The sequence below is a fragment of the Pollicipes pollicipes genome, unplaced genomic scaffold, assembly GCF_011947565.3.
Source record: "Pollicipes pollicipes isolate AB1234 unplaced genomic scaffold, Ppol_2.1 Scaffold_4140;HRSCAF=4873_pilon_pilon_pilon, whole genome shotgun sequence".
Lineage (NCBI taxonomy): Eukaryota > Metazoa > Arthropoda > Thecostraca > Pollicipedomorpha > Pollicipedidae > Pollicipes > Pollicipes pollicipes.
In genome coordinates, this window is record NW_023596438.1 from 1 (window position 1) to 69,821 (window position 69,821).

At 57.6% G+C, this 69,821-nt stretch overlaps 4 protein-coding genes and 1 pseudogene across 8 annotated transcripts in view; 1 reads left to right on the top strand and 4 right to left on the bottom strand.

Annotated features, from left to right (window-relative positions):
• Window positions 1-6,348: 6,348 nt before the first annotated feature.
• Window positions 6,349-7,321, bottom strand: LOC119094842 (protein FAM98A-like; the record flags this gene model as incomplete). Its single annotated transcript, XM_037217764.1, has 1 exon — window positions 6,349-7,321. A coding segment is annotated over exon 1 (973 nt), but the record flags the coding sequence as incomplete, so codon positions are not given.
• A 14-nt stretch (window positions 7,322-7,335) lies between these two features.
• Window positions 7,336-15,056, bottom strand: LOC119094841 (uncharacterized). 4 transcript variants are annotated; one of them, XM_037217761.1, is made up of 3 exons: window positions 15,004-15,056; window positions 9,906-10,059; window positions 7,336-7,678 (listed from the first exon to the last, which is right to left on the bottom strand). In XM_037217761.1, the coding sequence occupies exons 2-3, from the start codon at window positions 10,032-10,034 to the stop codon at window positions 7,475-7,477; spliced, it is 333 nt and encodes a 110-aa protein (XP_037073656.1). In that variant the 5' UTR covers window positions 10,035-10,059; window positions 15,004-15,056; the 3' UTR covers window positions 7,336-7,474. The 4 variants fall into 4 exon arrangements, with proteins under 4 accessions (XP_037073656.1, XP_037073658.1, XP_037073655.1 ...); XM_037217763.1 differs by lacking the exon at window positions 15,004-15,056 and adding an exon at window positions 14,893-14,914; XM_037217760.1 differs by lacking the exon at window positions 15,004-15,056 and adding an exon at window positions 14,693-14,716.
• On the bottom strand, window positions 10,725-12,560 carry LOC119094840 (tRNA (guanine(37)-N1)-methyltransferase). Its single transcript, XM_037217759.1, has one exon. The coding sequence runs from the start codon at window positions 12,523-12,525 to the stop codon at window positions 11,215-11,217; it is 1,311 nt and encodes a 436-aa protein (XP_037073654.1). The 5' UTR covers window positions 12,526-12,560; the 3' UTR covers window positions 10,725-11,214.
• A 457-nt stretch (window positions 15,057-15,513) lies between the features above and the next one.
• Window positions 15,514-40,595, top strand: LOC119094834 (SNF-related serine/threonine-protein kinase-like; annotated as a pseudogene).
• A 12,714-nt stretch (window positions 40,596-53,309) lies between these two features.
• The window catches only part of Rok (Rho associated coiled-coil containing protein kinase), a gene marked incomplete at its 5' end in the record, with an annotated part of 24,132 nt that continues 7,620 nt past the window's right edge, over window positions 53,310-69,821 (bottom strand). Inside the window, 19 exon segments of one of the 2 annotated variants that reach the window (XM_037217753.1) lie at window positions 53,310-53,914; window positions 54,761-54,980; window positions 55,753-55,957; window positions 58,409-58,487; window positions 60,451-60,610; window positions 61,115-61,232; window positions 61,582-61,683; window positions 62,145-62,365; window positions 63,127-63,295; window positions 63,786-63,968; window positions 64,311-64,565; window positions 65,029-65,180; window positions 65,709-65,945; window positions 66,544-66,665; window positions 67,002-67,285; window positions 67,722-67,889; window positions 68,650-68,658; window positions 69,140-69,173; window positions 69,755-69,821. The exon segment at window positions 69,755-69,821 is cut by the window's right edge and continues 93 nt beyond it. In XM_037217753.1, coding sequence (XP_037073648.1) covers window positions 53,809-53,914; window positions 54,761-54,980; window positions 55,753-55,957; window positions 58,409-58,487; window positions 60,451-60,610; window positions 61,115-61,232; window positions 61,582-61,683; window positions 62,145-62,365; window positions 63,127-63,295; window positions 63,786-63,968; window positions 64,311-64,565; window positions 65,029-65,180; window positions 65,709-65,945; window positions 66,544-66,665; window positions 67,002-67,285; window positions 67,722-67,889; window positions 68,650-68,658; window positions 69,140-69,173; window positions 69,755-69,821 — 2,891 coding nt within the window. 2 annotated transcript variants of the gene reach the window in all.

Below are 69,821 nucleotides of genomic sequence, written 5' to 3' on the forward strand. Positions count from 1 at the left end.
AAATCCATCCATTCAAAGGATTCGGACCAAATTTTTAAAAAAAATCATATATAATCATGATTACTGTCAGGTTGGCTTCAAATGGGAAGTCATCTCTCAACGTCAAAACAATTTTGGAATCGACCAATTTGACGGCCTTGTTTGACATCAAGGAGGTGAATCAAAGTGTTCAAAATTCAGGGGGTAGTCGGGACTTGAGCACAGGGTAGGTTAAATTTGTGAGCTCAGCCGCTTCCCCAACCAATTTCAGAAAATGGCAACGCTGATTTCCATGCATTTCAAACCCGCCATGATCTTGTAGTTTAATATCCACTTTCTTCTCAGATTTCTCTGCGAGTGCAGGACTGTTTTCTTCATCCTCCATGGTTTCTCTCGCTGTTCCACTTTCCTTAGTTACATTCTGTCTATCTCTGCTCGCTAGGCCTTCCTCGTTACCCTCTACTCCTTCCTTCTCCATCCCCTCTTCTATCAGGCTCCTTCTACTTCTCTTCTTCCTTGTATCTTTCATTCCCTCATCTGTCATGTACCGTTCACCGCCTTCTTATCTCTGGATTCCCTCCATCTCCTCTCGCTTGCCGTCAGCCTTTTCCTTGAATAGTTCCATGGTTGCTGTAACGTCCGCGAGGTAACTCAGGTCGAACCTGTCCGGTTTGTACGGAGAAGTGCCCGCAGTCCCAAAGCTGTCGGCGGCTGAGGAGATCTTCACCGGGAATGAGGTAAAGGCAGCTGAGGCAATGCTGACCAGATCTGTCACTTCATACTGGGTTAGCTTCCGTCCAGGGCAGCGTTCGCGATCACCAACAGCTGTCTACGTTGCTCCCCCCCCCCCCCCCCCACTCCCCTCTGGATCCGTCACTGGACTTACCGCAGACTGAAGAGAAAACTGCGAGCAAAAGGGAAACACAGTATTGTTCGGAAGACCGGGGGACATTCTGCATTTTTATCCATCTTGTTTAACTTATCACCATTTCACCCTAAATCCTCGAGCCCCGAGCTGCGGGTCACAAGTCTCTCTGCCGGACGTCATGGCCGCCCCGGCGGGGAGTACAGCTCGACCACCTGCTGCGTTCCCAAGTGTCGAGCCACTTAGTGCGGCAAGACTCGGTGGGAGGCGACCATACACACCGGCTGCCCGTCTCCACCGCTTACCCTGTCCTTGATACCACAGCAGAGCTGGTCGATTACGGCCGAAAGAGCTCGAACCTAAAATCCAGATCAGACCAAACATGCACGTGTTAGAGTCGCAAAGGGTTACTGTCGGCAGGTCCCACCATTTTAATCATACAAGGGTTTAGGCGATAGCATAGCACATGGAAAACCTTCAACACAGAAAACGATGAAAGCAATGTGTTTCTATGTCTACAAAACTCAGTTGAAAGGAGCGCCTGCCTTGGGATTCACCCATCCGTGGCGGGGTGGGCTCAAGTCGCTTTAAGCGCTCGCAGTTAGCAGTGCTCTAGACTGGGATGGGCTGCAGCTGGTGATAGCAATCGCGTTAAAGGTCAGCTGACGTCAGCGGTAGGACAGACCGTGCCGGCCATCAACCCGCATCTGGCGCAGATCCTAAATTTACCGCAGGAAATTACAGTTTTCTACACAAAGAGCCTCCTTTGCTATCATATATATATATATATATATATATATATATATATATATATATATATATATATATATATATATATATATATGCATATATATATGCATATATATAAATATATGCATATATATATATATATATATATAATATATATTATATATATATATATACATATATATATATATGCACATATATACACAATATCTATCTATATCTATATATATATATATATGTACATATGTATATATTCTTATATATGTATATATATATATACATATATAAATTTACACTTATATCTGTGTACATGATATCTCAGCCAGAACCAGCCGCGGGCGGTGGGTGAGCGGTAACGACCCTTATAAAAAACATTGCTTTCGAAAGCTGTAAGAAAATCAGTTCGTGCGGATTGAGAAAAATCCGGACCGATTCAGAAAACTTTGCGCCTTGGATATTTTCTTATGGAATCTATCAACAGATCAGTAGTTACCGGACCAATAGTCTCGCTATATTAGTAAAGCTGGTCACTTAAATCACCATCATCTATTCTAGAATTATTATAACACGAGTGTTTATCAGCGTGACAGTTCCCATGAACTTCACGCACATCGCAATCGTTAGTGATTCGCACCTGAACGTTGCTGCTTTCAAAAATACCAAACTGAAAGAGTGCAACTCCTATTGATGCGGGAAGACGTGCAGTGCTGAAGTTGAACTGACATCGGCGTCGCCATTAAGCATCATATGCAGTGCAGACACCAAACACTACACTGAGGACGCACTGATGGTGGCAACCGGAACGCTCGCGTGTTATTTTAGCACGATCCATTCCGACAAAAAAAAAACGAGTCTTGCTGTGAGCGTTTGGGATGTTGAAACTTGAGCTGATCGCGGTGGTGGTTGGAAAAATTGAAACAATTTCCACTTTATGAATGTGGTACGATGCTGGCTAGTCTCCGATGCGTGGCTAATATTGAATTTTTTGAAGGGGCTTTTAAGTTTTGAAAAAATGTTTTTTACACATTCTTCGTACTTTTACATATTGTTACATCAGACACATACAATTTAATCAGTAACACCAGTTTCTCGAAATTCTTCTGAACAGGTAGAAATTTCATTTTGAAGTAGCCGGCCACACGCGAGGAGTCTCATTTGACTCCCTGCTCACCACTATGAAAGTAATGCATTTCATTTGGCTTGCTTTTTACGTGTGTTTTGTAATGCTTGCAACATCCTGTGTTAAAATGTTTGTGTAATAAAGGCTACAAAAGCTTGAAACCCTGTTTAGACGAAAGTGTATGCCAACCTGACGAACCTGAATTCAACAAAATATTATGCTATGGCTTTTATTTCTCCTTTGCGGCGTTCGCCACATTGGCTCTTTTCGAGGAGTATTTTGGCTTTGGTAATGGGAGCATCACGTGACCCATGCGACGCACTGGTTCAAACTTCAATCAATGCACTTCTCAGTTGCAAGCAACATGGTAACTTCAGGTAACAGGCCGTTGCTCAATTGGGCCAATCACAAACGTGCTTATATTCGCACCAGTAAAGGTGTGCACGGTGGTTGTCATGGCGGCGCTGGTCACAACTGCAGGAAAGAAGCAGAGTGCTGTTACAAAGCGTTGACAGCGTAATTTGGACTCGAAAATAATTAAAATGGATGTCCTTATTATGTCTTGACGGCGCTGCCGTGGCATTGCCCAGCGATACTGCGGATAGTCGGGGGTGAGAGTATTGCGGCGTGGAGAGCTTACCGTATATCGTGCAACCTGGTAACGGGTTTTTGCTCTTCGTGATCCGCCCTAATTTGGAGGGCGTGTCTCCCTTTCTCTCGGCCGGGGTCGGCATCAGCTTGATGCCAACGCCAATGTTTCCGACCGGACCTGCACAACGCCCGCAAACATGCTAGTTTCGGCCACTCAGCCGCAACCAGCAGATTTGCAGCACAGTCCCTGAGGTGCACGTGAGCACGCTTGTGCTACTCTGCCCGGGTGCTCGGGTCCCCAGCTTATGAAAAATATCAGGGCGACTTCCGCCTCTGTTCTCTTTCGTCGCCGAAGATAGCGAGAAGCGCAATAATAGCATTAGACGTAACTAGTCCAGAGGTTTTTACAAGAGCATGCTTTTGATGAAACACGCACCAAAGGTGGGACGCTCTCTAAGTCCACGCAATCACCGATGCATAAGCGACATAGGTGACCTGGGATACCTCTCTTGTCGAGCCACGTAAAAGTTTACTGGCATAAATATTGGGAATTCAATGTCAGAATGCTGCGTCCGTCCCAGCTAAGATGGGTGAAGACAACTATTAAAGTAATAGTTTTAATCAATAGTTGTTTTAGCTATCAAGTCACAGTTTTTTCTGTTAACCACCGGTCGTAGCGAGGTGGTTTGGTCGTGTCACGGTTAGCCATGTCATTTCAGCTGCTCAGAGCTGGTTTGGGGTGTGCCAGTAGCGACCGGAATGACATTACTTGAACGCTTCTCCACAAGTGCACGCACGTATTGACGTCATCGTGGACTCCCAATCATTCGTGTTGAGCGCACATCTGCATGGACGCAGCGGGCAATCTCGAACGTTCGTAGTGCTATTTATGACTGCTGATCCGCCCAGAGGATCAACGTAAAAACATCCCTGGTGAAATACGCGTGTCATACTGTCTTGGTCAATTCCAAAAATGCGTTTTTACTACATTTGGAAACATTATTTTCCAATGCGTGGTCGTTTTCGGCCACCCGCCTCCCGCCGCGTAGTGCCAGCTGTGACGGCCGACACTGTGCGGCAAGCGGAGGTTGCAACGCCAGGCTTTGATGCCCGAGTCTTAACAATGTTAACGCACAAGTTCAACACGTCTGCCTGCAACCATCTGACCATATTTTTCTTCATGCAAAGCCCAAGGAAAAACGGCTAAATATTGGTCATCCGCACGTTTTTTTTTAATTTTAAATTCACCCTGACACCCATGAGTCCATGCCAACTTATCCTGGATTCTTCGTCCACTGTACGTGGCACACAATTCTTAATTTCCTTGTTTCAAGCTTCCATCAGACCCATTTCTGAGCATGTGCTAGTGGGACCAGTGTCCTCACCCCGAAGAACATCACTTGTAACGCATGCCAATTAGGTAACACGCGCTCGGATAAGATCAATTTGCCCCCCCCCCCCCCCCCCGCCTCTCCAAGAGTTTTCCGGAATGATTTTGCCACACTGTTCGGCCAAAAGCAGTGCCAAATTCTGCATACCTGTTGGCCGTTTGATGACGGATCTTTCGGTCCAGCAAATTACATTTACCTCGTAAGGTCGCTGACCCACGGCGGTTGAGTCGGGCCGTGGATGCCACTCCTTGGGAATCGTTCAATCTGGTGGCAATGGAGTGCTAGACAAGGGCATACTTTCTTGAAATAGTTTCTTAGGCATATATCCATTCCATTTAATATCCATTCCATTAAAGCTAAATAAGCTTTTTTGACATGGGTTTAGGCATGAAAGTCAGACCGAGGCGAAAACTAAACTGCCCTTTTCCTCAATAGCTTGTTTAACTGAGTGGTTTCTGGCGCTCATTTCGAATTTACTCATGACAGGAACCACAACAAACATGTTTCAAGGACTTTGTAAAGATAAGGAGTGCCTTGGCATTCGAACAGGTAAGACCCCGAAAAGAGCAAAGAACGCTTCGTAGATGGACAGTCAACAGTGCAGGACCATTCAACCACATGTGAAGAAGCCAAGGGTACTGCGGAGGCCCGGGGCAATTGAGAATACCCGGCAAGTCAGCATATTTGGCTCCCGTCAACAGCGTAACGACCGCGGAAAAGCGCAATGGACTCTAAAACGACCCCAGGCACAACCCTCCAAAATAGCCAAGTGACTTTTGTCTGTTCTTCGGTTCTCCGGCTCTTCTTCTAGGCCTGGAGGTCTGAAGAGGTCCATCTTTGCGTTCTGCGTTGATCTGCTCAGTTCGGAGGGCCCTTCAGTTTTCTTTTGCGCCACAGGGCTGGCCACATCTCCCCATTCCCACCCCCTTAGATCGTCCCGCAAAACTTTTGCTACCAAATCCTGTCTTTAACCTGCAATTCCGCGACAGGGTGGTGGGCTAACGACACGTGCAAGAAACTCCGCTTGCCGTGTGGTCCGTTCACAAAAATTATCCCGGTCAAAGGTTTCGGAAAATCTAAAAATGTTAAAATATGCGGCGTGCCTGTTCTATGACGAACGAGGGAAATGCTTTTGCACTGCTTCCCAGTCAGGAACAAAATAAATGCAAAACGCCAACACCAAATTATTCAACGTAGTGTGCAACACCGCACTGACCAAAGGTCATCAGTCTGATGCTTGCAAGCTTGGAGGTCATGTGCACCGTGGTCTTCTAGCAGCCAAACCTTGTGTTTCTCAGCTGCGCTGTATTAACAAACGAGGAAATCAAACCACAACAAGCCACGCCGATCTCAATATAACATAGTCCGCTTATGACAGAGGCAAATCCAGTGGAAAGTCAAATCCAGCGGTTAGTTGAGGTCAGTATCGATTACGTAGCCCTTCAGCCTCGGCCGCCGCCATAGCCACCCCTGCCGCTGCCCCTAGTCCAGCCGGCGCCCTGCACCCTGCCGCCGCGACCCCGCCACGCACCCCTGCCGCCGCCGCCGCCGCCGCCGCCGCGAAACTCGCCGCCGGCCCGGCTGCCGCCGCGGTGGTCGCCTGCTCCTCCTCCCCCCGGCCGCCGCCGCGGAAGCCGCCACGGAAGCCCCCCCACCCCTGCCGCCGGGCTGGCCAGCGTCGCGCGGCTTCCAGCTGGGCATCTCCGGCGGCGGCGCGCGCTGCTCGCTCGGTCGGCCGCCGCGGTCCGGCACGGGTCCGATCACGACTCGGTTCAGCCCGGTGCGCGTGTTGCGGCGCACCTGACTGCTGCAGGTGCGCTCCTCCACAGCCAGGTCGGCACGCGCCGCCAGCAGATCGGCCAGCTGGACGGCCGGCTCGCGCGTCATGGCGGCCCGGCGCGCACCGAACGCCGCCAGCACCTCCTCCTGGCGCTGCTGGGCGCGCGGTGACCAGCGGAAGCTCTGCACGGTCACGTCTAGCCGCTTCAGCAGCATCTCGCGCCGCAGCCGGTACTCGTGCTGTAGCTCGGAGGCGATACGCTCCAGGTGGCGCCACTGCTGCTGGCTGAGCTCGCCGCTCCAGAGCGGCGTGCCGACCAGCGCCGGCGGCGCCGCGCGCACCACCTCCCCCAGCTTCTGCTCCACCTTCGAGAACAGCTGCGCCGGAGTGATCTGCGCCGGCGGCTTGGGGAAGTTGAGCGCGAGCAGCGCGCGCTTGAGGGCCGCCGCCGTGGGCGTCTCGGCCGTGGGCGGGCCGGCCGGCGGCGCGTCGGTCGCCAGCATGCGCGCCGCCTGCAGCTCGCCGCAGAGGAAGTCGAGCAGCAGGAGGCGCGCGGGCCGCGCCGCCAGCCGCGCCTGCGTCGGCCCGTCGAGCAGTGGTGCGTGCGGACAGCGCAGCTCGCGCAGCACACCGCTCAGCTCCAGCTGGAAGTCGTCGGCGCCGCTCTCGGCCGCCACCGTCTCCTCCAGGTGGCAGAGCGGACCGAGCTGGCCGACCAGCCAGGCCACCAGCTGGCGGAACTGGGCCGACTCGGGGCCGCCGTCGAGCGCCGCCGTCAGCGCCGCCGGCTCCGAGCACGGTCCCGGGTACTGCAGGTCATCCAGGCAGTCAAGAACGTCGTTCTCCATGGCGGGCTGCTCCCCGGCGGGCGGCTGCTGAGACGCAGATTCGGTGCAACGGCGCAACGCCGGCAGAGTTGAAGCGCAGGACGGGTTGCCTTCGCGGCGGCGCCTACCGGTGTGCTGACTACGATAGGTGCTCGCTGGCTAGTGCAGCCGGTGTTACGACAGCATCAGCGACTCGGAGAGATCGTCGACGCGCTCGTCCACCGACTTCTCTTCCGGCAGCGCAGCGGAGGCCTTCGCTGGCTTCTTGGGTACGTCCGTCGGCTTCTTCTCCGCTGGCTTCTTGAGGGCCAGCTCCTTCTGCTGCTCTCCCAGCTGCTTGTCTAAGGCCTCGACGAGAGCCTGGTTGTGAAGGTTCACCTGTAAATGAATTATGTGAGGATGACATGAGCACGTCTGATGAAACGAAGAACGATGCGAAACCGACGGTATGGACACACTGGATACTGTGGACAAATCAGTGAGGTTTTGAAACGTGACTAGCTGACCGTGACAAGAACTGGAGATGCACAGCAAGAACGACGCACCGTTTTCATCCCAGCGGCATTCGATAGTCAGCCTCACATCACGGCTGCAAAGCAGTCAGATATTAACAAACTGTGCCTTGCACAACTGTCGTACGGTACAATGCAGCAGGATTTCATCACCCTCAGACCAATATGCCCGCCGATACCGCGTCTGTGACACAATGCTTTCACAAGGGCCGCTATGTGGCTTACGCTCCAAATCCTTGTACACGATGCACACCTCGTCCGAAGCAAATGGCCGATGCACATAGCCGTTGCGAAACGACACTTAATACCACCAAACGCGAGTTTTTTCTTGGCACACAGCGCACGTGGCTGGTTTGGAAATAGCAAAAGTTCTGCAGAATGCAGGAATGGAAGAGGTCGAGGATTGAAAAGCGTAGCAGACGGTGAGGTCATGAGAGAGGAGATGATGAGAGTACGGGTGCCCCAGGATGAGGTACGGGTCGAATGAGCAATGGTATGAATTGTAAAAAGAAATCCCGCTCACATGGATATTCATCAAGGGATGATCAGTAATTTTTGTGTTGTTTTTTAAGCCAAGTAATATTAAATACTGCCTTTCCTTCCTATGTAATATTCAGATCAGGTACAGACCACGAAATCCACGACGAAAGTGGCGTAATAGCCTGCCTCATCCAGCCGTTTCATCGGCCCGTGGGCAACCACCATTGCAAATGGATTGTGGTAGACAAACAACCGCCATTGCAAATGGATTGTGGTGGACAAACAGACACCGCCAGCCGAATGCGGCGCAGTTTTGAAGGCGATATTGGCCGGACCGTCATCGATGTTGTCACCACGTCCTGCGCCGTCCACTTCACCCGGGCCTCCCGCAGCGTTAGGTCAAAGCCGCCACTGTAACCCAATGACCGCAACAATGACACAGGTCCGCAGCTCACCTTAGCATGTTTAGATAAGTGCGGTGTCTGGGCGACCAAGGCCACAAGCGTTACGAAAAATGACAGCAAATCGCCAGCTATTCCGGCTTTAAGAACAGTTCACTGGCCTGTTCCATCACACCATTCCTATGACTCAGCCAATCAAGCGCGCCGGTGCTCGCTTTTGGTCATTAGCTCCTCACGAAGCGAGACGGGCACATGCACCGGACGACAGGCGAGACGAAACAAATGTTGCAGTCAGTTTGAGCCAGCTCATCGGCTAGGTTTGAAAGAAAGCCCGACGCCTTGAATGGTTTCAACTCAGGCATTACACCACCGGGCAGAGGTCCCAGACATCTTTGCACTGGTCGGTACACCATAATGACGATTTGACACACATCACTTGTGGAGTTGCGTACTGCTCAGGCAAGAAGGGTTTGATACGCTACAGAACATCCCTCTCAACATTTTCGGGACTCTCACATTCGGTTCATGAAGCTAACTGTTTCGAGCATAGTACGTGACGTGTTTGAAGGCAGCTTAATGTGCTTGAAAGCAACGAATGCCCGTTAGTGGGTGGTCCAACGCCGGCGTACGCGAGTTTCTCCAACCGCAGGTATAAACAGAATCCGCGACTATCGACACGAAAGGTTTTCCAGACGCTGACAGTTTTCCAAAGCACGCCCGCATCGAAAATGGCAAGCAACGATGGATTACATCCGTCGTTAACAAGCTGCAGACTTTCGATGGCACGCGTCGACAGATGGGACAAGCGACGACTGCAAACCGTGAGTAAGCTGTCGGGCTTAACCTGATACGGAGGTGCGCCCTGCGCAGACAAGGGATGCGCACCACATGTCTTATGTGCGTTAGGGACGACGAATTGCGGGGTTGCAAGAGGGGAGTCTCCCCCCACCCCCTCCGTAACGACTTCGACAACATTGTACCTGTGGTGCGAGATGAAAAGAGGTAAAACCACTTTGCAGCGAACCCGCTGCTACTGAGGCACTTACAAGAAATTCGAGATAAAGCAAGACGTCACTCGAAGCGCTATGTGCATCGCAGCTAGACGGGCAGCACCGGCAGATGCAAAATCACAAGCATTCCACCTGACTCCCAGGGAGCTTCCGAGAGTTTACTCTAGCTCCGTGCGCGGTCGGCACCGAAGCGTTGGCTCACCTCCTTCCTGGAGCCGGACTTGGCCTTGAGGCCGGCGCCGGCCACGCGGTAGATGGGGTTCCCCTTCTTGCTAGCCCGCTCCTTCTCCTTCTTGAACGGGTTCACAGAGTTGCGCTTACGTTTTCCCATTATACGACTGGCATCTCAGAGAAGTCTGGAATGGGACCATCAGTGTCTGCCCTCAGACGACTAGAGACCGAACGAACAACCATGTCCTACACAACTCTCTCATGTCATGTCATTGGGGATTTACGACGCACTCAGCTGCTGAGGCTATATGGCGTTGCCTGCCTCTCACCTTGGCAGGAAGGGCGGGCAACGCGGGGAATCGAACCCCGTACCTCTGGCTTCCCAGGCGCGCATAACTTTTTCGCATCCCGTTGATCGTTCTAAGGTGAGTAGAGTTGCGCTCTCGGTTCCAAGTTATGGGGAGAACATTTCAGAGAGGCTGCAGTAAGGAGATAGGTGTATGGTTTCGGGTAGCTGCGGTTATGGGATAAGGCTCGCTTTGAGCAAAACTCGGCCAGCCGGTAGCTATACTATACGAAACGACACACCCCTCACATGTGTTAGTAACTGTTAGTCATTTCACCTTGGAACCATTGAACTTTTTCACCTTAGTCTTAATGCACCTTAGTTTACTCTTTCTTCGCTTCGAGCGACAACCTCGAACACGTACTTATTTCTGAGATTCAAAAACAAAAAACTGCTGAGGCAAAATTCGCGCAACAGAGCGACAACCTCGAACACGTACTTATTTCTGAGATCCAACAACAAAAATTGCTGAGGTAAAATTCGCGGAACAAAGCAGAACCGGGGCCAGTTTGGATGTATTATACCAAGCTGTGACACAAGAATTCAACAAATGGCAGGCCAAGTTACGACATGTCGTCCGCCCAGCCATAATGCGCCAACTTCAACAGAAACGCCTGCGAAAATTACGCCAACCAGCCTCCATCGATACCATTGGGGAATCGATACAGAAATCATCCATATTGTCATAAGAACACATATGGCCAACCGCATGCCAATGATAGCAATTCAAACATAAAAGCAAGCCAAAGTACATAAGACCTTGGCCTCCAGCCACGTGCAGGTTGTAAACCCGTACACGGCTTAAGGCCGAAATCTCGTCCATCTTGGTTTTTTTGTACAAGCATTGACGTGCAACTGATCATTTGCGTTATCATTACAAGGTCTAAAATCACGTCAGAGAACCTCTGCGTACCAAAAAGGTCATCCAAATGAATAACCAACCTCTATCTATAAGGCAGTTTCCCTAAATCCTAGCATCTACCAAAAAAAAAAATCACTCGTCAATTTTTGGCCTCTTCCGAGCAGGCTCAGTGGCCAAAGCACATAGCACTTCACGCGGCACATCCCACGTGATGCGATACATCAGCTTGTTGGGCGCCACGTTGCGCACCATGAACACCTCCTGCACGTGCTCGGCGACGTCACGGCCCAGGTTGGCGTTCAACATGGCTCGGACGCTCTGCTCAGCCACCTCGAGCTCCTTCGTGAATGTGTACACGTGCGCGCGCAGCGGCAAATGCGAGCCCTCCGGCAGCTCCTCCGGCGACAAGAGACCCAGAAACGCGTCGACGAACTCGATGGCCAGCGCCGGCAGGTTGAGGACGGCGTGCATCTGAGCCTGGCCCGGCTTCTCGGTCAGAAACTCCAGCGCAGCTCGCTTCACCTCGGTGCGGATGAACTCGCGGCCGTCCATGTTGAACGTCTGTACGCGCTCGGCCACCTTGTTGGCCTGCACGTTGTGGCGCAGCCAGCGCGCCGACTCGGGGTTGAGGTCGTTGGCGAGCACGTGGCAGCCCTTGCGCGCCGCCGGAACGGCGAACGGCCCCACGCCGGCGAACACGTCCAGCAGCGTGTCACCGCGCCGCAGCAGCGCCACCACGCGCTCGTGCTCCGTGCAGAGGCGCGGGTTCCAGTACACCTGCGAAAAGTCCATGCGGAAGCCGCAGCCATTCTCGCGCGCGTCGACCACGTAGTCGGGCTCGCCGGCCAGCAGCTCCATACTGAAGTTGCGGAAGGTGTTGTCGATGGTGTTGAGCTTGTTGACGACCGTGCGGACGCCACTGTGCTTGTCCATAAGCACGGCGCCGATGAGCCGCCCGTAGGGCAGCAGGTGCTCCTTCAGGTTCAGGTGGATGAGGTGGCCGACGCGGGAGAAGCTGGTGCAGCCGTCCTGGTCGCCGGGCAGCACGGCGCGCAGCACGGCGTCGGCGCGGTAGTTCTCGTACGTCAGCGCCAGCGGCAGCCGGCAGAAGCTGGCCGCCGGCTCCAGTCCCAGCTGCCGCAGGCCCGGCCACGGCAGATCGTCTTCGTCCTTCACCTGGCCCGGGTCCAGCAGCACCACCTTCTGGGCAGCGTCACCGCCCGCCTCCCCGCCCGCCAGTCCCGGCTCCAGCTCCTCGGCCTGCTGCACCGGCCGCAGCGCGGGCACGCGCAGCATCTGCGCCTTCACCAGTCTGCAGACGGCCGTGATGCTGTCGCGCGGCACGCGCAGCGCGCACACGTCCAGTGGCCGGCGGAAGGCGGCGCGGTCGAGAAGCGTCATGCCGCGCACGGCCGCCGGCGGCAGCAGTGGAGAGTCCGCCATCAGTCGGTGGCGCAGCCGGCGCGGAACCCGGCCCAGCTGCCCCACCAGCCCGCCGCACCGCTGTGGGCACACAGGACGCGGCAGTCACTGGCTGAGGAGGTGCACCTGCGGCGCCATCTGGCGGAGCTCTCCGTCTGGTCTCAGGGCTTGTTCCAGGCTTGATCTGGCAGCTTGTGTTGGATATCTTTGACTGTCCTGGGTCATGGCATTGTCATCTTTTTCCTGACATTGATCATCCAGATGGTTGCTGTCAGGTTCCAGGGCTCAGGGCTTTTGCAGTTTCAGTGACAGGCAGCCTAGCTGTTCCCACACTTGCTCAGGTGTGTGCCACCAAACCATATTTCTACCAGTGTCAGCATTGTATCAACAATGCGCTGACAGGACACCTTGTGCAAGGTATTTGGCCATCCTCTTCCCTCTTCTCCGCTTAAATATGCAGTGTACAAGAACCACCTAGCTTCGCACCAATCAAAGTCACCAATTTTCATTTTCAACATCACTCTGGAATTTTTAGGATACATGTCTGGTAATAAAATGCTAACAATACAAGCCACTAATATGCCATACCAGTCAGATTCCTGCCAAAAATAACATACCACCTGCAATTTGACTTTGCAACCATAACCAAAGCTGTCAAAGAGGCTTTGGAGTTACATCTACATTGAACCACAACTTATAATAGATACAGGTTTTCATCAAATCTGTCCCACACTGCTGCACACAAGCATCAATAAGTGCCTGTGGCATACATAAACATACACATATGCTTAATAGATACAGGTCATCATCAAATGTGTCCCATGCAGCTGCACACAGATTATAAGCACCTAAGACATCTAAACATAAATATACTTATGCCAATGCATAGTACCACAATTTCACCACTGCTGAAGCCATCAGTTTTAGCTGATAATAGTCCTAGAATGAACAACATATATATCCTATTTGTGTACACTTTTTGCACTACTTACTTGCATATATTATATTAAAATCAATGTTGCCATTAATTTGCTTAAATATCAAGATAAAAAATGCTGCATTGTGCATGTGGCATTTGCCTACAAGCTGTCCAATGCAAAAAATGACAAACGCTTGGCTGCCCTCCTTAGTTCTTGGGTAACCTGTTCATGCATCCCCACATATTATACTGATACAGCATATAGCCAAATTTTAAAATGTTATTCAGGTCATATAAACTAGAACATTGCCAGAGTACAATAGATGCTTAAGGATGTTGATAGTGAATGAGCACATCCTTATGTCACATTACTTTTCAAATTTAGCAGAGAAGCACATGTTCACTGAGTCAAAGAGAATATTTCACATTTGAAGATACTGGAGCAAGGATCACACATGACAAAACAAGCTCATTTATGATCTACACCTATAGTTTTTAACTGGAAAAGATAGCTCATGGTAGCACAATTCTGTTTCTTAAATATGCTGATCAATGTGCCATGGTTTGCATACATCATCATACCTTGCACAAGAGGAAACAAGACTGAAAGTGGAAACAAGTGGCAAAGAAAAAAATGGAACGGACTGCTCCAGACCACATAATTCTCTGATGCTCTTCAATATATCATTGTTTGGTTACATCACTGCATCTTGCATAACAATGATTGGGAGCCAACTGGTGGCCATCACATCTGTTACCTGTTATCATCTCTAGAATACCAGATGAACTCCTCAACAGTATTTTCTAGCCTTCATCACCACCAACATATGGAATGGAAGGATTTGAATGATGAGATGGTAACATCAGGAATGCCAAGGTGACTCTGAAATACCCTGGTATACTTTTCCCCATTTCTGCTGGTGTGTAGCTCAGAAATTAGAGGGGTGTAGATCTGCAAAAGGACAGGATTTTGAATGGCATCAAAAGGTCATCAAGATGGCTAATTTGGTTAAAAACCCACAAAATGAGCCACTCCCTCTAACATAACATTGTGTAATTCCTACTGCACATACTTTTCTGGTACTAATGCTGCTTTAACTGAAACTCACAGAGTGTAATTTAATCGATCTAAGAATGTCATTGCAACCCTTGAAATCCATGATCGACGATATCATTCGATGCTCTTAGCCCGGGCGATTGCTGGACGGGTAAACGTCTGGGTCCAACAGATTTCTTCTCTGTTCCCTTGGAGAATCGCGAGGGACTTACCGAAACTGTGAGTGAATTCCTGTTAAGGTATATCAAAAGCTTACTAATTATCGCAGCATAAACGAGCAAGTCATGGAACCTTCCACAGACAACCACGGACAGACCACGGCGCAACACGTGACCACGCCACGTTAGCGATATGGATCGAGGAGGCGAAATCGTGCAAGCGCGGCACATCAAGCCTGAAGAAAAGGACTAACCATTGCGGTTTTTCATATGGCTTCCACATTTATGACGCTTGACAGATATCACAACTAATGTTTCGCATAGACAACCCAGAAATGTTTAAATCTATTTCTATTATGGCTTACCAAACGGACGAGGAGACACCAAAAGGGCCGAGGATAAAAATGTGGTATCTTAGTATGGCAAGTCGGGAGATATGAGTTTAGTATACAGACTAGTATATTGTGTATGCACCATGATTTTTGTTTCTGTGGGGACCTGGAGTTCTGTCATAAACTCATCTTAGCGGAAAATAGGTGTTGCTCGTAATAAATATGCTAAAAGGGTGGTACGCTTGTTTCAGCTCTGAGATGTTAACTTAAATATGACGCACGTTTATCATGGTTTGGCATCTGACCCTAAACAAAAGCAAGCAATTCTGACGATGAAAAAACTCTGAAGCTTTTTCAGTGTCACTTGAATACTTGTTTTGGCCATCTGTTTCATTACTCATAGATCATAATAAGCTTGGGCATTCAAAAATACCAAGTTAGTAATATCCTGTTTAGATCTGTGCTGCCATCTTTCCCTTCACCTCACTAAACATTTTACAATCCTCGCAAACCAGACGGCGGAGTAATCTATTTTCTTGATGAGGGGTGGGGGCGGTTTGTGGTTACGCGTATTTGAAAACGGTGTACTCGCATGTCAGTTGGTGTTTCATCCGTCGAAGTGAATTTGTTATGCGAGGTAAACAATTCAGAAGGAGGGGAGGGCGCTGCGAGACTTCTTCGAGGCATATGCACTGCGTAAAGGACTAGGGTAAGTGGCACCGTTTTGAGGTCGCGTATGTTGCATCCGCTCGCTCGACAAAAAGTGCTAAGCTGTAAAATCCAATCAGAATCGGTTGCGGCGGAGCAGGGGTCAAGAGGCAGGAGGGTGGAGTCACCCAAATGTTATATGGTGGGTAGTTTGCCCCTCAAACTGTGTATATAAGGCATTGTGCACAAGCCCTTGCTGTGAATGAGAGAAACCATATTTGAATTGAATTTGAACCCTAATTTCCCAGTGAGTTGCATTGCACCTGGTCAAAAGGATCTTCATTTGATTGCTTGGCTAATTTTTGTACCTCATTAATTTTTGTTAGCATGTTGCATGAGCCACTGCTTTTAAAATTATGTATGAAGGTAGAAGAAATGCAGGTATTTGTCATGTTCATTGTATCAGCAACATCACAGTAGCAATTTCAGTGCATTGTTGTCATAAACCTGCACATTCATGACCCAGCACATGGTCACCACCTACTTCAGTCTGTAAAGAAGCAAATGTTTCATGTGATTATGGTATGGATAGTAATTTAGATAAGGTGAAATCAATGCACACATGTAGCAATGCAAAAATCCAGCACAATTTGGCCTGATCTTAAATCATGATAACTGTGTGCAAGGTTTAGTGCACTGATGCCATGTTTCCTGCAGATTGACCTAAGTACCTAATCACAGAACCTGCAAGTGTGAAAGCAGATACCATGTCTACTTGCTAAACTGTCTGCACTAGATTGTCTAAGTCAGATTGATATGCAAGTATTTTGTGTTGCATTCATTTGGCTTGGCATATCCGTCTTTATAGGATAAAATAGCACTGATTATTGTGATATTCTTTTGCATAATGGTTTCAAACCACTTACATCTTTTGGCAGCAAGTTTAAGATTGCTATTCCCATACAATATCCCATGCAACATCTCCATCCTTGCCACCTCCTGAACATGTGTAAAAGATCAACCTCTTATTTTTGTAGCTTTCTTAAGATTTAGGATTGATTCAATATGTAAATAATTAATGTGGTCCTAGTTTTGAATGTTGAAATGGTATTTGGTATAAGATAAATCTGCCCTATTTGAAGTTTTATTTCTGTTCCTAATATTTGTGTTCAAGTTTTGATATTCAGCCTCTGTTTTAATTGATACATCATATGTTGTCTCTGATCTTTTATTGCTAACTAAATTGATGTTAACTTGCACACATGATTAAACAATGCTGAATACCATGCTGCTTGGGGAAATTATTTGTTTAAGCCAAAAGATCTGTTCCTGATCAAAATCACATTGATATATATATATATATATATATGTGTGTGTGTGTGTGTTTGCTTAAAAATAACTGCTGACTCAGCATTGAGGAGTTTTTTGATGCATCATTCTAGTTTCTAAGTTTCTAAGCCTTTGATGCATCATTCTAGTTTCTGAGCGATGACGCCAAGTCAAAGGCCCGGAGACTAGAACGATGCATCAAAAAGCCTGTCAGTGCTAAGTCAGCAGCTATTTTTAATCAAACATGTATCAAAGAAAGCATGCTGCCAATATATTCCATGTATATATATATATATATATATATATATTTCTGGTCTATAGTGCTCATGCACCTCATAAGCTGCAAGAATGCAAGGTTATTGATCTCAGGACCAACTTACATATTACTGTTTATGTAACTTGCACATACTTTGTAACTGGCCTCATGATTGGTAGGTATAGTTTTCCTAATGAGTGTTGAGAGGGGGATCCTGATGAGTGGTGTGAAGTGTTGCCTGATGGGTGGTGGGTAGGGCTACACTGATGTGTGGAAGGGAGTCTTGTGACTGTGATGTCTTCAAAAGGATGGGCTGTGAACTGCACTGAATGACCCTTAAAATGACTTTTAGTTCAAAGCCTGATACACATATTAAACACCCCTTTTAAAACCCTTCAGAGATGTTTGTTGATTGCTACATCCAGGAGAAAATCATGTGTGCAAAGGATGGCCTTGATCTGGCATTTACCACTGCAAAACATGCTTCTACTGTAATTGTTTACAGCTATGCCATGCAGTAAAACTGATTCCTATCTTTCACTGAGGCCTCAGCAAAGCTTTTGCAGGAGTTTCTGCATTTGAAGCCTGTTTAGAGCTATGTTTTATTTATTCCTGATCGGGATTTCAGTCTCCGTGTACTTTTGGTCCTTGGAAGGATCTCTTGGTCACAGTGAACAGAACTTGCAAGAGCACTGTTCCAAGTTGTTTTGGTACATCATCTGTCATTAGTACCTGTATGCTCTGATTAGTGCCACACTTCTCCTGGTAGAATCATTTGCCACTATCATTCTCATGCAGGGCTTTCTTGGCATCCTTGATGACAGGTGCTATATTTCAGTCCATGATTTTAGTGGCCAGGAAGTCCATTTTGCTTCTGTAGACATTCAGGACTTCCACTGAACTGCAAATGGGGTCTGCAATGTTTTATTTTTTTGTAGACATTTGACATGAGACCCACCTGAACACTCAGAGGCTGACACTCCAGTCCTTGCTCCTGGAGCATCACAGTCATCCTACTCACCATGCACAGCACATTCTTGCTGAAGAACAGCAGACTAGCCAGTTTCCATTGAAATACCATGTGGTGGCAAACTTCTTGGAGATGGCATTTGATATTGCAAATATCTAGGAAGCTTGTTAAGCTGTGCAGAAAGCCCCAGTTGTGTGCACCTCCAGTGAAGTGCAGAACCATGTGGTGGTGTGCAGAACAGCAATGAAAGAGACAAGGCACTTGGCATCCACTGTAGATTGTGATACTGTGAATTGTGTTTGAACTATCTGATATAAAGGAGAAAATGAGTTAGGGAATCTTACTTCCCCACAGAAGTTCTTCATTAAAGGGAATGATTGTGAACTCTAAGAACTCATGGCAACCTTTGCTTGGCTGAACCTCAGCCGGTTTCTCGCGGCAAAAGGCGACGGCGTGATCCTTGAAAGAAACCTCTGCCATTGTCAGCTTTGGTTGTAATGCACTTTAGTTTAAAATGTGCCCTGATCAGTGTGTCTCCATGCTCTCTTGAAATGCTTGAATAATGAGAATGACAGTCAGAAACAACAGTGCGAGCATTTGGTTCCAAAAACGGACTGAAGCAAGTGGACAAAGCTGCTTCTTGTACCAGTTATAGTTACGAGCTAAGTGCTGGAGGTGTGTCTCCAATTTCTGTTGGAGGAGTTTGCATCTTGCCAGCGATCTTGGAGTACGGATGTCGCCTGGAGGTCTTGTCGAATCTCAGCCTTCCAGACATTCCACGACGGCGACGGCTGCCCCTGCGCTGGTTACGCTGTCCAGCTTCGGAACTTCGAGAGGCTGGGCGACTCCTGGACCTGTTGCAATGACAGCTGACCCACCTTCTCCCCTCCATCTTTGGATAATAGTTCGCCGTCCCAGGGGTCCACTAGGCTGAATGTTGCGGAGAAGCATTGTCTGGTTTCTCCCGCAGTGGCTCTCCTTGGTGATCTGTGTGACCGGCTGGTGGAACCTCTGTCGATCGCCAGTTCATAGGAGCCGTTGCCGAGGGCTGAGGCCATCGTCGATGGTTGGTGAAGTGCGGAGTGATCACTGCTGGGCTCGATCGGGCGCTGCTGCCAACCAGGAATAACGATGTTTCTTGACTCTCCTGCGATGTCGCTTCAGAGGACAGGCATGACAAATGGTCGTAGGTCATCTTCATCTTGTAATTGTGTGGGCCGGCAGTTCAGGAGTTTAGGCTGGGCAGTTGATTCCTGAAAGGAATCAAGTGCCCAACCTAAGTCGACCTGATTCGTTTCAGGAATCAAGTCGACTCCCACTGTGAAGCCTTGTCAACGTTGCTCCGGCAGGGCCCGAAGGAAGCCTTCCCTGCCTGGGACTGTGATAATGTCCGTCGGTCGATATGGACAGTGTCGAGGAGATCCTGAGGCTTCACTCGAATTCTCTCTTCTGTTTTCGTTTCCCCTGTTTTCCCTGAGAGGGCAGCTCGCTACGAACATCAAACGAGGTTCCGTGTTCCACACCCAATCACCTCACAAATATCGGCACTGAAAACGCGCACGCTGCACGCGACGGTCAGCCAGCTATTTCGCACCGACGACGCTGCCCCCCCCCCCCCCCTGCCCCTGCTTTCTCATCTAACTTTCTGCGCCTTCTGGAGAGCAGCTTGTGGCGGGCCACGGCGCGTTTGTGTGTGTGTGTGGGTGCGTGCGTGCGTGCGTGCGTGCGTGCGTGCGTGCGTGCGTGCGTGTAGGTTGATGAACCCCGCGCGCCGGTTGTTGCTCTCAACAAAAGTGTTAACATCAGTGCTGTGAAAAGCCAGGCTTGATTAGGTGTGATGTTCATTTACAAACACAAGCGCTTGATACGCGCATGCGCCCGTGTCGGTCCGCTGACCAGGACTTCACGCGATGGCGGTAAACATGGTTGTAAATCGCCGACATTGTGCGCAAATAACTTTGTCGGTGTATCTTGCACAAATATGGAGAAGTGCCGTCGAAAATTAAAGTTGTGAGCTACCAAAGGGTTGCAAAAGTTGTATGGGCCGTCGTATTAGTGAGCTCTGTAATTTTTGCTTACGTTATGTTGTCATGTTGCTCGTTGAATGCAGTTGTTGCTGTTGATTCAGTTTTCTGTCATTCGATGGCTGTTTTCCAGTACATGAGTCTTCCTGGTTTATGTGAAAATTTGCCTGCAGAAAGAAGTGTCAGCAACCCTATATTTCTGCTCGTGGCATGTGAAATAAACGTGGGTTATCCCGGTACTTTACCCTCTGCTTGGAGTAGTAATATCGATCGCGGCAATCCATTGTCTAGCGGTAGTGTTTCTCAAGGCCTTGTTACTCATCTAAAATCCACACTGCGGAGCCCGCCCCGACCCCGGCTGCCCCCTCACGGCCCCGCTCTGCCGCAGCCGCCGCCGCCATGAGCTTCCGCGGCAAGGACGTGGGCAAGATCGCCGGCATGTACGACCTGGAGCACACCATCGGCAAGGGCCACTTTTGCTGTGGTGCGGCTGGCGCGGCACGTGTTCACCGGCGAGCGGGTGGCCGTCAAGGTGATCGACAAGACCAAGCTGGACCCCGTGTCGCGCGAGCACCTGTTCCAGGAGGTGCGCTGCATGAAGCTGGTGCAGCACCCGCATATCGTCCGCCTGTACGAGGTGAGTGGGGCGCCCGCTGACGGCGCTGGGCGGGGAGGGGGCGACTCCAGCGGACAGTTGGCGGTGACGGCGGTCAGTGGCGCGAGCTGGACGTGCGGCTGCGGCGCGGCTGTGAGGCTGGCCCCAGCCCGCTGGGAGGGGTGGCTGGTAAGTCTGCTGAGATGGAAACACACCATGTAGGCTTAAAGTGTAGCATGGGATGGCTGCTGGACGGCAATATGGGGGTGTAGAAACCGCGCTGTTTGTACATCCGTTACTGATCCGTGCGATGCAGCCATCCTAGATCACTTGCACGTGCCTGTGTCACATTGGGCACCTTTGGCGGGGCGCGCCGCGGCTCGGCGGCAGCACAGTGAAGCAGGCCGGCGTCAGTTGTGGCGTCCGGACCGGGGGGCTTGCCACCACGTGCGCCACAGTATGCCTCGCTAGGACTGACGCCAGGACGTGGTGCGCCAGGAGGCGTGCAGCAGTTGGATGCGTCGTAAAGTGAACCACGCATGATCACCAGCCAGCTCACATCGGAGTGGTTAATCCCCGTAGGTAGTGTGCTGCCAGTTTCCAGACTTCTACGTGGGGCATTTGAACATGTGTCTTTATTGCAGTCTGTGGGCATCACTCCTCCATTACTGTTGCCTAGGCTTCTTCGCATCACATCTCTCCATGGCCGCGCGTGTTGTGCTTCCTCTGGTGGCGGGCATGGGACCCGTCTCTCCAGGGCCGCTGGTCACGAGCCGTGTAGTGCACCTCTCCGGGTTCTGGTCTAGACGCGGCGGGGTCGGGCCCCCTGTCCAGACGTCCCGCTCGGTTCGGGGGGAGGGGAGGGGGAGGCTCGTTATCGCGAGAGTCTCGGGCCGCAGGGGCGCGTCAGGTATCGCCCGCCGTGCGTGGTCTGAGCCAGGGGGCGCGCGCCGGCATGTCAGAAGAGGTTTATCAGATAATGCACATTCAAGGCCGGGATGTGGCCGGCCCACGCCGGCCGCACCCGAGCGTCCCCTCCACCGGGGTCACGGGCGGGTCGCGCCCCCTGCCCCCCCCCCTACTCCCTTTCCCCTGAGGAGGTGGTGGCACGTGCCGGCTCTCGGAGAAGGGTCGTCCGGTGCTGGCCGGCGGCGGGGGGCGGGACGGGGCGAGGGGGGGGGGGGGGGCATGCTGCTGCCCGGGCTGCTGGCGGCCGCGCCAGCCACCTGGGGTCGGCTATCTCGTGTGCACAGGGCGGTCCGTAATCCGCTTAATGTCGGCATGTTGACGGATGCTGAGCCGCCCTGCGCCCGGCCGTGGGCCGCCGTCTAGCCGGTCAAGAGGGTCGCGCGCGGCCGGGGTCTCTCTGCACTCCCGCACCAGGACCTCACGTCCCACGCGGCGTCACACGGCGCGTCACGCAAACGGCGTCGGCGTCTCGGCGGCACGTGCAAACGACGTCACACATGTGACGTCCGCCAACGGCCGGATTAAAATGCATGGGATCTGAATGTTTTCTCTCGTGTTTACTTTCTAACACATTTTTGTATTTTTCGTCATGTGTATCTCTCATAAAAAGCCTGTAATAGCCAACCGCTTAGGACGGTCCTTACATTATGTATTGGGTGAGTCGTCTTCTTACGTCAATATCCAACTCCTAATGTATGTTGGCTAGGACATTATGTCCATCCAATACTCTGACCAGACAAGCTTTGACAGTCACAGGCCATTTGGTCAGGAGTTCAGCAGGCCCCTCCGTCTGAGCTCAGCCAAACCCTGACCAGCTCTGTATTCCAGGCGGTCGCCGTTCAAGGTGGTCGCGATCATGGAGCGGACGTATGTGTAGCCAAGGCTTAAGAGGGCCAGCGCGCGACTCAACCGTGCGATCTTTGTGGTCAAAATTGAGTTTGATGGTTTGATGCCGCGTGAACCTGTCGGTACTGGGGAGGTGCTGTCGACCTTGCTCGAGCGGTGGCCCCAGTGTGTGTCGCATCAACGCACGCGGGCACCGTCACATGCACTGCTTACGGAGAAGACATTCGGCTCTTCCGATACGTATTCCGTCCTGGATGCGTCACGCGCTGCTGAGGACTTGGCTTGCGGCCGCCGTACACCTTGTCGCCATTGTCAACCGTGCCCTGGCCGTCTTCGGTACAGCAGGGCATGGCTTGACGTCCCTGAGGCGCGAGGCTTTCCGCTAACCCGTTATTATGGGTGCAAAAATTACGAGAGTGTAGAGGATTCGGGTTGTCAATCATGGGATTAGTTGTAATTAAGCTCATGGTGGTACACGTAAAGACGCGAATCAAAACTGATATGTTCTACGACACCGCGAACTGTGAGTTTCTCCCCGGCCGAGAGGTCTGCCTTATCTGCGTCCTGACACCTTGCGGGTGCTGAGGTATTGCTTGCGATAGCAATGACGTTTTTATGGAGTCTTCAGGTGAATTGCCCGCGAGAGCCAGCTGTCTGTATGGTGTCAATTTGAGGAACACGCTTTTTCGGTGCTACTTCCCGGCCGTTCGTGATCGCTCGTTGGTCGCGCATGCGTGGTACGGCATGGCCCCAGCAATTGGCCAGCGGTTCGCCGAGCGGACCGCTCGCTGTCCGCCGAACCGAAACCGGCTGGCCAGGCTTGTTTTGATTGGCAGCGATAAACTTCTTCCGTTTTTTGTGGCGGCTGGCTTCACCGGGGCGCGTCTGTTTGCGATGCGTCGTCGTCGTCTTTTCCTCGTCGGGGTTTGTTTCCGTCGCTTGTCTGCTGTCGTCTGAATGTATATGCGCCCTGCTCCGAGTTGTGTACAGCTGCGGTCTGCCTGTGCAGGGGGTATATATTGGCCGGCGCCGGGCTGCTCCGGCCACGAACCGCCTCCGCCCCGGCCGTCAACCGGAGGGCGGCGGCCGGCTGTCGCGAGCGGCGGCAAGCGCGCGGCCGAACGCCGCCGCCGCCGCAGGAATAAAGTCGTTAGCCACACCGGTGGGGGGGGGGGGGGGGGGGGGGGGGAGGGGGGGGGGGGGGCGCCGGACGGTGTTCCGTTCGGCGGCGGCGGGCGAGCACGGCCCGGCCGGCCGTCTGCCGGACCTCTGAGGACGCCCCGCCCTTGGAGCCGGTCTGGGGGCAGGGGCGGGGAGCCGGGCCGGACCCCGGCGCCGCCGACCGGCGCGGAGAGTGACGGGCGCTGTTCAACAGGACTGTGGCAACAGCCGCTTGTTTCTCGCGATGAACTCGCGCAGACAGCAGTCGTGCAGCATGGCTGCACAGCGTTCATTTCCTCGTGCCTTCACCGCAACCGGCACTGCGCCCGATGTGCCCCTCAGACGTCTGCTCGCGACCTTCGCGGCAACAACATTGGGTCAAAGGGCCCCAGCAGCGCCCACGATAGCGATGATGGCAGTCGGTGTTGCAACGCGACGTTTCGTCGCGTTTTTCGTCGGTTTTGCAACGCGATGGACGGTCGCAACCGTATTCGCATCGATTACGCTCATTGTGGGGGCGGTTATCACCACCGCCATCCCCATTGTGGTGATCAGGATCGTGGCGACGGCCGCCGCTTCCGGTCCAGTCAGACCGGGCCCGGACCGGCTCCGGAGGAAGTCACGAGCGGGCGCCCTGTGACGTGGCAGCGACGCTCTCCCCGTCCGCGCTCGGCGGCGGCCGGTGGTGCGGGGAGGCACCCCAGGGAGCAGTCTGTCGCACCCCAGGGAGCGGCCTGTCCCTGAGCCCGGCGTAGGCACCCCAGGGAGCAGCCTGTCCCTGAGCCCGGCGTAGGCACCCCAGGGAGCAGCCTGTCCCTGAGCCCGGCGGAGGCACCCCAGGGAGCAGCCTGTCCCTGAGCCCGGCGGAGGCACCCCAGGGAGCAGCCTGTCCCTGAGCCCGGCGGAGGCACCCCGGGGAGCAGCCTGTCCCTGAGCCCGGCGGAGGCACCCCAGGGAGCATGCTGTCCTCGAACCTGGCGTTGGCGCCTCTTCCGCACGCCAGACGGGCAGCGGCCAGCGGGTGTGGCGGCAGGACGTGGCGATAGGTCGTGTCGCGCTAGAGGGCGGCGTGTGTGAGCGCCGAAGGGCTGCCGAAACTTGCTTGGGTGTGGAGGCGCGTTGGATTCCTGGTGCCAGCTCATCGGCCCGGTTGTCATTCTACGGAGCCGTGCGCTGGACGTCCTGTTGTGGGGTGCTTGCTATGCAGGAACTACCGTTACTGGTATTTGTGGCACATCTTGATTAACGCTACTGGTTAGCTAATAAGGAACCTCTCCCTCGTGATAACGTTACTGCATTAGCTTTCCTCGTAATGAACCACCATGAACGCAGCCTTGCACCGTCAGGACATTTTTGCCAAAGTAGTTTGATGCGATAATGTGCATCGTGCGTTTTTACGCGATGTTGAAGCTCACAGTGACCAGGGGCGCACCCAGTGGAGTGCCTGAGGACCCAGCCTTCCCTCCCCTCCCCCTCCCATAAGACTACATTCGTTTGTTTTAGCACCGTGGACGGCACCCTCTGTTCTCTTATGAGTGCCTATGAAGCTCCGAGACCCCCCCCCCCCCTTCAGAAAATCCCGGCTGTCGCCCGGACATGGACGCCAGGCATTTAACACCGTAGAAGTTGCGAGCGACGGGAACGGTAGGCGTCGTACTAATGATCCGATGTACAGTTAGCGAGTAGCGAGCCATGAACGTTCGTATTCCGTTTAAATAGCAAATGACCAACGCTGTCCGTGGGAGGCAATTACTGCTGTGAAACACGCACTGGACCTTCCAGTGGCGTTACGCGTTGTCATGGTGATGAGCGGGTGTCGGGCGTGTCCCGATCGCGAGCGAGCCCGCTGTAGTCGACAGCGTGGCGCGTGGCGGTCGGTCTGGCCACGCGGCTAGATCGCAGAATCCACGCCCCCGTCGTCTGTGCGGTTTGCGTCCCGGGGGAACGGGGGGGGGGGGGGCAGCACCAGCTCTCAGCTCCGGAAACACCGCTCACCTGAATCACTCAGAACCACCTTTCTGTCCAGCGTCGGCGTGCGGACGCGACCGGCCCGGCTGCCGTCCGTTTTTGCCGACCTGGTTTGAAAGGCTTCGGCGGCCGGGCTGCTGCCGCCGGGGTATTTGTTGAGGGCCGGCCGCCGGGGCCGCCCGCCCCGTGGTGACGCGCCGCTCGCTGGACGTTCACGGAATCAGCCCCACTGCGCTAGCGGGCAGCGTATTAGAAATACGGGGTAAATCCGAGCCGTGGCTATAGCACGAACCATATCGGGTTACTGGCTAGCTTGAGTTTTTCGAGTGATCATGTGGGAAATAAGTAGCCCACACAGGAATTGGTCGTCCTCATTTCCAGAAGTTATGTGTCCAGGATGAAGTGTGATGATCTGTATCATAAATGAGTTTTTGAAATTCGAGCATCTATGTCAGTTGAGACTGTCGGCCGGCGTTTTGTTTACGTTCGCCATTGCCATCTGATGTTTTTCAGGCATTAACTTCGGACATATGTAGCCTACAGCGAATGCAATGAATTGTATGGCGAGTTCTATTTGCGGTAATTTATGCATAGGAAGTAATGAGGGGTGATCTATAAATAAAACGAGTATGAAATTGTGCCGGAAATATTGTGCTTTGTGCTGGCAGCACCACAACGCGCTATTGCCTGGGCACCTTTGCCAGCGGTGCTGTGGCGCAGCATGGGTGGCGCGTGCGGCATTTCACGCCACGTCCCGTCCGCGAGACGTCATCAGCTGCTCGCGGCGTGGTGCCGACGCCGCGCAGTTATCGACTGAGGTCTGGGCGGACGTCGGTGGTGGGCAGAGCCGGTCAGCTCGGCCGCGAGCCGGGAACACCCGCCGGGCTCGCGGCAGGCCCCGGAGTGAGGCCTCGCGTCCGGCCAGCTCTCGTTGCTCCGTGTCCACCTATCGCAATATCCCGGCACGGCGGTGGGGACCTGTGTTATGTTATACTCGCGGGTGTAGTTCCTATTCAGTTGAGGCCCCCACACCCACACCTACACCCACACTCACACTCACACTCACACCCACACCCACACCCACATCCACATCCACATCCACATCCACATCCACATCCACATCCACATCCACATCACATCCACATCCACATCCACATCCACATCCACACCAACACCAACACCGACACCAACACCTGTTAGCCTCCAATATTGAGAGGAAGCGGTTCAAATCCGATAAGAAACAAAGTTTTTGGTTATTGCTCCCCTTTCTCTTTCAAGCTGGCTATGAACGAGATTGAAGTGGCATTGGGCTGCCCAATGCGTAACTACGGCGTTGATTGTTGTCTGTAGGCTGCGGTGACTCGTGCCAGAGCCGGCGGCTCGATGCTCAGCTGATGCCGCGTCTGATTTTGAATGTAGCGGGCGGCAGTTCGGTAGCCTCGATTGCCAGAGGCATCGCTGCGGACTGTATCACCCAGCGAACGTGTGGCATGTCAGCTGACGACAGAGGGCCACAGCGGACAGGCCTGGCCGTGCTCTTGTTCGCCACCGAAACGGCTTTCTCCGCGATTCGGCCCGTTCGAACGATAGTGGAGGAACATAAAGCCCAACGGGCGTTATGGCACTGGGATTGTGAACCCGGCGGCGTGCGGTAATCAAATCGGTAAACGACCTCAGAGGCCGTGCCGTCTGCCCCAAACAGTTTGTGGACCACAGTGGACCACTTTTCTGATAAGGCGAGGCTGCTGATAAAAATAAAACCGTTAGCGGGGCCTCGGGCCGCGGTGACCTCAGGGGTTGTCCTTCGGTCGGCCTCGTGTGGTCTGAGTCCTGTGCGGTCCCGGTCCGGCATTGATTGGTCGGATGGAACCGGCGATATCGCGGAGAGTCGCCGTCATCCGGCCGGCCCGCGGCGTCGACAGCAACGCCTTGCACGGCATTGACCCCCACGCAGCCCAGTTCTATATCGGGCAGGCGGCGCAGGCCAATCGCGGCCAGTCGCGGCGCACGCTGCAGCTCTGCGCCTTCGCCGGGCCGTGTGCGATCGCTGCACTGGCCGATGAATGAATGAATGAGGCCGGAAATGGCAGGTCCGGCCGCTGTCGGGTCGTGTGCCCCGCTTCAGTCGCGTCGGGTGCGGGCCGTCGCGCGCGTCGGGTCGGCGGCGAATGATCCCCGAGTGCGATCGGACGGGCCGGCGGCGTGTTTAGACGCCCGACCGACCCGATTGATCCTGTGACGGTCGATCCTGTCATGGCCGGGATTAATTGTTTCGTGACCGGCCATCGGTCGATGTGTCATCTGAAAGGTCGCGCCGCGGCGTGGGGCCGGCGCGCTCCGGCGTCTCCGTCGGGCGCCAGGTGATGGACTCGCGGTCAGAAGTGCGCGAGACGTTAGCTGCAGGCCGACCCGGCGACCATGTGTCTGGTGAGGTCGTCTGGCCGCCGAGCCGCCCCTGAGCGACGTGTCGTCTGGCCGCCGAACCAGCCTCTGGCCGATGGCTTGTCTGGCCGCCGAACTAGCCCCTGACCGACGGCTCGTCTGGCCGCCGAGCCAGCCCCTGAGCGACGGCTCATTTGGCCGCCGAACCAGCCCGTGAGCGACGGCTCGTCTGGCCGCCGAACCAGCCCCTGACTGACGGCTCAGATGGTCGCCGAACCAGCCCCTGATGACGGCTCATCTGGCCGCCGAACCAGCCCCTGACTGACGGCTCGTCTGGCCGCTGAACCAGCCCCTGACCGACGGCTCGTTTGGCCGCCGAACCAGCCCCTGACCGACGGCTCGTCTGGCCGCTGAACCAGCCCCTGACGGACGGCTCGTCTGGCCGCCGAACCAGCCCCTGACCGACGGCTCGTCTGGCCGCCGAACCAGCCCCTGACCGACGGCTCGTCTGGCCGCTGAACCAGCCCCTGACCGACGGCTCGTCTGGCCGCCGAAACCAGCCCCTGACGGACGGCTCGTCCTGGCCGCCGAATCAGCCCGTGAGCGACGGCCCGTCTGGCCGCCGAAACCAGCCCCTGACTGACGGCTCAGATGGTCGCCGAACCAGCCCGTGAGCGACGGCTCGTCTGGCCGCCGAACCAGCCCCTGACTGACGGCTCAGATGGTCGCCGAACCAGCCCTGATGACGGCTCATCTGGCCGCCGAAACAGCCCCTGACTGACGGCCCGTCTGGCCGCTGAACCAGCCCCTGACCGACGGCTCGTCCTGGCCGCCGAACCAGCCCCTGACCGACGCTCGTCTGGCCGCTGAACCAGCCCCTGACCGACGGCTCGTCTGGGCCGCCGAACCAAGCCCCTGACCGACGGCTCGTCTGGCCGCTGAACCAGCCCCCGACCGACGGCTCGTCTGGCCGCCGAACCAGCCCCTGACCGACGGCTCGTCTGACCACCGAACCAGTCTCTGGCCGATGGCCCGTCTGGCCGCCGAACGAGTCCTTGACCTGACCCACGGCTCGTCTGGCTGCCGAACCAGCCCCTGACGGACGGCTCGTCTCTTTCGCCAGGTGATCGACACGCAGACCAAGCTGTACCTGATTCTGGAGCTTGCCGACGGCGGCGACATGTACGACTACATCATGAAGCATGAGACCGGTCTGAACGAGCACCTGGGCCGCAAATACTTCCGCCAGATCGTGCAGGCCATCTCCTACTGCCACAAGCTTCACGTGGTACACCGCGACCCTCAAGCCCGAGAACGTCGTCTTCTTTGAGAAGCTCGGCATGGTGAAGCTGACTGACTTTGGCTTCAGCAACAAGTTCCTGCCGGGCCAGAAGCTAGAGACGTCGTGCGGCAGCCTGGCGTACAGCGCGCCGGAGATCCTGCTGGGCGACTCGTACGATCCCACGTCGGTTGGTGAGTGGCGCGGGCCGGCCGGGCCTAGTCAGGAACGCGGCCGCCTGCCGCGTGTGGGATTGACCTGACGCCAATAGGCCTAATGTTCCCGGTGAGGTGCGATTGACCGGTGCCAAGGGAGCTGTCGCTGGTGATGTGGAGTTGTCCGCCGTGGTGTGGAGGCGGCTCGACCTCATCGGGCGAATTTCTATGTGGAGTTCTGACAACACAAGCTGAGGCTCCCCCGCCAGCACGGCAGGCCCGCCTTCGTCGAACGCGGGTTCATGCATGACGTTTGTGAATTTGGCCGGTCGGGCGCGCAGTGTTCCGTTCGTGAAGTCTGACTGGCGCGTGCGTGACTGAGCCCGGTTCAGCGCAAAGGGAAGTCGCACATGAGCCGATTGTAGTGCTCGGTCCCCAGTGGCGACGCGTCCAAACACGGCGTGCGCCTTGTCACGTACCCCGACATCCCGCCGACGCCGACAGCCACTGCAAAGTATGTCACACCCGACATCCGGCCGGTGCCGTCAGCCCGGGCTGCAGCGCCGACCCTGACTCCCCTCTCTCCCGCCCCGGACCTGATGACCGGGATGGCCTCCGCAGACGTCTGGTCGCTGGGCGCCGTGCTTTACATGCTGGTGAGCGGCTACCCGCCCTTCCAAGAGGCCAACGACAGCGAGACGCTCACCATGATCATGGACTGCAAGTACCGCGTGCCCGAGTCGTCTCCGAAGGCTGTCGCAGGTGAGCGCGCCCGGCCGCCCCTTGAGGCCGCCCACGGCGCCAGGTTGGTGGTGGGGGTGGTCGGGGAGGGGTACGGCACGTGCACGGTCCGCACCTTCCGTGGCGTGCTTGCCGGCCGTGTGGGGCGCGATCGCGCTGTGCATTCAGCGCGCGCGCCGCGTAATAGCGCCCATTGACGTACGGCCCTTGACTGGGACCGGGTCTGGCGGGTGCGCGCGCCGCTCCGGCCGTCCCGTCGCCGGGGTGCGGCCAGTCACCGAGCGGGCGAACCGCACGGCCGGGAACGAGGGGCGGCGGCCACGTCAGCGGTCACGGCTGCCTTCGCGAAGTGACGGCGCGGGCCTGTGCACAGGGCTCGGCTGTATGCGGTGGTCGTCCGGTCCACTTCCGATCGGTGCCGAGCGCCGCTCGGCGGGCGCGGGCGCGGCCTGCCTGGCCCCGTGTCTGCTGGTGCGCCTCCGCGCCAGGGCCGCGCTCGCCGGCGGCGACGCGTGCTGCCACACACTCCCGCGCGGGATGATGCATCGAGTCACTTCCGCGCGCCCTGCGGCCTCCGTGTCCGTGCCCCCGCCCCCTGAGGCGTGCGGGGGGGGGGGGTCAGTGACTGTCGTCCCCACAGCTGGACGGAAATACACCGCCACCGCCGCCTCCGCCTCCCTCTGTGCGGGCGGGATCGTCAGATGCGGGACACCGGGACACCAACACGCCGTCGCAGGCGGCCGCGAGCCGGCGGGCACGCGCCGACCAGGCGTCGCCGGCCCGGTCAGAGCGCGCTGGCCATTGTGTTGATTGGTGAGACCCGATGCCGGCATGCCTCTGGCAGACGCCAACACGGGGGTCACCGTCGACGCTGATGCGACCGGCTGGGCGCCGACTGCCCCGCTCAATGACAACAGACACGCGCGGGGCCACCGACGCATGGATTACCGGAGGTCACGGACGGACTTATCACGGCCGGACGGGGCAAGAGTGGATCGATAGGAGGCGGGCAGATGCCGGACGAACGCGGCGGACGGCCACGTCCGACCAGGGACCGGCTGCCGGCGGAGAAGGTGTCCACACGGACGGACCGAGAGCGGGCGGCGCTTGGGCGTCACGCCCGGTCGCAGGCCGGCCGCCACCCGCCGTGTCTCGCTGGGTCCGGCGTGGCGCGTGTTTGGCGTGCGTCGCCGCCGGACGTGAGGTCACCACGTGCCGACGGCCGGGTGCCGCCCTTCGGCCGCGGAGAGAGCGGTGAGGTGGGCCGCTCGGCTGCCGCGCGTGACCCCGGCGGAGACCCCACCCCGGCAGGCGGCGCCGGCCGGCCGGCCGCGGCCCGCTAGCAGCGGCGCGCCGCCCGTGGGCCCACGCCAGGCAGCGCATTCAGAACGACGCCGCCGTCTCGCGCGGTTGTTTTACGACGTGTGAAATGGCTATGGTCAGCGGCGCCGCGGCCTTTCACGTCGATTACAGCGGTGGGCGCCGAAACGCGGCGTCGGGCCAGCCTGGGGCCGCGGACGTCGAGTGACTGCTTCCCGCTTGTCCACCGATGAACCCATACGTCCCTACTTCATTGTTGTTGTTCAGAATGTTTTCCTCACCATTGATGTGCTTTTATTTCTTATGGAGTGATTGCTAGCGCTTTCTTTCCCATGTTTCTCTTTTCTGTTTTATTTGTTCGTGTTTATTCGTTTCCTCTTCATGTATTTCCCTCTTATATGCTTTGACCATTCCGTTGGTATTCCTGTCTTCGGGTACGTCCATTTTTGTGTTGATGCCTTCGCCATTGTCGACTCCTCGTCTTCTATCTTGTTTTCTGGCGGCCGTCCCACGTCTGTCTGCTGCTGTCCTGCATAGACCGCGGTCGTTTGGCTCGCTGTCTGCCTGTGACATGTTTTGAACTACGGCCCAGTCATTTGTGACACGAGCCCCGGGGAAAGGGTATGGCGTCGATTCGATTTCGCGGGCGTCGTTGAGCCGGCGTCCGTCGCTGTTGCGCGGCGCACACGGCCGGCGCCGGGGGCGTGCGCGTGCCGTCGGCAGTGACCGGCCGGACGGGCCGCGGTGTGACGCCGGCCGGCGCCGGTCGGACGGCTGTATCGCGACGGGCCGGCTGTGGCTCGGAGACGGGAGAGCGGTCAGAGTCGTGTGTCCGGGCCAGGACACTGCCCCGGCCGCCGCCGCCCGCCGGTCTGTAGAGCCTCGCTCTCTGGTGTTTTCCCGGCGACGGCTCTTCTCCATCCTGGTCCTTCTGCATAAGTAGTTAATGCATGTGTTATGCATTTGGGCTTGTGGCGTTAGGGAATTACCCTGATGATCTCGGGCAGCCCTCTGGAGACCGCCCCTCGGTGACCTTTAGTCTGTGCCCCCCCCCCCGCGCCTCCGGGGCAGTCGTAAGCATCTTAATCGATGGGTCAACCGCGAACGCACGGCTCCGGCAGCCAGCTGGAGTGGCAGAGAAATGTTTGGACAACATCCGTCCTCCTCCAACACCCGGGACCGCCCGGGAACTGCCCGGTGCCGCCTCGGGACCGTCGGCTCCGACGTTGCCCATTAGCCGGTGGAAGGGTGCGTGCCGGCGTCGTTAGCGGCAGAGGCTGATCACCGCCTGAGGTGAGGCGGCAGCACGCCCCGCGCGCCAGCTCCGGCCGCCCCGCGCGCGCCACGCCCGCTCCGACCAGGCGGGCGGCGGCCCTCGTGGGCCACACGGCCGGCGGTGGCAGACAGGCGGAGCGAGCGCCGCCCGGCGGAGACGGCTGGCCTAGTCCCCGCCGCAGGAAATCTCACTGGCTGGGCGAGGGTTGTGGCTGGCGCCTTTAGCAGGTCTATGTGCATCGTTAAAGAACCTTCTAAATTGCTGACTTGCGCGGTCCGACGTTTGCGTGCAGTGCGAGAGGTGAGCACTAGAGACAGAGGTTGTTCATCGCACTGGATCGGCGCGGAGTGCTCCAGGCTCTGCCTCTGTCTGACTTTCTGGCCGCCAGTGCAGTCGCCAGCGAAGGCGGGTGCCGTGCACCAGCTCACGCCAGCCGTCATGCGGGGACGATTCACCGCGCGCAGTCGCCTCCCGCGGCATCCGTGCGGGCGACTCCACTCCGTATTTATCCATGTCGGGCGACCTGGGCGCCGTCAGGTCGGCGTCTGACAAAGGCCCGCGCCGAACGCCTGCGTCTCCAGTGTTTGTTTATGGTTGTGTATGTTTGTGTGTGGGGGCTGGTCGGAGCTCGAGGTGGTACCGAGTGCCGTCGCACGTCCAGTCTGTCGCCGGCAACTGAAGGATGTCGGCGCGAGCCGGCGGCCGCCGTGTTCAGAGAACGGCCGATCGGGTCAAAGTCCGGTCGACTGAATGCGTACAAAGGTCATAAGAGCGGCCAGCGCGCAGTCTGTCTGGACTGGTCGGAACGGAGGAGGGATAGAGGCCTGGACGGTGCAAAGCTTTGTGAGGTGCTTGGTGGAGCCGACATCACGTTAATCTGAAGCCGATGCGGCAGCAGATCGGGTTCGGTACGTCAACAACCGGGGGTCGGTACGTCAGCAGACCGGGGGTCGGTACGTCGGCAGACCGGGGGTCGGTACGTCAGCAGACCGGGGGTTGGTACGTCAGCAGACCGGGAGTCGGTACGTCAGCAGACTGGGGGTCTGTACGGCGTCCTCAGACGGCCGGCGTCTGCCAATCGATCTCTTGCCGCGGCAGCTGCCGCCGGCAGAGCGAGGGCGCCGCCGCCGTCGCCGCCGCTCTCCCTCCGGGGGCGGCGGACGGTTCCAGCGGAGCACGCGGCCTCCACACGCGCGGCGCGCTGTCCGGGTTCGGCCGGCGAGCGTGCGGGCGTGCTCACGCATGTGCTGCCTTGGCCAGATATGGAGCTGATCCGGACAGCTAGGCTAATGGCACCAGGCGGCTGCCAGCTGAGACGATTATTTCGGAGTTCTGAGCTTTCGTGGCGTCTTGCGCTGTATACATTTTGTCTAATGGAGTGTAAGACGCGCACGTAAAACTCCACGCATTGCAGGGAAGCCTCACGTACCGGTTGTACCTTTTCCCTTCAGGAATACTCAAAGTCCAACACTACTTATGGATATTGGCAGTGGCGTAACTATGGTGCACGGGACAGTCTCAGCCCGCAATATTCGTGTCGGAGGGCTCTGTGCTGCGCGCGCCGTTGTACCCTACATCTCTGCGTGGGTGTCACGCATCGGCTCCCATGTCGGGCTGGCACGGCCGCGCCCCACGCGTCGCTCGCCCGACATGGGGCGTCAGGGCCGCGTCCGGCCTGGACAGGATGGCGGCCGTTGCCAGCCGGTCGGCGCGGTGTGGCGCGGTCGGTCAGCGAACGGTTAGAGCGTCTCGGCTCTGCTGGGGCGCTGTGTGCGCGGGTCTCACGTGGCACGTAGTGCGGATTGAGGTCCGTAACATCGGCTGGCTCTGGCCCTGGGGCTACGGAACTGGCGCTGCCCACGTGACGTCGGTCAGCTGGTCCTGTGGATTGAAAATCATGCTATTTAACGGATATCTCAATTGCAGCGCATTGGGCTGAACAGACCACAAGTTAGCCAGCAAGTAACTTTCGCTTAACCAGCAAGTTAAGACATAAAATAATTCGTGAAGTGGACGGGACCAGGGTAGACTGTCGGCCGATGGCAGTGCATCCCTAGTGCTGGACGCTTTGAAAATTATCGGTGATTGCTCGCTGATATTTACTTTCATAAACACGTTTTGAGGTAAACAATATTAGTTCGTTTGCAGTGGGTGTCCAGCGCCCATCCCAAAATGCGTTTCGCTTCGGCTACTGACGCAATAACTTTGTCGCCAAAAACGGAGTGCGCCAGATGGCCACAAATTGACAGACGTCAAAACTCGGACTTGTTCTGACTTTTTGTGTTGTTTGTCACCAGTTTTTGTGTATTAGCTAGCCGCAATTTTACGACAGAGAAAATCGTTGGTCGCAAAATGACCTCCGTAGTCGGCGCGCCCCAAGACTCCAACCAACAACAACAGAAAAGTCTGGTTAGTCGGAAATGATGCCGGTTTGGTGCACGAATAAATATGATTAATTTCATGAAGGCTCAGCCGATGACATGGCAATATTTATGGACCGTCGGTGACGCGCAGTAATATATTTGAAACGTGTTGCACGCGCCATCTTTGTTGGTGCTGCATTTCACTGATTGTTGGTGGCGCCGGCAGTCAGGCAGCATGAGCCCGGATAGGTTAGAGTTGTGTGTGAGGGTTGGGAGCGGACCCCGTCAGAAGGAACAACAACCGCCCCATTGCCCCAAGGGGAGCAGATCGGGCAAAAAGGTAAAGTCTTGTTTTTGAGTGAAATGTTACCAATTTACGAATAAAACTTTGCTTCAAAACACTCCTTGAGAGCGGCAACGACACAAATTGGGGGGGGGGGGGGAGGGGGAGAGATGGTAGCCATGTCTGGTTATCGCTTTCCGTTCAGCGACGATAGGGCCAAGTAGCACTAGTCCCCCAAATCGGTGATGCCCCCCCCCCCCTCTTAGCTGGTGCTCTCGATCCGCCGCTGAGTAAACCGGTAGTGGGTAGCCATCGAGCCCTGACCTTACGTGATTGTCAAGGGCGAAGGAAGCTGTTAAAGTGTAATGTGAAGATGATATGATTATTGTGGTCTGTTTAAAGTGTAATGTGAAGATGATATGATTATTGTGGTCTGTTTAAAGTGTAATGTGAAGATGATATGATTATTGTGGTCTGTTTAAAGTGTAATGTGAAGATGATATGATTATTGTGGTCTGTTTAAGTTGTAATGTGAAGATGATATGATTATTGTGGTCTGTTTAAAGTGTAATGTGAAGATGATATGATTATTGTGGTCTGTTAATAAGTGTAATGTGAAGATGATATGATTATTGTGGTCTGTTTAAAGTGTAATGTGAAGATGATATGATTATTGTGGTCTGTTTAAAGTGTAATGTGAAGATGATATGATTATTGTGGTCTGTTTAAAGTGCAATGTGAAGATGATATGATTATTTGTGGTCTGTTTAAAGTGCAATGTGAAGATGATATGATTATTGTGGTCTGTTTAAAGTGTAATGTGAAGATGATATGATTATTGTGGTCTGTTTAAAGAGCTGGCAGTTTTGTGGAGCACTCATAAAATCGTACTGTATTTGGACCGACGAAGCCCCGCGATAAAAAAGTGTGACCAGCGGTGTCTGACAAGAGTCATGGCTGTCACGCTTGTTGTAACTGTTGTAGGCTGTCACTTGACCAGTTTGGCATCGGTGATGATCCGGTTCGTTTGCCATTGATCGATGCTGATTTGGAGAAAGCCCGTTGGGCGGTTTTTGCTTATGGAGTCGGGTTCACACAACGTCCGGCGAGCTTGGTCACGTCCCCACCCAGCAGGTGGCGGACCTTTTTAGGTCGTCACAGTTGGCACTGATCTTTGGTGCATCTGTGCGCCAGAGTTTCCGTCCGTACTCTCAGTCACTACGTGCCAAGTGAGAACCATGCGCATGTATCTGGACTGGTGTTGTACTCTGGTTGTATGGATGCTGCACCAGTCTCCGTCGTTACCTCTGTTGTGGTTCGTTGCTGGTGCGACTGTCTTGTGTCCGACGATTTGAATGGCCGAATGTCTCAGCGGGCTGCGTCGCTGCGCGTTGCGATTGGCCGTCTGAAGGGCCGGTATTGTGTCCGATCATGCGATTGGTCGACCTGCCGCCGTGTGCTGCATCATCCCGTCATCCGATTGGCTGTCTGACCTCGCCGCGTCCTCTCCGGCAGGCTGATTGGCCGCATGCTGCAGCGCGACCCGTCGCTGCGCGCCTCGCTGCAGGAGATCGAGTCGGACCCGTGGCTGAACGCGGCCGAGCTGGGCGATCCGCTCACCGCCTACGTGCCGCTCGTCACCCGGCAGCACCTCAGCGAGGAGGACCATGCGCTCATCGTGCAGAAGATTGCCAACGGCGGGCTGGGCACCCGCGAGGAGATACTGGAGTGAGTGGCTAGCGCGCCGGCGGCATTCCACGAGCTCGGAGCTCAGACACCGAGCCGTGCTTGTGTGCGGGGCTCCTCATGGCGCATTGCGTGAATGCAACACACATTCGATGGACAAATGCTGTCTCGTAACCTTGAAATGATTTCAATAGGGTGGCAGATACAAAAGCCGCAGCCAGCTCTGGCCTTGGTCGATCTGAAATATTGAACGATGATGCGGTTCGCGTCGGTGTAATGAACAGATCAGCATGAGGGTCTGTTCGGCGTCTGTACGTGTCGTGCGAACAGTTTACGGTACGCCGTCACCGTCCGGAGTTGACCGATGAACAAGGTACCGTCAGATCCCGGCCGATTGGAGCGTCATTCACCAGACACCGGCGTAATAACACCGGCGTCGACCTTTTTAGAGGGTGTCTCGCTCGATGTGCCCAAACATCTCATTGTGTCCGTTATGTGTACCGCTGCCTGCCAAACTGAATAGCAGTCGGCCTTGCTCTATCGCTGACCCCTGTGCCGCGTGTGTGACGCGCGCCACCCCATGACGTAGGGCGCTGGACCGGGACGAGTACAACTACATCACAGCCACCTACTTCCTGCTGGCGGAGCGGCGGCTGAAGGCGGCCCGCGATCACCACGCGCTGGCCGCCTCCGTGCAGGGGGCGCAGCTGTCGCCTCTCGACAGTGTCAGGTCAGGCTCCGGACAGTGCCAGGTGGCGGGCTTCGGACGGTGTCAGGTGTCAGGCTCCCGCCAGTGTCAGGCTCAGGACAGTGTCATTGGCCGCCTGGAGCGCCCGTATTGTGTCCGAACTTGCGATTGGTTGGATGCCGCCTTGCCTGTCTTGTGGTGTGGTGACCTTGGGACTGTGACTGATCAATGGATAACCCTCTGACAATGCCAGGCAGTTGTCTCCATAGCTTATCTAGTCGCCGAAGGACGGTTTGCATATGCTGTGTTTCGCTTATGTTTATATTAGCTACATGGGATCTTGCGGATCCGTCTCTGTCATGCTCGAATCACCCTCTCTGCACTCTGAATATGCTCGGTACTGCTGCGGAACTGACTGGTTTGTGCTGTGTTTCTTTCTGGTTGTTTTCGATCACCCATGTGTGTTTTCCGCTCCGTTTTCTTCTGGCTTGTTCTTACCTCCTCCTTCGCCCGTCTCCGGTGGGCTGACTCGTGCTGCCTCGGCCTGGTCCGTGCGTATCCCCTGACGCTGCCTCCTCCTTGCTCTCCAGCCGACCGACAGCCAGCACGCCGGGCGCGCGGCCGTCGTCGGGCGTGCACTTCCTGTCGCCGCAGGAGCCGCGGCTGCCGGTCGGCGCCGCGCGGCCGCTCAGCCTGCCTCCTCAGGTGAGTGGCGGCGGCGCACCGCGTGTCTGCCGCCCCAGATGGGGGGTGGCGGCGGCGCCCCCGCGTGTCTGCCGCCTCAGGGCGGGGTGGCGGCGGCGCCCCCGCCTGCCAGTCGCGGCCGGTAGCCGTCCAGCCCGCCGCTGACGCAGTCGGTTCTGCTCGGCGTGCTGAGCAAGCGGCTCGGGCGACGGGGTGGGGTTTCACGACGGAAGGCCGTTGTGAAGGGGGAGGGGAAGGGTGGCGGCGGTGGCGTGGGCTCGGCGGCGCAGGCAGCGCCGGGTCGACTGGTCCTCAAATATGACGGTCGTTCGGTCAGATTGTCCGGACCTCCGGCGCTGACGCTGGTGTCTGGAGCGCGAAATGATCGCGGATGTGGACGCGTCTTAAGACTAAAGTAACCGTCATCATGGTGGTGGCTGCCGATGTGGTGCGCAGGTTTGTTCGAAGCTGCGTTGGGTTCCCATGTACGTGTGCGCAGTGGAGAAGCAGAAATGCTGCATTGGGCTGTAGGTGACGCTGGACATGTACGTCTCTTGAGATATTCTGGTGTACTGGCTTCCAGCCTTATTGGCAGGTCGTCCTCGCGCTGGTAACAATCCGCCGTCCAGCTGGCTCAGAGTCGTCCAGGCCAAGGTCCGTTACCACGCGCCGTGCCCTGACCCCAGATGACAACCAGGTGCCTCCCTCCGCAGGCGCACGCGGCGGAGCCGGGCGACCAGAAGCCTCCGCGGCCCGCGGACGCGCGCCAGGTGGTGGTCGAGGGTCTAGCGGCGGCCGGCGGCGGCAGTGGCGGCGTCAGCAACGTCGGCGGCGGCGTCAGCGGTGGCGGCGGCGGCTCGCTGGCCGTGCTGGTGCCGCCGCGGCCGCGTGCCGCCTCGCCCAAGCTGCACCTGCCGCTGGAGCCGGCGGCGCGCGCCGTGCCGCCGGCGGCCGTACCCGCTCACCTCCAACCTGGGCCTGCACTGCTACACGCCGCAGTCGTCGCTGAGCTCGTCGCCCGGCAGCCCGTCGTCGTGGCTGGTGTCGCCGCACTCGTCCAACCCGCCGTCGCCGTCGCTGGCGGCCGGGCCGCGCCTCAAGGCAGCCGCCGGCCCGCCGCGCCGCCTACACGCCGTGCGCAGCTCGCCGCAGCTGCTCGAGATCCACGAGGACGAGGAGGAGGAGGAGGAAGAGGAGCTGCCGACGCCGCTAGCCACGCGCACGCTGGCGTCGCCCGGCCTGCTGCGTCGCATGGAGAGTCGGCGCCGCTCGCGCGCCTCACGCACCACCAGCTGCTCGTCGTCGGACGCCAGCGACGACGACGAGCGCAAGCGCGAGCGCGAGGCGGCCATCGGGCTGGTGAAGGAGCTGCCGCGCCGCGACTCGCACGACGACTCGAGCGACTCGGCTGAGAGCGGTCCAGTCGGCCGGCTCTCGCGCGGCCTCCAGCGCCGGTTCGTTAACCGTCCCACCGACGCCGGCGGCGGCGGCAGCGGCGGGTGGTGGCGGCGGTGGCGGCGGTGGCAGCGGCGGCGGCGGCGGCGGAGGGAAAGACTCGCGAGACCGCCACGGCGGCGGCGGCGGCGGACACGGCCGCAAGTACCGCGCCAAGTCTGCCTCGGGTCGACTGACGCGCTCCGCCGGCGGCGGCATGCAGAACAGCCGCTCGCTCAACTGCATCTCGGAGCTGCACGTGCTCGACTTCAGCGCGCTGGGCCCGCCGCGCGCCGAGCTAGCCGACACGCCGCTGGCCGCCAGCTCCGAGAACATCTTCACCACCACCGACAACATCACTAACATCTACGTGGACAGCGGCGGCGGCGGCGGCGGCGCCAACGTGAGCGTGGTGCGGCTGGGCGGCGGCGCGCCGCTCGGCGTCTTCCTGGAGCTGGCCGACAACCGCGAGGGCCGCCTGCTGTTGGCCGCCGGCGAGAAGCGGCTGCACCGCACCGACAGCGGCTCTTCCATGGATAACGCGCAGTATGTGTGGGCCGCCGGCTGACGCGCCCTCCCCGCTACGTGGGCGCTCGGCGCGGAGAGGCGCGCCGGGGGCGACGAGGGGGCCGGCCGCGCGCCCCGCCTGAGCTCTGTTACATTGGTACGACCGCTTTTGTCGAAATCTGTAACTTGCGGATTATTTTATACGCCGAGGAGTTTTATCGCGCATTGCGAGGGCGGTCAGTATAGCGGGTGCGTTACGCTAGAAAAGATACGGTCGGTAAACTTCCTCCGCTGAAACCGAAACCGGGTGGGAGGGGAGGGAAGCATGAGTGCCCCGTGCAGCGGCAGTTGGGTCTAGTTTTGTACCCTGTTGATGTTCCCCGCGTGCCCTCCGTGCATGGCTGTGTCTGGTCGCCGGCGGTGACGTCCTGCGCCCGCCGGCGGCGCTACCCGGCCTCTCGAACCCGTCGCTGCTGCGTGTAGTCTGCCGTGTCTGCTGCTGCCTCGGTCCTCCCTAGGCCACCATGATGTGTTGCTGTCCCCCGCATCGCTGGATGTTGGCCGCCGCCCTGGGCTGCCGGCCCGGCACGCGGGGCCTCCTGCTCCGCTTCGCGACGCCTTGGTTCCCCAGGGGCAAACGCCCCGGTGGTATTTGACGGCGGCGTTTGGTGCTCGCCCCGTGCTCGGTCATCCGACGTGGAGCTCCCGCGCACGCCCTCCGGTCGTTGTCGCGTGCTTCCCGTGGCCGATGTCTGCCGCAGTCGGCTCTCGTAGAACTACCTGAAGACGTAGCAGTGTCATCCGCGCTTCCCTGGCCGTAGTCGGTGTCGGTCGGACGGGGTGACGGCGGCGTGCGCCACGCGTTCCCCCGCGGCGACCCGACCCGGCGTCGGCGTCACCTTGCCGGTGCGTCCGCGCCGCGCCCCGTACAGACGAGCGTACTGACCGGGCGTCGGTGTCGTGTCACTGGGGCACCCGGCCGCGCCCTGTACAGAGGAGCGTCTCGTGGCGAGGCGTCGATTCCGTGTATCGATGTGTGGCTCATTCGTGTCCGTGCGTGGGCGGGCGCGCTCCGACTGGGCGCGCGCCGCTCCGGCGTGACCGGCCGCGGCCCGTGACCGCCGTTTCCGTGTGATGTACGAGGTCGCCTCGGCGGCTGCCGCCGGCGTGCATGCGTCCCCCGGGACTCTGTTATAGCTGTCATATGTGCCTGAGAGAGCGTGTGTGGAGCGTGGGCGGCCGCCGGCCGTCTCACACTGTTAACCGTGTCGTTAAGTGCTCGTCGGACCGCCGTCGTCCACTTCTGTACCCGCCAGGACCACAGAGGCATTTCGGCTTGCAGGAGCTTTGTTATTTATTATACCCCCGGTGGTGGCGGTCCTCGGGCCGCCAGTTGTATATCGTTTGTTTTAGGTGGCCGGTCGCGCGCGCGCGAGCGTGGCAGTTTTAGTTTTGACCGGCGGGCGGTGCGCGTGTGGGGCGGCGGCGCCCCGCCTGGCAGTCCGTGTGCGCTGTCTGTGGCGGCGGCGTTTGTGTAACAGCCTCCCGGCGTCTGGCGGTGAGGGGTGGCGCGTGTCGCTGGCCGCCGCACCGCCCAGCGGGGCCGGGCCCGGGACATGTCTGCTGTTCGGCCCGGACCCCGGAGCAGGGTCGCTCGGGTTAGTCTACTAATACCGTGTCTGAGTTTGCCGGCGTGGCGCCGCGGCCACGCCAGCCCCGCTCCAGTCATACTTGTATCTAGTCAAACTGAACTGTTGGCAATAACATATTCTGCACTAGGTGGCGTGGTTTGGACGCAGAGGCACGGCGAATGATGAGTCTAAGCGAGAAAGACGGCGGTCGCGACGAGGCGCCGGAGGACGTGGGAGGCACCGGCGTGGTGCGCATGGAAGCGCAGAGAGTGGGTAGGGGATAGTCCTGACGAAGCGTAGCTCCGTGTGCGTGGTCGGAGCTCCCGGAAACTCCATTAACCAACAAACGGATGCTTGAGACGTGTGACGCCTTCCGCCCCCGATCTTTGTACCGAGGGCGGATGTTCCTTCCGCCCCCGATCCCTGTACCGAGGACGGATGTTCCTTCCGCCCCCGATCTCTGTACCGAGGACGGATGTTCCTTCCGCCCTCGATCTGTGTACCGAGGACGGATGTTTCTTCCGCCCCCGATCCCTGTACCGAGGACGGATGTTCCTTCCGCCCTCGATCTGTGTACCGAGGACGGATGTTTCTTCCGCCCTCGATCTGTGTACCGAGGACGGATGTTCCTTCCGCCCCCGATCCCTGTACCGAGGACAGATGTTCCTTTCGCCCCCGATCTCTGTACCGAGGACGGATGTTCCTTCCACCCCCGATCTCCGTACCGAGGACGGATGTTCCACTGAGAATCAGCTGCAGCTCGACCCGTCTTCGGGCCGGCGGACAGTAAGTGAAGTTGAATGACGTAATCGCATGGAATGCGAACCGAGTGGAGGCGGTGTTCAGACGCGTGAATGGCGGCCAAGGAACTGCACTTCGTGATTGGAGGCTCAAGCAAGACGAATGTTAGGAGGTGCGTCGTTCACCGCAATGAAGAGGGACGTGCGGGGCCGCTGCGTGACGAGTAGGAGGTGAAGCGCCCTCTTATCCCCGCGATCCAGCTGCCATACATTGCTGGGGTTCATTCACTCGATCAACACGGAGATCCAGCGGTCTCAAATAACATTCGGCTGCTGTGAAAGATACCGGAAAAGGTTTGCAGCATGCTAATTCTGCCCCCCCCCCCCCCCCCCCCGTCTCCGTGATGGCTGAGAGAGCGGTCGCCACTGTTCTGGACATGAGCGCGCCCTGGTGACCGGTCAGCGGGTCGTGGCCCGACCCGCGATCCGACCCCCTATCCTGCTTTACCCTGCATCTTCGCGGCACCCCGCTTGTCCGGGGTAGACCGCGTACGTCAGCCACGAGTGGGCCGAGAGCCCCGTGGGAAGGGGACCCCAACCGGATACCCAGTGCGCATGCGTGGGGTAAAGTTCGGCGGTTGGCCCTCCAGGCACGTGCAAGCCTGCCTCACCGTTGACCATTTTCCTTTATCCCATAGCCCTGAACTGATCATCTCTGCTCGAACGGGCTCTAATTCAAGCAATGAAACCCGGCCGGCCTCCGGAGAAAAACATTCTGGTACCGAGAGTTTCTGTGTGAGGAGCACCGGCGTCTACAGCGCTGACATAGTGGCATGGTATATCTGAACTCGAGCCAAGTGCAGTGGGTCCTACTACAAGGCAATGGCTGACAATGGAGTTTCGTCGGGTGATTTTCACAGCGATGATAGATCGCTACCGCCGGACAATGTCCTGAGACAGTGCTCAAGGTCGGCGACACTGAGCAAGTTAGCAGATGGCCAGCTCTGTCTGATTGTCGCGGTCAGGTGCCAGGGCCGGGTCCTTGCAGTTACCAGTGGCATCGGGCACTGTTGAGATATGCTATCATTATCGGGCATTGAGGAATAACTGACTGCTTACTTCGGTGGCGTTAGGGGACTTGTGGATCAAGCGGCGCAGACTCATGCTACGTTAACACGCGCCCGGGTGGTCGGTTTGATACCCTTCGCTCCGGCGCGGGTCAACTTGAACCCCTGAGATCTCAGGAACTAAGACGGCCTGAGACACCAAACTCACAGGGTGTGTCGACCTGTACGTGAACTCACTTAGCTCAAAGTTTGAGGTTCTTAGGTCATGACCTTCGGGTCAAATAGGGTCAAACAATGTTAAGATCCAGTTTGGCCTCCAAAGCACCCCCATAACCTATATAATCGTTCTAAGCAAAAGGTAGCATTCTTATTAAAGGTCAGTGACCTTGCTTGATCTTTTGAAGGTCGTGGTGACCAAAATCATACAAAACTGTTTTAAGGTTTGCCTTTGAATGAGCGACAAAGATTACTCAAGGCAGCGTGTTCCTGAAAACAAAATTTTGACATATGTCACTTCAAGGTCAGTGACCTACTCCGACCTTCAAGAAGACTCTGGAAGGTGTGTAATGCAATTCCTGTTATCAAAGAATTTGAATGAGCACTAGAAATTATCCCATATAGCAAGCCCTAGAGTAATAAAGCAGGTTGGTTTTGACCCTGGAATGACCTTAATACCTGACCCTAGGACAACGCAATTTGTTCATTCAATTGTTGTGTTGCCTAAGAAAGCATCTCAGAGATGCATGGCTTCGTCAACACTCCGTTGTTGGATCAGATTGAACGATTTCTTGGAAACTGTCTTCACTGAAACCATGGCCTGACTTTGACCTGCCATAGGCCAGCGACCTCACAAGGTACATCTAAATTTTTGTGCCAAACGATCCGCTATGCAATTGTCTATAGCTATGCAAAACGCAGCGCGGCTACGCCGCGCCGTCCGGAAACTCTTCTGGAAAACCTTCCGGGGTCAATTTGACCCCCACCCGAGCGCTTGTTACTGAAAGGGGGTTTCTCAGCTCAGGACTACGAAGTGAGAGTCAGAAACCTGGAACGGTCCCGGGTATGGACCGGTAGCGTGAACGGCCCCGGGAGTGGACCGGTAGCGTGAACGGCCCCGGGAGTGGACCGGTAGCGTGAACGGCCCCGGGAGTGGACCGGTGGATCAGCGGAGCGCCGCCCGGGGACTCCGGAGCGTCGCGGGCGATGGCTCTCGCCGACGGCCGGATCGGGCGGATCGCCGCGCGGCGACGGTCGCTGGCAGGGCCGATCCAGGCGGGAGACCGCGGGATCGACGGAGCGTCCGGTCCGCTCTCGCCGACGGCCGGATCGGGCAGACCGCCGCGCGGCGACGGCCGCTGGCAGGGCCGATCCAGGCGGGAGACCGCGGGATCGACGGAGCGTCCGGTCCGCTCTCGCCGACGGCCGGATCGGGCAGACCGCCGCGCGGCGACGGTCGCTGGCAGGGCCGATCCAGGCCCCGCAGGGGCACCGGCTTCGGTCGGTGTAGGGGACTAGCGCCCCCTCGGGTCCCAGCTCCGGTAACGGGTGGACAGCGCAAGCTGGTCCTCTCAGGGCGTAGCGACCCTGTCGGTGCGTGAGCTCCTGCTCCTTGTCCCACTCGCTCCTTCCACCTCACCCGCACTCCCACATCCGGCCCCTATCACCATTCCTCATCCTCGTTTTATCGGGGTCGCTGTGCCCCCTCGCCCACGTCCCCGGGTTGATCGGATCCTGGTGGCTGAGGGGCGCGTCGTGCGGGTCAGTCACGGCACGTCCCAACACTCCACTTTGGCCAGAATATCCGGGGGCGTGGGGGGTAGGTGGGGCCCCACACGGGTCTAGCGGCTTGTCGCTCGCGTTGCAATTGGGTGCTCTTTGCGGGTCTCCGCTTGGGGCACCTGACCGCGCGCAGCGGCTTAAGGGGTCAAGGGGTGGCGGCGCTGAACCACGGTCAGGACGCGGAGGGGTCTCCCCGGTTACACCTGGCCGTGCGGGAGGCGTCGTTCGCCCCGTATAGCACCGGGGTAGCCCTGGCGGTACCACCACCCCCCTGGGTGAGTGGGCCGTCCCCCAGTTGGGCTCCGAGGTGGGTGGGGAGCCTCGGTGCCGAATACTTAAGCCGTACACCTATGGCAACTTCAAATAAAAAAAAACACCCGCACCCCGAAAGGGGGGCGGACAGAGAGTACAGGAGGTAGCGCGTCAGCGCCTACCCCTCGAATCTTGATTTTTCGAGGCGCCGAGAAGGCGCTGTCTTCCCTTTCGCCCTTTCAAAGGCGAAATGGGTGTGATCGTTTTGGAAAGGTGCTCCGATGTGATAAGCTGAAGGACGGTGGGATCGAGGTCGAGTTTCAGAATGGAGAGGACGCGAAACGGGCAATGACTTCGGATAGGTTTGTGTACTGCGCGCGGGATGCGGAAGGGAACAAGGACGTGTCAGTGGCGATGACCGTTGAGGTTCACAGGACAAAGAACTCTTCAAAGGGTATCATCAACTGCTTTGACTTGAAAGATGTCAGTGAGGAGGAGATAGTCGACGGCCTTGCCGAGTTCGGAGTGACAGATGTTCGCCGCATCAAGGTGCGCAGGGGTGCGGAGCTGGTCCCCACGAACAATATCGTACTGACTTTTAATCGTCCTGACGTACCATCTGAAGTAAAGGTAGGCTATGTGAAGGTGAACGTGCGCTTACTCATTCCGAGCCCCATGAGGTGTTTTATATGCCAGATGTCTGGACATAGGAGGGATTTCTGCCGTAACCAGCCAGCATGTGGCAAGTGTGCTTCTCCGGAGCACCCGAGCGATCAGTGCACTGCAGCGAACCCGTGGTGTGTGAACTGTGGGAAAAACCAGAAACCTCACTCTTCTTTTGATCGTGTATGCCCGGCGTACACCAGAGAGAAGGAGACCATTGCACTGAAAACCACAAAGAAGATCTCGTCTCGTGAAGCGAGGGACCTATATGAACTGAGCCACCCTAAGACATCATATGCCACGGCGGCCAAGGCCCATGTCCCACCTGAGGTCTCCTTAGACCAGATGACTGGAACGCAGTTCATTAAACTGCTTACATCGTTCGGGCTGTCGGTTGTACCGGCGTCTCAGGTGCACGCCACAGCACCGGCAACACTGTCGTCCTCCGTCTCGTTGGCACCTTGTGCCCCCTCTGAGGCACAGGCCAGCGCGCCAGTTGTTACCCTCGCCGCCCCACCCCACACCAGCCGAAAGCAGTGAGTGGACCGTGGCCCGCCGGAGCCGAACCTCTCGGTCTTCGCCAGTAAGCGCGCGATCACCGGCTTCACAGCCGTCCTCCCCAGGAGCATCACGTCCTACAACCCTGAGTGAGACGTTGGGACGGAAACTGGACAACCTTGAGCGCCAAGAGGCGGAGAGACGGGCGCGCGAGGCAAAACGTGCACGCCTTCAGGAGCAGGAGAGGGCAAAGGCAGCCAGTCGGCTGTCGGGTGCGGGCCCCGGGCCTGCTCCCACGGGGGAGGTAGTCCCACCTCCCCGAAAGCGTGTGGAAGCTCCCTCAGGCCACTCCGACTCGCGGAGAGACCCGTCTATGGGTGCTCCACCACCACCGCCGCCTAGGACCACGGCGTCGCCGGCGCCGGCTCAGTTTAGGACGGGGCGTCCGGAAAAGCGTGGACCGCCGGGGCCGATTTCGCCAACAGATGGCGGTAGTCCCCGGATCCGACCCAGGATCCGCCCGATCTCTTCGGGTTCTGACGACAAAACCAACAACCATGGGTCAGGCCCTAGCGCTGCTGAGTTCTTTTAAAACCTTACAGTGCTTTTAAAGCCTCTTCATTCAGTCAGTTTTACAGTGGAACTGTAGAGGTGTAAGGTCAAGCACCCAGGACTTGCAGACAGTTTTAAGCGCGCGCTGCCCGGTAGCCGTGTGTCTCCGGGAGACCAAGTTGGCGCCTGATGCGGCCTTCAGCCTGAAAGGGTACACTACCTTCCGCACTGACATGCCAACAGACACCGTTGCTTACGGTGGCGTTCTTTTGGCTGTACACCAAAGCGTACCTACGCGGCGTCTGGTGTTGAGAACAGACTTGCAGGCTGTCGCAGCAACGGTGAATTTCAACCGCCGCACCATAACTGTCTGCTCTCTCTACTTGCCACCTGGGGTTTCATTTCCATCTGGAGGACTACGAGAGTTAGTCTCTCAACTTCCTCCCCCTCTACTCGTTTTAGGCGATTTTAATGCACATCACACTGTGTGGGGGTGTGCTTCCACGAACACTCGCGGGAGACTATGCGAGGCTCTCGTGTGTGACGAAGGTCTTTGCGTTTTAAATACAGGATCAAGAACGCATTTTACATTGCCATCCGGACAATCGTCGGTGCTAGACCTGAGCATTTGTAGTCCGCAGTTGGTACCACACTTCACCTGGGATGCTTCAGAGGACCCCCTTGGAAGTGACCATTTTCCGGTCTGGGTTCGGTACCGTGGTGGTACTGTTCTTGGTGCTCGACCTCAGCGTTGGAATTTCAAGAAGGCGGACTGGAGGGGATTTGAGACTCGCCTGGACGAAACGTTCTCCAACGATTTCGACTCTGCAACTCCGACTACGGAGGAATTTACGTCTCGTGTTGGATGCGGCGAAAGGATGCATTCCGCGCACCTCCGGATACCCTCGTCGCACCCCTGTACCCTGGTGGAGCGACGAGTGTCGCGACGCTATTCGTGCACGTCGGAGAGCTTTTAGGGCTTTTGACCGGCACAGCAGCACATTAAACTTCTTGGCTTTCAGGCAAGCACGCGCGGCCGCACGCCACACTATACGAGAGGCGAAACGTGCATCGTGGCGCAGCTACGTCAATTTACTAAATCGCCACACGCCGACGTCACAGGTATGGGGCCGCATTAAGCGAATCGCTGGACTGCATCCAGCAGTTTCCCTTCCCGTACTGCGAGTGGGAAGTCAAGACATCACTCACCCAAGTGATGTGGCAGAAGCCATGACTTCCCCAAGATGTGGGGAAGCCTTGTCAGACCGTTGCCGAAATGGCACCTGCGATGCACGGTTTTTTGCGGCACAGGGCACGATGTGAAACTTCGCAGGTTAAGTTTTGTACAGATGACGTCCTGACGTACAACAAACATTTCACTATGATGGAGCTTCAAGCGGCCATTCGCTCGCTGCGTAGTGTAGCGGAGGGGCCCCGACCTCATCCACAATGATATGATACGGCATTTTCCTCCCCGTGTACTACGAGCGTTGCTGGCAGTTTTCAACTGCATATGGGTGTCAGGTGACTTCCCGCCAATCTGGCGAGAAGCAATAGTAGTGCCTATTTTAAAGCCCGGGAAAAGTGGGACGAACGCTCTTGACTACCGCCCGATCGCCCTCACATCTTCGCTTTGTAAGCTCATGGAAAGAATGGTGAATGTGCGGCTCTCGTGGACTTTAGAACGCCAGAACTTTTTCACGAATGCTCAATGCGGATTCCGTAAGAACAGGAGCACGATCGACCATATCTTAACTCTTGATACCGCAGTGCGAGCCGGATTTAGTAGCAAGCGTCATACCGGCGCCATCTTCTTTGACATAGAAAAAGCTTATGACACCACATGGAGACATGGAATTATGGTGAAGTTACTCTATTGTGGCATCCGTGGTCACATGGGAAAGTTTTTACAAAACTTTCTGACTGACAGATTCTTTCGGGTGCGTGTTGGTTCTTATCAATCCGACAGGTATCCACAGGACAATGGTGTGCCTCAGGGCAGCGTATTAAGTGTCATTCTTTTCGCAGTGATGATAAACGACATAGGGGACACGCTTCCACATGGGATCAGCCGTTCTCTGTTTGTGGACGACTTTGCTATTTGGTTGTAGCTCATCGACCACTCGCACGATGGAGCGACAGCTGCAGCTGGCTGTCACACGTCTGGAGAAGTGGAGTGTGCTCAACGGTTTCCGGTTTCTACATCGAAGACAACTGTAGTTCATTTCTGTCGTCGTCGCCGTCACTGTCCTGATATGGAAATCAGGCTGTATGGGCAACGCATCGCCAATGAGAATACCGCGAAATTTCTCGGTATACGCTTTGACCGACGCCTAACATACCGTGAGCACATCAGAAATCTCCGCGACAAATGTTTAAAATCTCTTAACATCCTAAGGTGCATGGGACGTACGTCATACGGTGCTGATAGGAAGACACTCTTACTCCTATACCGCTCCCTGATTCGTTCAAAACTTGACTACGGCTGTTTTATCTACGACAGCTCATCAGACCTGATCAAACGTACTCTGAACACGGTGCATCACGCCGCACTCCGTATCGCCACGGGGGTTTTTCGGACATCGCCCATAGACAGTCTTCTGGTGGAGGCTCACGAGCCCCCACTAGCATTGCGAAGGCAGATGCTGGGACTGCGCTACACGTGCAAGCTGGCGCAGTTCCCAGATCATCCCACCTACAAAGCAGTGTTTTCGCGTAGCTTACGAAGGCTTTTCCTACGTCAACGGTCACCTAAAACTTCTCCCTTCTGTGTACGAATGAGAGAGCTTTTAGATGCGAGCGGCCTGAACCTACGGCGTGTCATCAGACCTAAACCCATGGAGACTGCTCCCTGGGAGCTAGCATCGCCAAGAGTGGATGTCTCTCTATCAAATATGCAAAAGCAACGTGTCCTCATGACGGAACTCAAAGGTGCAGCCTTAGAGCACATGGCCTCCTTTGACAGGTACAAGATGACTTATACAGATGGTTCGAAGACGGATGCAGGTGTAGGGTGCGCTTTTGTGTGCGGATCCACCACACGGTCATTCACACTGCCTTCACATGCGTCGGTCTACACTTCCGAGCTTATAGCCATTAGCAAAGCTCTCTGTTTTATTGAAGTGGACGATAGCAATCTGCATTTAATTCTTTCCGACTCTTTGAGCAGCCTGCTGGCTGTTAACGGCTTCTCCCCGTCGAATCCACTGGTTCAGGACATTCAATCTCGTCTTAGCTCACTGGATCGAGCAGGAAAAACGGTCGTTCTATGCTGGATCCCAAGTCACGTGGGGATATGCGGAAATGATCTTGCTGACGCGGCAGCAAAGCGCGCTACGACAGGGACTAGAATTCCTATAACACCACTACCTGCTCAAGACATGTACCCCGCAGTGTCGCTGTTTATGCAGAAGCGATGGCAGTTGTACTGGAACTCGCTGAGCGCCAACAAGCTGCAGTCGGTGAAACCCCGCATTGGATTATGGCAGTCGTGCTTTCGGGACAATAGGGTGGAAGAAGTTGCCCTTTGCCGGTTACGCATAGGTCACACATATGCTACGCACCGTCACCTGCTATTGGCTGGCGACAGACCATGCTGCGGTCGATGCTCTGATCCACTGACCGTGCATCACGTACTGGTCGATTGCCGCCACCTTACTGCAACGAGAGCGCAGTTTTTCGGACGCCACGTCCAGAGTCGCACGCTATGCGACTTTTTAGGGGATTCTTCGAACATCGTCGGGTTTGGTAAAGTGCTCCAGTTCCTCCGCGCTATAGATTTTCCTGTAACCTTCTCATCATGATGCTAGGGCCGATCATCATGGCTCTATAGGGTGACCTGATTGATGCACTTCTCTGATTGACGGCTCTGCATGAATCGATAGTTATGGGCGCTGCATGACCTCTAGCAGTCGATGCGCCCTAAAACTCCAAATCATCATCATCATCAGGGCCGATCCAGGCGGGAGAACGCGGGATCGACGGAGCGACCGGTCCGCTCCCGCCGCGGGGCGGTCGGAAGATGGCCCCAGCCAGTGGCGGCCGCTCCGAGACGCCCGCTCCGGCGACGGTCGGCGCGGCGCACCATCTAGCGGCGGTGGCGGCTGGGACGGCTCGTCGGACTCATCTGACAGCGGGAAGGCCTCGCACTGGATCACGTGACCGGACGAGTGGCGGACAAGCCACGGTGCGGGGACACCTCGCCGTATCCGAAGGACTGGACCAAGGGCCGACGGGCAAGTTCTATCCGCTGCTGGTCATGTGGACGGGTGGGCCACACGAAACCCCAGTGGCCAAACGAGCCTGTAGACGGACGCACAAGGTAAGACTGGCCTCCTTGCCAGTTACCAGGGCTTCCATTGATGGTTACACAGTCAGTGGCTGTCCGGATTCTGATGGTCAGAACAGTGTCGTAGATGGTCGGGTGTTAGACATCGTAGCCCCTCAGGCAAAACGGGACCCGGCCACCACACTAACTCCTGCTTCAGGAGCATCCGCTGAAAGCCCTCCACACGTGCAGTCTGCCGATAACGATAGTCGTGGCTGAAGACGGCGAAGAAGTGTGTTTTGTTTTCACTGCTGTTGAAGGCCTATCTCATGACTGTATCTGAATGGGATCTTTTGAAGGCCACCCGCAGTATGCTTGATTGCTCTGTTGTGCCGGGTCAGGCTAAGATACGGCTGAAGAAGTCTGTGCGCATGCCTCTAGGTCTGTGTCCTGTCTTTGCGCTCGGACAGAGTTGTCAACAGATTGAGATTACGTACTGACTGCCCAGCGATTGGAGCAGATCGAGATTACGGGCGCCCTGACAAGGTCATACTCGTCCCACGACATACCACCCTTTGTAAGGAACCACTCAGACCGATCTGTGATGCTCCACAGGCGCGATGTTGTTGGTTATTTGCAGCCTGCAGATGGCGCTAACGCAACTGACGCGGTACCGCTCGAGGCCAGCACCGGTACTGCAGAGACGGCTGCTGTGTCTAGTACTGGCACGCAGTTTCTTAGAATGGAAAGGAAATTTTGGCCTAATTTGCGACTGGCGATGAGATCAAGGGCATGAGAGCAAAATGACGACAAGATCAAGAATCAAGGACAATGCCAATGCTTGCAACGAGCCCATTCACGCGAGGAAGTGGCCTTTTTGTTGCAAGCGTTTTTCCGGGTATTTTATAGCGGCTACGCAGACATTGGATGTTACGGTCGGGCGATGTCGATGGAGCTTGAGCCACGAACGAGACCCCGGCTTTCGAAACGGCATCGGGCGCCGGGATCTAAGAGAAGGCGCTAGAGTATCTGTTAGACCCGTTACGTAGGCCAGCGGGTTATTGCTGAGGGAGACCCCTGCGACTAGAATTCTGCTGTCTTACTGGCTGCAAAGGGGAGTCAGTTTGGCAGTATCTTTGGAGCTTCCATCGCGTCATTCAGCCAACGCGTGTGTTTTTGCAGCGATCCAACGTCAGCCGCTTCAGCAAACGTAAAAAGCGATCTCCGGATCCAGGGTTCGCAATTTAAGCCGTTTCCGAGCCTCTTCAAATAATCCGCTTGCCGCTAACAGCCCGGCGTCAGCGCTCCGCTCCAAAAACAGCCGCCTGGGATGAGGTGTTTATTTGTTAACGATTTCACGTGTATAAAGCGGACAGTAGATAAAGTTGAGCTGGCTAAATCGACCTCTCTTCCCGGCACCAGACCGCTCCGTCCTGCCGCACCGCAACCGCCGAGCACGCACGATACAAAATGGCCGCGCCTCCCACGCGTTCTTTCCACAATCTGGGAAAATATAAAACGTTCAACCGCCTACAATGATGATTAGCGAATCGTATATACACGAATGTATGTACAAACGTACAAGAAGCGCAGTGGTCAAGGCACGCTGTTGGGTCTGGCCCAGTCGCGCGGCGGCGCCGCCTTGTTCCTGTTATCACATAGGGTTCACGGTAGGAAAATGCATGGCACACTCGTCGATCGCTCGTCTTCGCGGATTGGCTCCGCCGGTGACGTCACCGGGAAGGAGTGACGTCACGCCGGCGACCTCAGCCGGCCCGACTACTGGGTGGGGTTAACTTAGGGTGCCGCCAGGCGGCCAAGGCTATCACTTGTGCTTCTGTAGACTGCTGCCAGGTGGCAGCGTCGCTGATTTGTTGCCGCTCTGCGGCGCTGGAACACTGTACGGCTTGTAGGCGGACCGCGTCGACTCCCTGGAAGCAGAGCACTGCGTGAGGATCACCTCTGTCAAAGCTAGCCGAACGCTACCGACGCTCGCCGGAACCAGGTGAGCCACGCAATTCACCCAGCTGTTCTTCTCCGTTCGGAGATGAGTGTTGGCATCACCAGATCTCGTGCCGACTGCCCAGTCGAGCTCGTTGTAATGTACGGTCCTCAGCTGGCTTTCCAAACGCTCTAAGCCAGGGAAAATCGCGCCGAGCAATCAACAGTTGGCGACATAACGTGACGTCAGCCACGATACCGTCTCACGACCACGCAGGAAGTACGAACATAGTGCAACCAGGCACCACACGCACCGCGTAACAAGCCTAGACCGCACCATGTCACTCACGTCTCGGCTCCGCCTGTTACGCCAGGCGGAAGACGCAAAAGCTCTGGAGGGCACACACGGGCTGATATGGACTGACCCTAACTGTTCGATAGCGGACACAAGTTGTGACCCATCGATGTGAAGCGAAGAAAATACGAAGAACGTGGAAGACAAGGTAGCATTCTTGCAACTGCACAACGTACGGGCAACCCCAAGCGAGGCAACAATGCCACAGGCACTACGCTTCAGAGAAAAACCCCTGCCAATCAAAAGGAGAAGAGCTTTCGGAACTAGGCAGCGTGACTTTGAATCGAGCAAAGCAGCAATGCTTCTCACTTTTGCACGAAGCCCCATTTAAACACAGACCGAGCTACAGGTCCGGCGGTGAGTACCGACTCGCTGTCCGGCTCGCTCCGACCGTTTGACACGCGCAGCCGGCCCCATACCCCCCCCCCCCCCTCCCCCTCTCCCCTCCCTCCATCTGGCCGCGCCGGCCGCCGCCTCTCACCTGGGCGACACCTTGCTGCCGTCGGTGAGCGCCTGGTTGGCTTTGTAGCCGCACTTCTGTATCCGCTTTCCCAGCCGCAGCACCCAGTGCTTCTGCTCGTCCAGAGATGGCGCCAGCAGCAGCAGCTCCTTGGCCGTGCGCGAGTCGAAGTTCAGCTTGCACGGCGCCACGGTGCCCTCGTTCTTGTCCAGGTGCTCGCGGTGCATGCGCATGTGACACCCTGCCGCGCGAAGGCCACGTCCGGTGAGAGCGGCTGGCGCCTCAAGCGCAGGCTGCTCGGTCTTACAGCGCCCACACACTCAGGGCGTGTGGGCGCTATGCGGCCACCAGACTAGCGCCTGGCCGGTGAACAGGTTCAACTACTGACGGAAACAGCGGGGGAGGCGCTGGCAAGCTGCCGCGCTCGCCGGCGCTGACGAAACACCCACACGTCCCACCCGAGCGGCGGCAGGCTGCTGCCGCGAGGCAAGCGAGCAGACTGTCAGGCTCGACAAATGACAGGTAGCTGTCAGAGGCCCGGGTGAGCCATCAGCGCTTAACCGAACCGAAACTTCAGCAGGCCAGCAGCCTGCGCCTGATCCTGACCAGCGGTCTCCCTGGACCCAGAGACTTACAGCAGCTGTCGGTGCATTAGTTGGTCCCTCTATTGGCCCCGGTATCCTCCATTCAACTGATGAAACGGGGCGGCAACAGACAGAAAAAACAAAACATGCAAAGCATCTGATTTTCCATGGGCCCTGATCGCTGAGGACGGCAGGCTACTGATGAAACTTTCCAGAACTACCTGATTTATCGCAACCATAGGGGTCACTATCACGACCACTAGTCGTAATGGAATACACCCAAAGCCCATCGAAGTCACCTCTCACCACACCGAAGTTACCTCTCTCCCAATCCTTCGCCCCTCCTCCTCCCCCCAGACCACGCATACGCCCCTCCGCTTCCCTCCCACCCAAGCCCCCTCCCCGCGGAGAGCCCTGCCCTCGACTCACGTTCACACTCGAGCGCCGGCGGCGGCTTGAACATGTGCCAGAGCGGCCGCGAGCAGGCGTCGCACGCCGCCGGCATGTGGAAGCTGATCTGCACGAAGTCGTGGCCCTTGTGCGCCAGCTGGCCGGGCTTGTCGGGCGCCGCCAGCTCGGCAGAGGCCGCGCTGTCGTCCCGCCGGTGGCGCGAGCCCTCGCCCGCGTACAGCAGCTGTCGGCCCGGCCGGAGCCCCCGTCACACAGCTGACCTCGCTCGGACGCGCGCGCGCGCTTACGGCACACCCCAAAACAACGGCTGGTCGCTGTGTTCGAGATTTACGCTTTGACGAAGACGTGGCAGTCGTCGTGACAACGCACGTCTAGCTCAGTTAGCTCACGATAAGGGGCGTCGCGGGATAACTGTACAGCACAGGGGGGCGGGGCTGCTGCTGGAGCGGGGTGCTGGAACAGGACGGGCCAGCTACACAGCCGCAAACTGCTGGGGCGCGGTACCGGCGCGGACGGGGCGGAGACGGGCGCAACCGCTGGGTCAGGGCACTGACACGGGTCGGCACGACATCAGATGCACGGCAGGGGGGCAGCGACAGGTCAAAGCACAACCTTCATCTCACGCCAAGCGACGCTGCAAAAGCGGCGAAAACGCCAGCCAAGCGGTGGTCAGGCACGGTTCCTCCCAGGGGGAGGGGGAGGACGAGGGTGGGGGGGAGGCCAAGGTGGACCAGCCGACGGACAGTTACCGGGCAAACACGGTGCGACACACGACGCACACCACACGCTGACGCGTAACCTGCCTGAAGCGGGACACGTGGGCAAACACGACGCCACGCAAGCGGGACAGACAACACACACTGGGTCAGAAGGGAAACGGTAAGAGAGCCACACTGCTGTGTACTATGAACAAGTGATGCATGGCGGCACAACAGTGTGGAGGGAAGTCCTTGTCGACATAAAAATATGAGATTCGAGTGCGTGATGCCTGTTAAAAGACGGAGGATTTGTCAAGCAGGGCGTAAAAACGTGGATAACACACGAATAAGTCCCTGAAGGTCCCGCTAGTTCCCGGCTCTTTCCGGTCACCCTGGATTCCCTTGCCTCGTAACACCGAAGCGGTCTCGGTGGTAACGACCTTCGACATATGGAACCCGAACAGACGAACTTTGAGAGTACTGTTGATGGCGCCATCTCATGGACGACAGATGGCACCATCAACACTACGATCATTCAATTTCACCATATTCCCTAGCTCTATTCCCAGCTATAATTCCCCCACATCCTGCACAATAAGGCTGGTTTGCAACCAACGGATTGGTTCCACGCGGTAATAGCGGCGTTGTATTCAATAAAACCGAGTTCATGTATAAGATAGTACTGTTAGTATTATTCCTGGTCGAATAACCAGAAGAAAGGAGATATATGCCTTATCTCCTGGTTATTCCACGAGGAATAAGACATCAGTGCTGTCTTAAACGTGTGTAATGCTCCTGGCAGCTACACCGAACAACTTACGTAAGACCGACTTCAGCACTTTTAACCTCGGTGATTTAATCAAATTCGACGGCAGCATACGGCAAGTGCGTACTATGCAAGGCACACTATATGTTCTCATTTTTACGTTAAATTTAAGAGCCGTTTACTCACCTTCTCAACGTCATTAATAGCTCACGATTTGTTAGAATAATTATGCACCGTCAGTTTTATGCAAGTGAGCTGATAGCTGAACTTACGTGCATGAAGCATGCACAGGGCTCAACAAAACCATCTATGGCGACACCCAACAAACGCGAAGGATGGATCTGCTACAGCAACCTCGGGAAGACGCGCGAACATACTAACAAACCACACTGTCCCCTGCATACTAGTCCTGGTTGTTAACAGCTACAGCCTACCATCCGTACAACACCGTCTCAATAACAAGACTCTCGACCGTTCGTGTCCACGCTCACCGCTTCCTAGGACGGCTCAGGCAAAAAAGGAGACGAAAAGATGGTTTAGGCTGCAATGACATGCCGAAGCTGAACAGAATCACGTCGTTTTAATGGACGGTAGTGCGCATGCGTCGGCGCAACTGAGACGGTGGTTTAGTGTTTCCAGACATTGAACGCGTAGACAGACTCGCGTCGGGTAAGTACCTTGGTCCCGCGAACTTACACCAGGGGACTGCCGAGTGCAGGGAGGCCGGAGACACAAATGAACAACGGGTGAGCGAAACGCACTCGCATCAAACCAACGGTCAACGTGTTCCACAACGCGGCAGCACTCAACAGCGCTGCTGAAATTCTTGGTTTGGTATCCTGGACCGACGAATAACAATGTCACAAGGATGAGTAGTAAAGATCAAATCTGCACTTGAAAACAATTGCAAAATTTCGTTTCAGATGTCACAAATATTTCCAAATCAGACGCCAACTATCAAAACAAGACCCCATTTTTCAAACAATGTTCGACAAACAGTGCTCGACTCGACACTTTGACGTCGAATAATTTCGAATCAGACGTCAAAAAACAAAAGGCATAACAAAGCCAGACGCCGTTTCCCAACCACTACTCGACAGGGAACAAGGGCACACAGTATAAATGGCGTCAGTGTGCGGCGGCTGACCAGCCTGGCCGGGCGCCCGCCGCCCGGTCTCCGCGCACCGAGACGCTGCCGCCGGCCACTGACCTGGAAGACGCGCGGGATGTCGCGCGGGTCGGCGCGCATCACGTCCCCCTGTGACACGGGCCGCACGTGGAACAGCTTGCTGCAACAGACGCGCGCCACGGCGCCGGTTAGTCCGGCCGGCCCGCTCGACACGCCGCCCGGAGGTCACACGGCGACACATGGCCAGGGGTCACACGACGATACACGGCCCGGAGGTCACGGCGACACATGGCCCGGGGGTCACACGGCGACACGCGGCCCAGAGGTCACGGCGATACATGACCCGGGGGTCACACGGCGACACGCGGCCCAGAGGTCACACGGCGACACGCGGCCCAGAGGTCACGGCGATACATGGCCCGGGGGTCACACGGCGACACGCGGCCCAGAGGTCACACGGCGACACGCGGCCCAGAGGTCACACGGCGACACGCGGCCCAGAGGTCACGGCGACACGCGGCCCAGAGGTCACACGGCGACACGCGGCCCAGAGGTCACGGCGATACATGGCCCGGGGGTCACACGGCGACACGCGGCCCAGAGGTCACACGGCGACACGCGGCCCAGAGGTCACGGCGACACGCGGCCCAGAGGTCACACGGCGACACGCGGCCCAGAGGTCACGGCGATACATGGCCCGGGGGGTCACACGGCGACACGCGGGCCCAGAGGTCACACGGCGACACGCGGCCCAGAGGTCACACGGCGACACGCGGCCCAGAGGTCACACGGCGACACGCGGCCCAGAGGTCACACGGCGACACGCGGCCCAGAGGTCAACACGGCGACACGCGGCCCAGAGGTCACGGCGACACGCGGCCCAGAGGTCACGGCGATACATGGCCCGGGGGTCACACGGCGACACGCGGCCCAGAGGTCACACGGCGACACGCGGCCCAGAGGTCACGGCGATACATGGCCCGGGGGTCACACGGCGACACGCGGCCCAGAGGTCACACGGCGACACGCGGCCAGAGGTCACACGGCGACACGCGGCCCAGAGGTCACACGGCGACACGCGGCCAGGGTCACACGGCGACACGCGGCCCAGAGGTCACGGCGACACGCGGCACAGAGGTCAACGGCGACACGCGGCCCAGAGGTAACGGCGATACATGGCCCGGGGGTCACACGGCGACACGCGGCCAGAGGTCACACGGCGACACGCGGCCAGAGGTCACGGCGACACGCGGACCAGAGGTCACACGGCGACACGCGGCCCAGAGGTCACGGCGGAGACATGGCCCACGGCGGTACACGCGACCGCGGCCAGAGGTCACACGGCGACACGCGGCCCAGAGGTCACGGCGACACGCGGCCCAGAGGTCACACGGCGACACGCGGCCCAGAGGTCACGGCGATACATGGCCGGGGGTCACACGGCGACACGCGGCCCAGAGGTCACGGCGACACATGGCCCGGGGTCACACGGCGACACGCGGCCCAGAGGTCACGGCGACACATGCCCCGGGGGTCACACGGCGACACGCGGCCCAGAGGTCACGGCGATACATGGCCCGGGGGTCACACGGCGACACGCGGCCCAGAGGTCACGGCGACACATGCCCCGGGGGTCACACGGCGACACGCGGCCCAGAGGTCACGGCGATACATGGCCCGGGGGTCACACGGCGACACGCGGCCCAGAGGTCACGGCGACACATGCCCCGGGGGTCACACGGCGACACGCGGCCCAGAGGTCACGGCGATACATGGCCCGGGGGTCACACGGCGACACGCGGCCCAGAGGTCACACGGCGACACGCGGTCCAGAGGTCACACGGCGACACGCAGCCCAGCCACGCACCACGCGCTCGCCCCGCAGCAGCACCGGGAGCTTTACGGCAGCGTCACGAGCGATGTAAAACGGCTGCCTGGGCGCCGCACGTGTTTGCTGGACCCGGAGGCAAACATCCTCATACCCGCTCATCCACCACACAGTCAAACATGGGTCCAGTCCTCCCACCAGATTGCTGCTCGGCTCCAGCAGCCCTCCCACCACCGATATCATTACACTTCTTCCAAGTCTCTCCGTCACAGCGTCCCACGACCGGCTCTCCCACCTTAGGTCCAGCACCATGACGGGGTCGGTGCGCTCCTTGTCGGACTCGCTGCTGTAGAAGATGATCTTCCTGGAGGAGACGACCACGTACTGCTTTCGCCAGCCGTGCCGCCGGATGTTCTGCTTGTTGGGCACCGACAGCCAGCCCTCCAGACGCGCGTCTGCCGGCCGTAGAGGGTCAGCGGCTCGTCGGGGTACGAGGACGGACGCACGCACGCACGCGCCCGCACCGACCGGGCACCAGTCCTCCAAGACACGCAGTCATGAACAAACCAAGAGCTTAGCTCAAGCGAGTCGAGTGGTGATCGATGTGAAGGATGGACTACTGAGTATCAACAGATCAGGTCTATTAAACAAATAGAAAAATCCATGGCGTGAGGGTTATTGTGAGATTAGCGTAGGAAACCACTTGCAAAATTACATCAGGTAAAAATGATACGCAAAATCGTTTATCAATCAATCGTCGAGACGTCAATTTTAAAACGAGTGAAAAGTTGACAATTAGAATCCATGCGGAAGACGCATTATTCACGTCAATCGACACAAGACACAAGGTTCCATTTATTGCGCGTCGACGCGGCAGAGGTAGCTGACCGGTCCCGCGAGCAGGGCCTCGAGCCCACCCGCACCGCTCCGACCCTGTTGAGCCGGCCGTCGGCCCTCACCCTCCCCGTCGGCGGTCTCGAAGTCGGCGCCGCTGCTGACGCTGGCCGTCTCCGAGGTGAGCATGGACAGCTTCTGACGCAGCTGCTCGATCTCGCTGTCCTTGCTGTCCAGCTCCATCTGCGCAGCGACGGCAGCGGCCGAGAGTCAGGGCCAGGGTCGTGCCACACGTCACGACCAGGTCACGGTCACAACGCCGCCCGCTGTCGGGCGCGACCAGTGTCCACCCTGAAAGTCACTGCCCCCCCCCCCCCCCCCCCCCCCCTCCCCCGGGGACCGAGGTTCAGCCACGACTAGCACCGGGGACCGCTGTTCACGCTGCGCAGACCACGGCCGGACTCAAAACTACATCGCACCGTTGCGAAACTGAGCGAAGACTGCCATCCACACTGGACGCAACAGCCCAGCCACGACTCCTGCTGGGCACTAGCGTTGGTCCCGGACCGCTGGCCGCCGCTGGGTCACTGACCTGCAGCTTGTTCTTGATCTGAAGGTCCTCGGCCATCATGGCCTGCTGCTCCTGCTGGTCCTCCTTGAACCTGGCCACCGTCTGGTTGAAGTTCTCGCGCTCCTGAAGCGGCATAGCGTATGAGACGGTGATGATTAATACCACACACAGGGCGTGAGGCGGTGATGATCGGCACCACACACAGGGCGTGAGGCGGTGATGATCGGCACCACACACAGGGCGTGTGAGGCGGTGATGATCGGCACCACACACAGGGCGTGAGGCAGCAATGATCAGCACCACACACAGGGCGTGAGACGGTGATGATCGGCACCACACACTGGGCAGCTGGGCAGGACGGAGTGGCGGGCCGACAGCTGACGCGGTACAAACCAGCTACCTTGTAACCGACAGCCATTTGAACCAGATCACTGCAGCGTGACCCTATCCCGACACTCGGCGTAAAGAAACTGTGAAAAATTGGGATACACAGCGGTCATGAAAAACACGACGGCGAAAAGGGTTGTCCATTACCATCGTTACATAGGCATTGTTGCGCTATCCTCCTTCCCCGTCCTCTGTACCTGAGTGAGCTCCTGCTGAAGCCGACGACACTCCTTCTCCTTCTTCCTGAGTTCAGCCGAGCTCTTGGGGTTGGATTTGCGGCCGATGTTGATGTCCTTGCGGTTCATGATCTCGGCCAGTTTGTTGACCGCCTGCATCTTGAGCAGCTGCTCCTGCTTCACCTGCTTCCGCAGTCGCTCCAGCTCTTCCGGCGGGCTGCCCGGCTGCGGCGTCTCACGCTCTGAGGACGCCAGGGCACGTCAGCGCGCCTGGCTGTGCCGCAACATTGGTACTCCGGCGAGAGGCGTAAGTATTCCCCGCCGTCCTTCGTGGTCCCATCGCCGCGCGCGGAGGTCCCAACCGGTTGAGAGGTCTACGTCCTGGGAAGGCCACGGAATGACAGCAGCGAAACTGTGTCGCAGCATACCACGGAACGCCTCTTACAAGCACGCATACCGCCAGGGCCCGTCGCCAGCTGAGCGCGCCGCGGCGAGGCCAGCACATCATGCTAGCGTACGGAGAGTCGACGCCGCGCGCTGTACTCCTGCGCGGCTCCCCCCATCCGCCGACGCCGCGTCCGCTGTACTCTGCGCGGCTCCTCCATCCGCCCGACGCCGCGCGCTGTACTCCTGCGCGGCTCCTCCCATCCGCCCGACGCCGCGCGCTGTACTCCTGCGCGGCTCCTCCAATCCGCCTGACGCCGGCGCGCTGTACTCCTGCGCGGCTCCTGCCCATCCGCCGACGCCGCGCGCTGCACTCCTGCGCGGCTCCTCCCATCCGCCCGACGCGCGCGCTGTACTCCTGCGCGGCTCCTCCCATCCGCCCGACGCCGCGCGCTGTACTCCTGCGCGGCTCCTCCGCACTCCTGCGCGGCTCCTCCCATCCGCTCCTCCGCTAGCGACGAAGCCCATCCCTTCTGAACCTCTACCTCAGCTGGCGGCCCCGCGGCCAGCCCAAGTCCGTGACCGGCTCCGGCTGGCCGGCCTCCTCCGGCGGCCTCACCCTGCTGCAGGGTCTCGATGAGCCGCTGCAGCTCCTCGTTGTCGCGCCGCAGCTGGTCCAGCGAGCGGATGTACTCGTTCTCCTTGTCCTTGGCCAGCGTCACCGAGCGCTCCTTGTTGTTCATCTCGTTCCGCAGCTCGCGCACCTCCAGGCTCTGCACCGTCTTATCCTGCAGCGGGCCCGGCGGCGGCCACGTCAGCCACGTCACCGACACACGTGACCTGGCGTGGACACTAGACGAGTTCACGGCCAGCCACGTCAGTATAACCGTTCGGGTGATTGTTTCTGTTGTCCGGGCCTACCATTGCCCTAGTGCGAGTGGCAATGGATGTGGCAAGCGTCCTTAAAAATACACTGTCCCAACTGACGGCAAGCCGTCTGGGCGCCTTTAGAAAACTGTGTAATCCGCTCGCGGTACCAGGCCTCCCAACAGAAGGCAGCTGTCAGCTGTCAAAGCCTAGTGTCATTTCCACCTCTTCAGCACACACCTCCGTCCGCCTACACATCCGCCTGACGCCACAGCACGACGGCCATGACGGGTGGTTCGGGGCGCGCCGGGCGCACGCCGACGGCGGCCTAGTAACCAACACCGACTCTGGGGTACCCCTCCTGAGCGCGCAGCCCTCCCACGCTCGCCACCGCCGGTGGTCGGCACGGACCTTCTCCAGCTCGGCGATGGTCTCCTGGTCGACGGAGCGAGCCAGCGCCTCGGTGTCGGCGCGCGAGATGGCGATCTGCAGCTGGTGGCCCAGGTTGTTGCGCTCCTCCTCCAGCTCGCCGCAGACGCGCGTCTTCTCGTCCAGCTCCTCGCGCAGCTCCTGCGACTGCGTCTTGTACAGCGCCTGCGGGAGGGGAGTCACGTTAGCCTCACGTGCGTGCGCCTGTGCAACGCCTCCAGGATTTACGGGTCGCGAAACAACTGGATCCCGATTTCTTGCATGATCTCCTGACTGCAAAAAATAGTGCTCTGGCAAGATAGTCAAAGGCTCTTCCTGGCAGAGCTGATCTGGGCTGTCGTATCCTACCTTACACACTGACACTGACACTGTGCTGAAATAGACACCACCTTGTCATATCCAATGTCATCACCCAATTAACATTAGATCGATAATCCACCCTTTGTCGCTCCCCAGCGGCCGACCCTCCTCCCGCCTCCACACCGCCGCCGTCGTCGTCTCACTGACCGTGAAGTACTGCTCGGCCTCCAGCTGGTCCTGCAGCTCCTTGGTCTGCAGCTCGTCCACCTGGCGCGTGGCGCGCAGCCGCTGCAGCTGCTCCAACACCTCGGAGCGCGCCTGACGTGCCTCGGTCACCTCGCGCTGCAGCTGTGTCACGCGCGACTGCAGCAGCGACATCTGCGAGGACTGCATGCTGAAGTCGTTCTGCAGGAACGACCGCTTCTGCACCTCCTGCTCCACCTGCACGTTCAGCGCCTTCACCTGCGGTGGAGATCCAGCAAGGTGAGGCGATGAGCGAGAAGGGACCTCGGGGAGCGGACGACAGAGGCAGAGGCCTGACACCGCAGAATGGTGTCCTTTATTGCGAATATAATGAAAGGAATCTTTCCTTTCATTTTTCCCAGCAGTGACACCATTCATGACATTTATACCATGTGATGATATAAACCGATGAATGCAATACATAGCTTGTAAACAAAAAAAGGGGTCTCGGCACTCAAGATGATAAACCCAGTTCAAAAACACAAGCCATGCACAGTCCTGGACAAGAACTGATGCAATGTTATCTATTGCGCGGATATCCTGTATCAGCATCCAACCACCGACCATCCTTGCTACGGACCATAGACGAGGAGCAAGAACGCCTCGTCGCGCAGAAAACCATCGAGCCACTACCAACATTGACAGCATTCCCAGTCCGGGCCATTCCGGAGCACCACCGTACCTTCTCCACCTCCTGGCGATGCTCGCCCTCCAGCTTCTGCAGCCGGTGCTGGATGTTCTTGTAGTCGACGTTCAGCATGGACATCTGTCGCTCGCGCTCCTGCAGCGTGCTCTCAGCCCGCTGCCGGCTCGTGCGCTCCTCATTCAGCTGGGCTGAGGGGCCGCCGGCAGAGGGGGGCGTCACAGGCTGGCAGGGGGCGTCACAGGTGGGGAGGGGGCGTCACAGGCTGGCAGGGGGCGTCACAGGCGGGGAGGGGACGTCAAAGGCGGGGGCGGCAGCGGCGGCGCGAGGCTCACTCAGAGACGGCGGCAGAAGGAGACACAGATGGAGACGAGTGCAGAAAGACTGTTAAAATGTACGGTAAAGTGCCGTCAAAAGCCTCGTAAAAAGTGACGACTGCCCTGCATCTAGTGCCCGCTCGCACGTACAAAGCCGCGGCCACCTGGTGAGAGTTAAGAGTAACTAGGTGGCCAGCTACTACGTGGTGGTAACTGAGAGGTGGCCTGCTAAAGTAATCAAGAGATAAACTCCATCCCTAAAACAAATTTCAAACGACCACCTAACGCAGCGTGCGGCACTAGGCGCGCAAAAACTGCGTCATCTCACTACCTATCACGTCGGCATCTCAAGATCCTACCCCTTGCCCGCCAGCGGCAGACGCCGCGCTCCCCGGCACTCACTCTTGACGAGCTCGACGTTGGCCTCCTGCTGGTTGGCGGTGCGGCGCTGGCGCAGCTCACGCAGCGCGCGCGCCTCCTGCTCGTACTTGCTGGAGACGGCGCGCAGCTCCAGCTGCAGGCTGGCCGTCTGTTTCTCCAGCTCGACCAGCCGGTCCGCCTGGTGGCTGGCGTCCGCCTGCAGCGTGGCCTCGCGGCCCTGCAGCCGGTCGGCCTCGGCCTGCGCCGTAGCGCGCCGGCCTGCGGGCGCGCCACCGCCCGGTCACACGCGCGCCGCTCAGGTCGGTGGCCCCCCGAGCGCACGCGCGGTGGGCGCGGAGGGCACGGGAAGTTCGCGTGGGAGGAAAGGGGCGGCGCGAGAGCACAGGCGGACGCACGAGCACACGTCATGGGGTGGGACGAACGCAGTAGGTGTCAGGGGGTACTGGCACACGGTGCAACGCCACAGCCGCACGCCGGGCGTCAAAGGGTGGCAGCATAGACAGACGATACAGCTACAAAGGCTACAGGAGGACACACGCGCCACCGGCACCCGGCTGGGCCAGCGACGGCAAAAGTGTGTGCGTGATGACCCGTGAAAACACACACACGCAGCGCCTGTCACCTCTAAACCACGAACCCAAACAGCAGCGCGGAGAGTGACAATAGTGCAAACTGCAACAGATCGCTACAACTTCGCATGGCGGTGACTTCGTCGTCAAGGTCACCATTAAACTTGACCGTATCGCTTGGCAGACTCCTGCACAGGTACCGCAGAGTCTCGTGCGCGCCGCTGCGGCGCCTCAGCGGCTGCGCCCGGCCCCCGGCGCGGCCGGTCCGGCCGGCGGCAGCCACTCACGCTCCAGGTCCTGGTTAAGCTCGTTGATCTGCGCCTTGGCCGCCTTCTCCTGGGCCAGCCGCTCCTGCGTCGCCAGCAGCTCGGTCTCCAGGCCGTTCCGCACGTTCTGCACACTGGACAGCCTGCCGGGGGGGGGGGGGGGGGGAGACGACGGTCAGTCCGGCGAGGTCAATGTCGGCTGGCCAGGCGACGGAGCGTGCCGGGATGACCAAGAACAGTCCGCTGTCTCTCACCATGGCGTCCACATTCACCATCGACCCTCCTCCCCCACCACAACTTCGCCACGCAGCCAGCCCACTAGCTCAACACGTCATGACGGCTACCAGCCGGATGCCACAGCGAGGCGCGTGGCACCGACGACTCCAAGACGGAGCAAAATCTCGCGCCGACGCGGGCAGCCAGCGCACGCAGACGCCAGCGTTCCGGGGCCCGCGCCAAACTTAGTCCGCGTCACTCACCGCTCGGTCAGCTCGCGCACGGTCTGCTCCTGGGCAGCCAGCAGCGCGCCCTTCTCGGTCAGCTGCTTCTTGAGGCGCAGGCCGGCGTCCGTCTCGGTCTTCAGCTTGTCGTTGAGCTCATTGAGCTGCTTCTCGAGCGCCTGGCTGCGCTCGGAGCTGATGTTGGAAGTCATGGCGTCGCGCGTGCGCCGGCACTGCTCCTCCTCCACCAGCCGCTGCAGCTCGGACACCTTGGCCTCCAGCTTGCGGCGCGTCTCCAGTTCCAGGTCGGCTTTCCGCCCCGCCTGCGGCGCGCCAGGGGCGTCGGCGGGTTACTCTAAAGCCGAGTCAGGCCACCCAGGCCCGAAATATGGTGGTCCACTGCCCGTTGGACAGCGCACCTGTCCGCGAGGCGCGAGGACACGTCCGTGCGTCCGCTTTGATGTAACATCATGCCATTTATCGGCACTGGGAAGCGTGCAACGTGCGGGAGTGGCGATGGTGACCCAGCCTGTGAGCGATTATCACGGAAAGATATCAAAAATATGACTCGTCCAGTGAAGAACTCATCGCCTGTCGTCGATCTAGTGAAGCACCGGCCACTAAGAAGGCACGCGTACATCGTCCGTGCTCGCTGGACCACAAAACAAGTCTACGGCACGGCCGGCGCGCAACACAACGGCCCCAGGCGCGGCTTCTCGCCCCGACACCGCTTCCGCCGTCCCGCCCGGCCGGCCGCACCTCCTTGAGGTCGTGCAGCGAGGAGGCGAGCCGCCGCTCCAGGTCAGCCTTCTCCTCTCGCAGGCGTGTCTCGTGGTCGGTGAGCGCCTCCAGCTGTGTGAGCGTCACGCGGTACTTGTGCTCGGCCTCGGTGCGCGCCTGCCGCTCCCGCTCGGCGGAGCCGTGCGCCTGTCGGCCGCCGGTCGCAGGTCACGTCAAGAGGTCAGGGGGCGGACGGTCACGGGTCAGGTCAGGAGGTCAGGACAGTGTCGGCATCACGTGTTGGTCACGTGTTGGAGTCTGGTGCCCTGGTGGACCACCTAACCACCTGATGGTCATGTGGTCTGCTCCTGGGGTCAGGAGCTGGGCTTGGCGCCGGGTTGATGTTTCGATAGTCTCGCACGGACAGTTGGTGGTCTGGCCGGGTGCCGGAGGTTGATCTGCTGTACGGGGCTGGGCTGGTGTATTGTAGCACTCATGTGGTGGGCATGGGAGGCGTTTGACGAGGAGGAACAAAACCACTCGGTGGTCTGATGGTGGTGTTACTTTTCTCTGCGACGGGCACAGCGTACAAGGCAAAACGAGCGACCAGTCGGTGCATAGAAGTGATTGAGGTCAGAAAACGGGGTGCGGTCAGATGACTACAACGGTGGAGTCACAGGATCATTGCTCGGTCACATCATCAGCCTCGTCCCAGCAACCTCCATTCCACGCAGGCTGCATTTCGCGGCAGAGTGGAAGCAGGTCCTTTACAATGGCGATTTCTGTTGGTCTTCCAAGCTAGCTAGCTAGCTAGCTCTTGAAAGACCAACAGAAATCCCTCACGAAAGGTAGATCATTTCAGCTCGAGTTTCCAGTCAGCAGAACGCTTCGGACCAGCGGCTTCCGACAGGCCGACACGGCGCCGACCGGCCGTCAGAGCGGCCGGTCCGCCGGCGTCGGGACTCACCCCATCCACCTGCGAGTTGGCGTGCTGTGACGTCCTCCGACTCTGCTCGGCGCGAGACGACGCACAAGCGGCCGCGGCCGGGACGGAGGGCAGCACAGTTAGCGGACACAAGGAGCCGGCCCCAGCGACACGTGGGCGACACACGCAGCGGACGGCGTGGACAGCGGCGGAATCCGTCACACTTAGGGTCAAGCGACGATCCATAGGACATGGAGCGAAAAGCGATGATGCTTTCTCGGCGGATGAGAGTTGTTTACGGCAAGGATCCTTATAGAACAGACGACAGCTCGCCGCACGCGACTCGGCAAGTTGAAAGAGCTTTTAGCACAATAATCGGTCAAAATGAAGCTGAGCAGAAAAACAATGCATTGGCATGCGAGCTTCGTTCACACCCACAGGACACAAAGTCATAACATATAAGTAGTCTATTTCATCTTTTAATTGCTCGGTATAGGACAGCCCGCCGGCCGTCATCGCCAGCACCACTTACGTGATCTGGCACGCCGGACCGGGTTCCCAGCAGCCTGCAAAGACAGCGTGTCAAAGCGGCACCCAGAGAGCAGAGGCCACGGCCAGCGCCGACACGCCGCAGTACACGGCCGGGCCAGACACAGGCGGCTGCCGTCATGTGGGCACCGGAACCGCTGCGACGCTTCGGCGCGGAGCGGCCTGACCGTCCGAGCCCGAGCAGGTCAGTAGCGCTTGAAGAGTCCGATCTGAATCCGCGGGTTAACAACTCCAGCCACAGAGGGGAATACAGCCCGAGACCGATGGAGGCGATCAGCTCGCTCTCCGCACGGCGATCATCTCGTCCTCCGTAGTGGTGACCAGCCGCCGTCAATATTTTGAGGTACCGATGCCCACTCGGATCAACTAAGGCTTTGGTCGAGCAAGATGGAGGCTTTCAGTCCAACTTTCGACAAACGCAAATATGAGCAAAGTATTTCTAAAATACACGAGAAACTGGCACTGAATTCGCCAAAAGAAGTGAACAGCAAGGCCCCAAAACTGCCTTCCAGTCGGTAATCGGCCGGCCCATGGGCTGCACACTTCCGAGCCTCACATCCCTGGTCCAGAGGACGTGAGCGAGGTCCACAGCACTCACTGGTAGTCCTGCGAGTACGTGAAGCCCACAAACGGCAGGTGGTTGCCAGCGAACGCCTTGGGCGTGG

Coding starts and splice junctions, on each gene's coding strand:
- LOC119094840 (XM_037217759.1), bottom strand. CDS start 12,525: ATGGCGGACTCTCCACTGCTGCCGCCGGCGGCCGTGCGCGGCATGACG.
- LOC119094841 (XM_037217761.1), bottom strand. CDS start 10,034: ATGGGAAAACGTAAGCGCAACTCTGTGAACCCGTTCAAGAAGGAGAAG. Junction 7,679..9,905: donor AGTCCGGCTCCAGGAAGGAG/GTGAGCCAACGC, acceptor ATTCATTTACAG/GTGAACCTTCACAACCAGGC.